Source organism: Porites lutea, chromosome 1 (assembly GCF_958299795.1).
Source record: "Porites lutea chromosome 1, jaPorLute2.1, whole genome shotgun sequence".
NCBI lineage: Eukaryota > Metazoa > Cnidaria > Anthozoa > Scleractinia > Poritidae > Porites > Porites lutea.
In genome coordinates this window covers 38139993-38197492 of record NC_133201.1, presented here as the reverse complement: position 1 = coordinate 38197492, position 57500 = coordinate 38139993, and the positions used below count along the sequence as shown (strand labels likewise).

The 57500-nt window shown below is 39.8% G+C and overlaps 1 protein-coding gene, 1 long non-coding RNA gene and 1 other non-coding gene across 4 annotated transcripts; 1 reads left to right on the top strand and 2 right to left on the bottom strand.

Annotated features, from left to right (window-relative positions):
* Positions 1–31712: 31712 nt before the first annotated feature.
* LOC140924399 (U6 spliceosomal RNA) lies at positions 31713–31781 on the top strand. The gene has a single exon (XR_012164275.1). It is a non-coding gene; the product is annotated as a U6 spliceosomal RNA (small nuclear RNA).
* Positions 31782–42452: 10671 nt separating this feature from the next.
* Positions 42453–45240, bottom strand: LOC140938291 (uncharacterized). 2 transcript variants are annotated; one of them, XR_012165535.1, is made up of 5 exons: positions 43788–45240; positions 43339–43554; positions 43012–43239; positions 42839–42943; positions 42453–42769 (listed from the first exon to the last, which is right to left on the bottom strand). XR_012165535.1 is itself a non-coding variant. In XM_073387795.1 (4 exons), the coding sequence occupies exons 2-3, from the start codon at positions 43502–43504 to the stop codon at positions 43019–43021; spliced, it is 387 nt and encodes a 128-aa protein (XP_073243896.1). In that variant the 5' UTR covers positions 43505–43554; positions 43788–45240; the 3' UTR covers positions 42453–42785; positions 43012–43018. The 2 variants fall into 2 exon arrangements, 1 of the variants encoding a protein (XP_073243896.1); XM_073387795.1 differs by lacking the exon at positions 42839–42943 and having other exon boundaries at positions 42453–42785.
* A 6553-nt stretch (positions 45241–51793) lies between these two features.
* Positions 51794–53023, bottom strand: LOC140938287 (uncharacterized). Its single transcript, XR_012165534.1, has 4 exons — positions 52958–53023; positions 52539–52828; positions 52077–52267; positions 51794–51914 (listed from the first exon to the last, which is right to left on the bottom strand). It is a non-coding gene; the product is annotated as an uncharacterized lncRNA (long non-coding RNA).
* Between the last annotated feature and the right edge of the window lie 4477 nt (positions 53024–57500).

The following is a 57500-nucleotide window of genomic DNA, read 5'->3' as shown; positions in this document are numbered from 1 at the left end:
TAAAGCTGGCATAAAACTACTTATTTTTGTGTAGAAGCACTAGACAGTAAACGGAAAATAAGGGGAAAACTTGGTCACGTGGTACAAATTCACGTTTGCCGTTTGGCGTAAACGTGAATCTTAATCTCTCTATTGCCAATCAGAACCATCAAGTTCAAGCGGGTATAACTCGTTTTCTGGCTCCCAAACAGCTTCGTCGTCAGAGCCAGAAATATCATGACCTTCCACCATTGCTGTTCGCTGTTCAGGTGGTTCACTTGGGCTTCTGTTAGGGCAGTGCAATCTCGTAGCTCAAAGAGTGCATTGGTAAGCTGCTGGATCTGCTCCCAAACAAGAATTCCAAGAGGACCAACTGTCTCCTACAGGAAACAGGAGAGATTAGAAAACACAGAAGGTATAATAATGATTTTGTAGGTATAATAAAGTCAATATTGGCCAGGCTAAAAATAATTTCTGACTCATACAACATGTATTCTTACCTGCAACTCAGTATCAGAAGTGTCATCAGTGTCGGAAGGTACGTGTATATCAGTTCTTGGTGGTTCTTCATTTCTAGTGGAGCTGTCTTCTTGGCTTGATGACTGAGCTGGAAAGAAGAAGAACCAAAACAATATTGAAAATGCCCGAATTAAAACAAAGATTTCAAGGGAAAGACTGTCTTGTAACTCAAATAATCACAGATTAGCACTAATTTCAATTGTGTAAAATACGAGTGATTGCACTTGAGGGCTGCTGATCTGTAGAAGATGGCTCTAGGTCACCAACAGTGGGATCCACCTCTTCACTCTCTACAAAACCTTCATCTAGGGAGTCATCAGTCAACTCATCAGTCAGTTCATCAGGTTCATCTGGATCAAGACGACTGACATCTGAAGACCAAGTCTTCCCTGTCTGGCTGTAAAGATATTCTACCAACATTTCCCCACCTAATTTTTAATAACAAGAACAATTCAAATCGGTATGTGAGTTTCATGAGGTTATTAGGAACTGCAACCTTCCAACTGAAGGTGGAAATCAGCGGCCTATAGATTGCTCATGCATGGGATACACTAAGTAGACACAGCACTATTTATCTGTTACCTAAATCCATGCAAAACATGATCAAGGTAAACAATTAACCCACATTACCTGTGTACTTGCCAGGATGGTCAAAGTTCTTTTGCTGCTCTTCACGATACACCATTTTAGTCAAGCGGTTGATTTCGTACTTAAGGGAGGAAGAGTAGCTGCTCGTTGTTGACTTTTCACCTCCATCTATCATGGCTGCCAAAGCCCTGTCTTCATTCCAGCGTACAATGCCCTCAAGTAGATAACACTGGAAGTGGACATCATTGGCTATTGTACCTACATGTAAAAAATTCTAGGATTTAAAAGGAGTGCCAGAAGAAAGATGTTACCATTTTATAAGATGGTCTTAGACTATTAAATAACACAAGTTTCTGTTTCAGTACAATTTTTTCAGAAACACACACAGTAGTTGGAATGTACCTTACATATCTTCATATCTCTCAAGTCAACATTTTTTGTTAACGGAGGTGATCCTTAAGGTGGATGAGGACAATATTGTTTTATAAGAAGAAGATTTTGTTTGTTTTTTTACCTGGAATGAAGCGATGAACGTGTAAATGGAATGACTCCAATGATGTTGACTCTCGGGCACACCTGTATATGGGAAGCTCAACACCACCCTTCTTTAATGTACCAGTCTGGGTGTATAATTGAATGGCAGGGTCACCTACGTGCTGTATGCACGAAATGTGCTGTTTCTGCTCCTCCCATATCTGCTGGATTGATGTTTTAATCAGCAGAGGTATATCCATGGTATCCTTCCCTTTGTCAGAAGAACACGTATCAATTAGATTTTCGATGAGACGAGTTGTTTCCTCCACTTTGCGTGTGCGTCATTTGCAGTGCAAGGCAGGTTCTTTCTTGGTTATATGCATAGCAACATCTTCTTTCCATTTACTCCACACCCCACTGGCAGAGAGTTGATCCCTTTTGGCTGCATATAATCTTTGCAGGTCTTCGGTATCCCACTCAAACACACATGCACAGAGTCGAGACATAAAGGTAGCAAGACAGATGAAAGTACCTAACCAAGCTCATTGCCCACATTTGTGGCCCAAGAAGCTGTCCCAGCAGCATTTCCTCCAAGCTTTTTAGTGACCTGCAAAATTTTGCAAGCAGAACGATTCTTAAAACATTTTGATAAATATAAGACTGCAATGCATATACAGAAAATGAAATTGCCCAAAATATGCTAGTGTAGATACAGTACAGTGTAGATGCATTTCTAAAAAATATTATTTAATAGTCCATCCCTCACAAACGGCAAGAAACCAAGGTCCTTTAGGCACCGGTGTGATTGGTGGTAATTCTTTGTTGGGAGCAGCAATAGTGAATAAGCCACTTGCAGCTTTGACATGAAATGGCTCCCTAGCTTGTAAAAACCTCGAGCCTTTTCATGTAAAATTCACTATGCTGCTCTCCGACTTGATTACACACCTTAGTGGAAGAGTTACCGAGGGTCCTCTGTCTTAACAGGCCAACAACTCGCAAATCACAAGAGTATATGAATACAAAAAAATAGGAAAACAAATTTCTGGACAAGTCATTTTGATTAAGCCATTATTAAATAATGGATAAATGAATTTGGTATTATTATTTTCCAGCAAAAGGCAGGTGGGATTTTATTTCATGTCATCTCATCTTATTGCTGGTGATATGAATTGTTATAATAAATTAACAACTTTGTGTATTACTGGTACCTGTATGTGAGTAGGAAATAAGAGTAGTCAGGTTGAGGTACTGGCGTGCTGGAAAGTAGCTCTGATGGCCTAGGCACAGTTGACCAAGTACAACACTGGACAAGGCAGCATTTTTTTTTCGCAAAACTTGCATTCTAGGTTCTGTGTACCCATGAAGTACCATCGGTCGATGTCCAACACTCTCTGTACTGTTTTGTATAACCCTGATTGTGTAAGGTACAGCTGAAAAAAATGATACATAAGTGGAAAAAAATTGTAATATCCATGATATTACGGAACATTACAAGGCTATCCCCAATGCATAAATGAAAGCTTTATTCATGTCCACACAAGGTAATATTTACATTTGTATTGTGAAAGGACAAGACAATAATATTATACTAAAAATATCATTCAAAACTGTACATAAATGCCAGTAACAAATGTTAATATAAATAAATACTACTTTGAAAAACCCAAGTCCTATATGTAATTGTACCTTCACATTCTGTTTAGCTTGATTTGCTTTACACTCTTCGGTGCAGCGCAGATCAAGGCCCCAAATTCTCTGTGACGCTGAGAGAGAAAAGGGTTCTAGAAAGTAAGTGTCAGGTGAAGCATGGGGTTGGTTGCAGTTATGGACAGGCTCTGGTGCGAACCACCGCATCTTGAGGTCTTTCTTTATCATGGACTTGCCAGTTGAAGGGTTGAAATGGTACAGTGCTTTGCTCATCCAACGTGGTTGCTCAATTGGTAAGGTCTCTTGCCAAGCTTTGGGAAGAGCAATTTTCTGTAAAAAGGGTAGATGTAAAAGAAAAATGATACTATTAAACAGCTGTGTAGGACTCCACTGTATGTTTTTGGTTCAGTGGAAAGGTCGATTGACACAGCAGCTGAAGCACGGTCAGCATTCCACCTAAACAATCCCTCTAGTAAATTTGCATTTTCAAGCACTGGTTCCTAGAAGCAAGAGTCAGTGTAAAAAGGAAAATGGATTGCAAATTATACAAGAGTCTGTTAATATCTATGCAATGATTCCAATAAAATTCTATTAATATTAAATTTACAGTACATGTACCTGGTATAAATCGGTTGTAGTGGAGATGAAATGATTCCAGTGCAGTTGATCCGTGGGCACATCTGTATACAGGCAGCTCAACACCTCCCTTTGTGACAACTCCTGTTTTTGTATATAGCTGTACTTCATCAGGATCCCGGATACATGTAATGTGCTTTTTCTGAGATTCCCAAATATCCCAAATTCGGTCAGCATCCAAAAGTGGTACTCCGAGAGTGTCACATCCTTGCTCACCTTGAAATGTATGAAGTAAGTCATGGATAAGCTGATTTGTGTCTTTTATACCAGGGGTTTTTCTGCGGCAGTGGGTGGCAAGCCCTTTCTTGCTGTTATGTTTGATTACATCCTCGTCACTTGGATCTTTCACTCCACTCCTTGCTAGTTCACAGTGTTTAGCATGTTTTAAGAGCTGTAGGCCTTCCTGGCTCCGCTCAAAGATACACTGGGAAAGACGGGCCAGGAACATGGCATACATTGGATGGGACTCTCTAGTGCAACCAACAGCAGTGTGTCGCATAAAGTGCCATATGTTGAGAGATATCACCATCTCTGACCAGTGGGAGAAGAGATCTTTTGTCTTCACTACACCACTTCCACAGCAGTCACAATCAACATAGAGAACTTTAGGTGGGGGTACACCCGCATCCAAGTATCTCTTCATGAGGCCTGCTGCCATTGATTGTAGTCCCACTCCGTCACTAGCAGTAGGGACACTCATCAGTATCCGTCCTCTCTCATTTGCAACATTTGTGGCCCAGGCTGCTGTCCCAGTGCTGTGTCCTGCCAGCTTTTTAACAGTCTTCTTGGTGGAATCCATTTTAATTATTATCCCAAAAGTGGATGTGATTCCAGATTTAATTTCCTCAATGTGTGGCAGAATATCTTGGACATAAGCAGTGTGGAACCACTTCTATGACAGCAGGGGAATGTACTCAGGCGGATCTTCAAATTTGGGGCAAGGAATTAAAGCCTAATATAAGAAGCATCCCTGAAGTGTTTGCAATCATTCAGGTACTTGATCGTACGTACAAGCCACCTTTCACTGTGCTGTTCTGTTAGCTTTCTCTGTAGTTGGGTGGCACTATTACCTAGGCCTCGTTGTCTCAGCAAGCGAATGACCCGAACATCACATGTATAGCGGTAGGTGAGTATGGTAGGGAACTGCAACTTGTGGCCCATATCCAGTTGGTTGACAATTGGACCACTCCAACTTATTACCTTTTAAACATCATAAAAACGAAAAGAGAGCCTTGACAGACGATGGCAAGTGCATTTATTAGCAATGCATGGACAAAATATAGGAGACACTCCATAGGGCTTTGCACAAATATGTTATTGGTTCCAAAATCTTAACCTGGATTCAATTGCGATCTGTAATAGATACATTGGAATAGAACAGAGACAGTACCTTATGGGTGCAGTTCCTGCACCCCAGATACTCAGCTGCCAAGTTGTAATACCCATCGATGTCAAGTACTTGCCGAATGTGTGGATAAAGTCCAGCACTAGTTAGTTCTTTTTGTGCACAGCCAGAGTGGGGGCACTATAGCTTTACACGCCACAGTTTTCTTGGCATCCACAGGAGAAGAGGCTGTGAAAATTATCTCTGTGGACTAGGGCTCTCTGCACTTACAAGGAGAGGTTGGGGCTGATACCACCATAGCTTGTCAAGCCTGTCAATAAACACAAATAATTATGAGGACACCACACTGTATGTTAAAAAATTATATATTATAAGTAATATTTTTGGCAAACTTATAAATGATTTTCAATGATAGTGAATAAATTTTAATATAAATGTACATAAATGCAATGTACCTTGGTATGTCTAATTCTGGTTTGCCAGTTTTTGTGTTCACCTTAAAGAAGGCTTTCGACACCCACGCATGGTCAGCTTTAGGCAAACTTTGCTTCCAACCTAGTGGGAGTGGGTTTTCTGCAAAATAAAAATAAATTTACTGTTATTAGATTACCGTAAGTCTTTCATTCACCAACTCCAAAAAGTCCGTGCAGTACAATGAACAAACCATCCGACACGTATGATAATAAAAATTGTTAGTAAAATTCAATAATAGATCAAAGCACAGACCTTGGCTGGGATTAGACGCAAGGGCAGACCTCACAGGATGTGGATGTTCTTCACTAACAGATGGAGGTTGACAACTTACCGAAGCTAAAAAGATAAACATATTGTAAGCTTGAATAAATGATAATTAAGTGACCAAAGGAAGCTTGTCTGAGATATGATGATAAAAATTATTGCTTGGTAATTTCATAACAAAATCAAGAAACTGACCTTGGCTGGGGTTAGATGCAAGTGCAGACCACAGGTTCACGACTTGCAGAAACTAAAAAGATTAGTATATTGAAAAGCACTAATAAAATAAAAAAAGATTGTGTACCGCTTTAAGATGATTCCCTGGTTTTGCACTGCGCATCTCTTACTGCGCATAACAAGATGGCTGCCGTGAAAAAGAGCATGTGAAGTAACATCATTAAAATGAAGTTGACGGAAGAGAAACGCTATTTGAATTTTTGCTTGCTGTTGTTTCTTGCTGAGGTGAGACTCAATGTGTTGGGCATGTGCATAACGTAAGCAGTGTGCGAGTTGCCGAGTTCGACTCTCTTTTGGAGAACCTCAATAGTAGATGTTTAACTTGTGCTTACTCACTTTGATTTTCATTTAAACGCTTTTTTTATCACATTGTGTCCTAAATGTGATATCTCGATGTAAATTCTGTAAAAACGGATTTTTTAATACTATCTTTCTCCTTTCACATACATTCTATTTTGAAACTCGCCTCAGTCCTCTCTCAAAAATCGGAGAAAATGCATTTGGTGCGCACTTTCTGCAGCTCTGATGTTACTGCTTCTGTGAAACAAGATGTGCAGTGACCTCAGTACAGTGGTGCTGTCCTCTAAAATGAAGTTGAGTAAACCTGGTGAGCATTCATAAGTCATTGTTAAATTTTCTGATGGATAAAAATTGAAAGGAAACAATTTATCATCTACTATGCTATAACATGCTACCATGCAATGTGCCTTGAAGAATTGAAACTATAAACTGCTGTAAAATGGAAATTAGGTAAAAAATCCTTTTGTACCAATCAGGTGTCACAAATTCATCGCTTAAAGGTGATAAATGAGGTCTGGTGGAAGTGGAATCATTCCAAGGGAGATGAACCACGAGCACATAAAAACTCGGATAATTCCACTCTACCTTTGGTATTGCTTCCTGTTGCTGTGTAGTGCTAAACTCTCATACTTTCATGAATGCAAATTAAGTTCCTCTTTTCTGGCCAAATAATCGTGAGAAGTTCATCTGTAAATAAAGGAACACCAAGAGAGCTGATTGCAATGTGGTATTACACTAGAGACGCCAACTTGACCATTTGGATCAATTGACTTTTCTGGGTAGATGGTCAGTTGCCCAGAAACCTCGGAAGATACGACCATTTTTTAGTTTGGAGCAAAAAAAATTAAATTAAAGAAACAGATAAAAAGAGAAGTACAAAACAGAACAATCCCACAACTCTTTAGCCTTGAATAACTGTTGTTAGCTGTTACTTCATTGAAGTTAGGCTAATTGTCAAGAGCGATAAATAAGGCTTGGTGCAAGTGGAATCATTCCAAGGGGGATAAACCACGAGCACATTAGAACACTGATAATTTCACCCCACCTTTGGTACTGCTTCCTGTTGCTGTGTAGCACTAAAGTAAAGTTTCATGAATGCACGCCAAGTTCCTCTTCTTTTCTTGCCAAATAATGGTGAGAAGCTCATCTGTAAATAAAGGAATACCAAGAGCGTTGGTTGCCCGTAACAATTTACCCATTACAGCCTTGATCAGCTGTGGAGTTAAACTTGGTCCTCAAGTTTGACATCTGGCCCTGGTTGTTCAAAAGTTGGATAGCGCTTTCCACCGGATAAATCACTATCCAAAGGATGAGTATTATGAAAACTTATTGCGCTTTCCACTGGATAGTGATTTATCCAGTGGAGAGTGCTATACACCTTTTGAACAACTGGGGCCTGAAGTGGCGTGCCATCTCCTTGTTAGTTGTGGCTGTTTAGACTGCAAGTTCATTCGGCTTGGCCACACCCAACATTCACATTTCCTCTCTCTTTGCTGCGTAAAGTCTTGTGAGGTTGTCCTTGTCCTATTCAAAATTACGTTGGGCCAGGCAATCCATAGACATGGTGTTTATAGTGGCAACTTTTATGCACTTTTCGAAACAAACTTTATCAGTACAACTGAAATTGGCTAATAGAAGGGAAGCAAAGCAGTCCTGAAAAATAATACAAGTACAAAGTCAAGATTAATTAACTTTTAAAACTGAACAAAGGCAAGTAGACAAACTGTAAAGGGGAATGAAACAAATGTCATACTTTCAGTAAGATGGTGATATGACCAAGGGAAAGTTGCAGACAAGTACAAGGCCAAGACAAAACTTGAACTAACTGAATGTATTAAACAAAGAACTGAAGTAAAAATCACCAACAAAGCTGGATATACAATATGCAAAAAAAACACGTAATGCAAAGAACAAGGATGCATAAACGATAAATGAAAAACTAACCCAAACCTGCACCAAAGGCTCCAACACGAACAGAACTAGAAATGTGGTAAACCAGAAGTGGAAGCCTTTGATGAACAGTATAGAGGCTCTGTCCAAGTGGAGGAGAAGGGAGTTTTCTGTTTGTCTTCTCTCAAAACTTTTTACCAGTCCATTTGTCATAGGCTGAAGGGAACGAGTAGTTTCAGAGTCAGTCAAAACAGTCACCAGGATCTTGCCCCACTCATTTCTTACATTTGTCATCCACTTGGCACAGCCCTCCTCCATTCCTGTTCACTTCCTCGTCCTCTTTTTGATGGAGTCTATTCTCCGTACTGTGCTAAATACAGTCATGGCTGAGGCCTTGAGGAGATCAATCTGTCTGTATATATCTCATACATAGCACACTAGAAACCATTTTGCACTCGAAACAGTTATCATGGGAATCTATCCCTGCAGATGTATGGCTTTACTTCCATATTCTTGGTTATGGCGTCTGTAGCAGTTAAGTTATGCAATAGGATTTCACATCCACTGCCTTCAATTTAGTTGATTGATGTTCCTTTGGATTGACATGCAGCTGTTGCCGAGCAAGCAAGATGTTGCATGCATACTGGTACATAAACATTACCACTTATTTTATCACTTAATTTGTCACAACAAAAAGGCAAGACAAGGGAAAGATGACTTTTGAAGCAATGTGCTACTATACTGAGAGCTCCCACTTCATCACTTGGATCAATTGAGTTTTCTGGGTAGGTGATCAGGTGCCCAGAAACCTCAGAGGATACGACCATGTTTTTTAGAGGCAAAAAAAAAAATTAAATAAAGAATGCAGATAAAAAGGGAAAAACAAAACAAAACGAAACAAAAATTGCACAAAAAAGAAACATGATACACGATTGAAACCTTCATCTTACCAATGACATACCAGGTCTTGTGGTTAGGACAGTCTCACAACTCTTTGGCGTTGAATGACTGTTGATAGCTGTTACTTAATTGAAGTTAAGATAATTGTAATCAGCGATAAATGAAGCCTGGTGCAAGTAAAATCATTCCAAGGCACAGTGATAATTCCACCCCACCTTTGCATTGCTTCCCGTTGCTGTGTAGCAGTAAACGTGAAGAGTTTCATGAATGCATGCCAAGTTTCTGTTCTTTTCCAGCCAAATAATCGTGATAAGGGCACCTGTAAATAAAAGAACACCAAGAGATTTGGTTTCTTGTGAAAATTTACCCTTTACGGCCTTGATCAGGCACGTTGTACCTTCGGTCCCCAAGTTTGACATCTGCGGTGCTGTGCCATCTCCTTGTTGGTTGTGGCCGTCTTGACTACAAGTTAATCAGCCTTGGCTACACAGAACATTCACATTTCCTCTCTTGAGTGTGTAAAGTCTCGTGAGGTCCTTGTTCTTTTCAAAAATACAGTGGGCTAGGCAATCTGTGGACATGCCGTTTATAGTGGCACCCTTTATGCAACATACCAAACAAACTTATCGGTATAACTGAAATTGGCTCATAGAAGGAAAGCAAAGCTGTACTGAAAAATAATAATTAACAAATACAAAGTCAAGATAAAGTAACTGTAAAACTGAACAAAAGCGAAGAAGATAGTGATATGACTAAGGCAAAGTCTTAGAGAAGTACAAGGCCAAGATTAAACTTAAACTAACTGGATGTATTAACATAGAACTAAAGTGAAAGTCACAAGCAAAGTTAGATATGTGATATGGGAAAAAAACTCTTTATACAAAGAACAATATAAACAATAAATAAAAAGTGAACCCAAGCGTGTAGCAAAGATGCGAACACTAATAGAACTAGAAATGTGGCAAAGCTTTTAAGTGTTTGAATAAAAATCGTATGATTGTTGGTGCTCTCACGTTTAAGTGGTTCACTTTTTCTTTGACATTTGGCGCCTCGTGTGATGGGAAATGTCTTGTCTGACAATTTTTGCAGCCAACTGGCTAAGAGAGCTTTCAGTTTAGAACCAGAAGTGGAAGCCTTTGATGAACAGCAGACAGTCTCTGTCCAAGTAGAGGAGAAGGGGGTTTACTGTTTGTCTTCTGTCAAAACTTTTTATCAGTCCATTTGCCCTAGGCTGAAGGGAAAGAGTGCTTTCAGAGTCGGCCCTCTTATTTCTGACATTTGTCATCCACTTGGCTTAGCCTGCCTTGATTCCTTTTAACTTCTTCATTCTGTTTTTGATGGAGTCCATTTTCAGTACTGTGCCAAATACAGTCATGGCTGAGGCCTCGAGGCATCTCATACATAGTGCACTAGAAACTCTTGCAATGGAAACAACTGTGATGGGAATATGTCCCTGCTTATGTAAGGCTTTACTGTCATTTTCTTCGTTATGTTGCTTGTAGCAGCTAAGCTATGCAATATTCTTTTGCATTCATTGCTTTCAATTTAGTTGAGTGATGTTCTTTTGGATTGACGTGCTGCTGTTGCCGAGCAAGCAGGAGCTTAGTAGCCTGTCAAGGGCGACATTGCATGCATACTGGTACGTAAAAACAGCCGCAAGGAGCACCATAAGTCCGTAGAACAGCTGATATGCAAGGAGTGATCCCTGGCTATGAACTTTTTGAGACTTTCAGATTGCTATGTTGAGATACCCTCTGTTTAGTTTGTAGTAATCTGTAAGGATCCTGACGATAATGCTAATTCCTTGCGATGTTTGCTTTTTTTAATTTTTTAATTTTCTTATGTGTGGCATCAGAAGACAACCTGCCACATTTTCTTCGCCATTCAGGGGAAAAGTTGCTTCATGAAGAAATATTCTGTGTACTAGGCAGTGAACGTGTCTTGGTACTTGTAGAAGGGGGAGGCTAGTATCAATTTTGCGGTCTTTGCAACAGTTGGCATTTCCCTCTGGATCTACAACTTTACAGTCTTTTGTCTCATCAGAAGGGATCTTTGCTCCTACTGCTGCTGGCGATGAAGCAGCAGACAGGCATAACCACTTACTTTACATTGCCACAAAAAGGCAAACATGATATTATGTTTTGCCGCGAAACATTCAAAGTTTGGAGTAGGTGGCTGTTGTCGAGTTGACTTGTTTTCACTCAACAGAATATTCTGTGTAAGAATTTTTAGACGTCAAGAATAATTTCTGAAAAATGAAATGAGTGGAACGCACTGTCCAAAAACATATCAACAACTTGCCATCGGCGTGACAGTTTCTCTTAACAGCGGTCAAACTTGAAATGTTTGGTAGCTAAACATGTCATGTCTGGCACCCTGTTAGAACATGTTTTCTGTATCATTTTCAGGCTTAAATGCAACAGACCGTAAATCATTGATTTAAATTAAATGTGTACTTAATTGTCTCAACCCCTTAAAATCTAAAACTTCATACCATTAGGTTCTCCTATTTCTGGGACAGTCTGTGACAAAATTGTGTCCTCTCATTGGGTTCTTGCAGTCAGAACAGACTGGACGTGCCCTTATAGCTTGCCCTCTTGGTTGTCTCTCTGTCTGGTCTGGCACTGCTAAGAAAGAAAAACCATGTGCCAATTTATTTTGTGAAAAGTGTGTAGTATAAGTATTATAAACATCAATGTAACTCTAAAACATTGCAAATCGGAACAGCAACTTCAAATAGAGAAAGTGAAGATATCACCTACTTGTGCTTCATGCCAGATCTAGTAGAATTTTTGGTGTAATGTAAAGAGGCTTACCTGGCAATGAGGAAGGTCCTGCTATTGGGTCTGATGTGGGAGCTACATCCCTTGTTACCATCCTCAACCTTTCTTCTCTTTTCCTAGCTTCCTCCCTAGACTCTTTGTCCACAAGCATGTGTCATCTCCTTCAGTTCTATGGCTGCATCCTGAAGCTGTTGCTTATTCAGCCCCAGAAAGAACTGAAAGAGATCTTCCACATAGTCTAAAAACTGTGGATAAGTAGGTGGTTTAGTAGGTTTAAATGGTGTGGATCCACTGGAATGACTTTGTAATTTGTCAAAAACTTATGAAAAACTAGGAAAGAAAACAGAAATGCAAAACCATCCTATGCCTGCACTCGTTGTGGTTTGCAAGGAAACATTCAATTTAGAATACGTTTCTAAAGTAATAAAGGTTGATCATTTATTTGCCCAAGTTTTGTTCAATCTTTCGACTTCTGACGGTTGCTTCGCCATTTTTAACTTTGGGGAAGCTGACTTTCAGAGGCACAGTACCATCTTTGTTGACTTTGTGCCCTCTGTGTAAATTAAAATTAAAGTGCAAAGCTGCCAAAATATGCCTGCAATAAAAGTAACATAACTTTTTCTTTAGCTTGAGAGCAGACAGAATACTCCAAATCCTGCAATCTGATTGGTTCCGAGAGCGGGCTGTTTTTTACGATCTTGCCCGCTAACCCGGACGGAATCGTTGGCAGCTTCATTCACAAGTTTGTTGTTTGTGAATGAGCAAAACCAGAGATTTTTAAGCATTTTCCTTTTAAAACTTGCTCTATTATTAGCATTAGCTAGGGAAAAGTGAATTTTGTTATTCAGACAAAAAATCTGAAGGGAAAATCAAGCAAGTCAGCCAGGAAAACCGCGAAAGTAAAGCAAATCAGGTGGCTCGTGATGCTGCTTTACTAGCTTTATAAACTATGCTGTAAGTACTGAAATCTTGCTTTTATGCACCATTTACGCGACATTTTTGCTCTGTTTCTAGGTTTGTTTTCCATTTTTGCTGTCTGAATCTGGATTCTGCCGTTTTTCATTGAGTACACCCTGTTAGGTACAGTGAACATTACATTGGGTCCTTTCTTTTAGGCTTAATATTATCAGCACAATTCACCCGTTGATGTGTGAAGAATGTATTTAAAGAGATACACGAGAGGCCGATGTGTTGGAAGATCTGTGCCACTCTTGAAAATGATCCACCTGAAAAGAGCGTTGCCATGCACAGGAGGAAATTGCCTGCAACAGTCTTGGTACCTGGCATAATAGGCTGGCTGTGCCAGGTGAATTCCTTCTGGCAACTGGGATTTGTGCACTCTGCTTTAATGACAACCTCCGTTCCATTCTCAGTTGCAGTCACCTTAGGTTTGTTTTCTGTGCGGCAAAAATGACAGTTGGAATAAAAACAAGAGTTTAGATAAAAACACTGTGTTTTGGCTCTGCCCCCATTTCTTGAACATTAATGATACGTGGACTAAGAGCAAAATCTCAGGAAAAAAGTCACAGGGAATGTCAGGAACACGTGTGAGAATAATTTCTTACCATTTGCTTATCTCTACTCCTTTTAGATGGTGGCTTGTCATCTCCTCCGCGCTTGGTGTGTTTTGCTGGGTAGTCACAAACCCCAATGCTATCCTTCTCTAATTCATACTTCAAGTTTACTTCCATGTTCAACGGCATTTCCAAATCGTCTGCTGTAAAGTGCTCTGAGTACAACGAGGACGTCTTCCCCGGCACCCACATCTTTCTTCTCTCCAACACGAAGTTGATCCACCTTTTTCTTCTTTTTTGCCTTATCGGGCATTTCTCGCCGAAGAACGGAATCTTATTCATTGAAATGTTTCTCAGGGTCACCTACGTTGCTGCAACGTGCTGCGACACATCTCATGGGCATTTTCCACGCATTACTTTCCACGTTCGAGACAGATACAAACAAAACACTTGAGCTTGAGAGGAATAAGAGTTCCTGAACCTAAGTTACGACTACGTCACAGCTCCCTTTAGACCAAGAGGAGACTAATGCGAATGGTGGAACAAAATAGTGGCAAACTTTGAAGACTTGAAAAAATCATAAGAAAAGGTACAGCCTTTTTGCGGGTATAAGGAAAATGTGTATAGTGAATGCCAGTGTCGTAATTAAAATGACCAGATACTTGCATCATGCATTTCAGTTAATGAAGCCATTGACAGCATTGATGTAAGAATGTCATTAAACGTTTCTGGGACGTCTGTCAAGAAAAAAAAAATGTCCAGGTAACAAGAATGAAGCACAGTGAACTTACGTAAGATGCACCTGGCAGAATAATTAAAATTCTACATTTTTCGAAGAAAAGGTGGCATGAAATTGTACCTATAGTATCAGCTGTAATTTGCTGCTTCTTGTTTGCTTTTCTAAGTACACCAGGGACCAGTTATGAAGTAAGAGTTGGCTCATCGTCCAAACCTTAATCAGCAAGCTCACTGTCTACTGGATCTTCCTCTTCAAGTCTTTCATCATCCAAATCGTCTGGCTCGTCAGGATCCTGACTGAAATGTCCGAGCGTTTTCCAGTTTGAGAGTACAGATACTGCACCCTTATTTTGTCACCTTATGAATGAGGCATTCTTTACATATCATGAGAGTTGAGTAGATGGCAATCCACTGAACAGCTGTACTTAGAGTCTCAAAAGTCTTACAGGAACTTTCCACGCCGATAGCCAAACATCGGTCATAACAGTACTTACCCAGCTAACAGATACCAAGTAGATCATAGTCTAAGGGCAGAATAGGAATAATAGAGAAGGCACTCCTTATGTCAGGTTTCGCTAAAAAACTGTGAACCCCAGACCTCAAAATCAGCCCAACAGCATCACCAATCCGTGAGTAATACTGGAGTCTTCAACAGGGATTCCATCATTAACTGAAGCCCCATAGAGGTATGATAAATGCTGTATGTAATGAAATTCACCAGGAGTCTTTCGGTATCACCCCGGTAGGTGATACCCGCAAAGTTTGAAATGGAGAGTGAGTAATGGGGCCAGGTATTCGCTGTGCCAACACCTTCTATGCTAAATAAGAATCGACCACGTGAGGATGCTGTTGAGATGATAGCAAATTAGGGGCAGAGGTTGAAGAAGAAGGGCCTTGAAATGAAATGGGAAACCGAAGCAAAAACCATTTATCAAATTTTCAGCTGTAGAAGTGGAATACCCAGACAGAAGAGGAGCTAAGCTATTTATTTTGACTGGAGTTGGTTTTGCGAGGCTTGGTTTGGCTGGTGAGCTTGGATCCTTGCATTCATTTTTACATGAACAACCTCCACAAGTACTTCCCTTGTGATATTTGCGACAATAGCCAATCGGCAGATGTATGCTACCCCGAGAGGAACAAGATACATTCTGAGGCACATTATTTGTCCCTTTAAAGCTGCTGAGACCTTATTTAAAGTACCCCAGGCAAAATCAGCTGGCTTATGCTGCTTCAAATATCGAAAATTCGTGTTAATAAATCCAATTCGCCCCTTTGTTAGCCAAGTCTCTCACCACCTCCCCATACTTCATTAGGGCTGCAGCTTATGCAGCAAATCTGGATGAATATATTCCCACAAATATCAGGAAAGCAGAAGTCCAGGCTTCAATGATGCTGATGTTTTTGGCCTTCTGAAGTTGCTCCAGACACAAGGTAGGCTGACCAGGAGAATCCTTAGAAGTGTTTACTGAATATTAAATTTCTCCTCACTGGATGTTACAGTGATAAAGTGCCTTGAGATGGTTTGTGGACAGGAGTATCCTGGATAATGGGTGTTTCCATCACTTTTGATGCTGATGCCGAGGCAGGCTGCTCAGGCAACATAAAGGGTGTTGAAGACTGGATAATCGCTTGTGATACCGCTTTTGTGATACCCAGGACCATTGTTGAATTGTGACTATGGATGGTACAGTCCGTATGGGTGGACATGATGTCAGTAGTTGTTATAAAGGATGACGATGTTGTGGCAGTGGTTGTGGGGCTGGATGTTGCGGCTGAAGCCACATGTGCTGTGTGCAAAAGCCTGACAGGACCCAGAGGGCTCGAACTACGTGCTGTCCTTGTAGGGCGTGAGGGAGAAGGCATTTTTCTATGGGAAACCAAAACAGAGACAAAACAAAACAGGCAGCAGGCAAAGCAAGGCCAGGCCAGATCTATGGGAGTGGCCTTAAGAGCCCAAAGAAAAAACAATACAACACAGACAAACAACACATAAACAGCATAGTAGCATGGCAGACAATTACAACGCAGTGTCGCGGCAGTACGCTTTCTATTGTGCTGTAAAAATACACTGTGTGTATTCTGGCCAGTGGAAGGATGCCTGATGAGTGCTATAGAATTATCATCATAGCCTCCAAAATAGGCAGAACAACAATAATGTAGGACCAAAATGTCCCCAATGTATAGGATCAAATTCGTACCCAAATTTTCGACATATGTTGTCAGTTAATGCCATGGAACAACCCTCACAGCTGATACTGACAAAATGACACGTTACCAAACTATGTGACAAGATAAATATTATCATGATAGGCATTGGGATTATCTTCACAGTCTAATTTTTGTACATATACCAAATTACACAAAAATTAAGTCTCATACTTGCTAAATGTTATTGTAACATGGTGGACAAAAATAAATTCTTTATTGCTGGGCCAGCAACATTATAGGGATCAACCAACATAACAAAATTCAACTAATAGTTAAGGGAGACAGCTATGTAATAGCATGTAATAACACTGCGAGAAATAAATAATATACAGGTAACCCAATTCTGAGCATACATGCAACTCATGTGCCACTGGAAAGCAAAGAAATGCCTTTTAATATGGCACCTCTGTAACTCCGATATAATCAATACTGCCCGTGAGGATTCAAATGAACACCATCAGACAAAAGGACTCTACGAGAAAGGGACTGTAGTTCCAAATGTTCCCAAACAAATGCGAACTGATGGTCTGTGATTCCAGCATGTTATTACTCATGGTGGCCGTTTGGTTAAATTCCTCCTGAGGCAAACCAGGGAGTCTAATAGATCCCCGATTACAACTTCAGGGGATTGCAAACTAAGATTTGTCCCGATCTTAAGCATCATGACCCTAGAAAGCGGCTCGTTAGCAAATTAAAGGCGTAATTCCCGGGCAGGACCGTCAACCCACTGATGCCATAAAGAGAAACGTTGCAGTTTGAATTAGATTAAAATCTTTTGCAGCACAGTAATCGAATTTGCATTGCAAATCAGAGTGAAGCGTCTTTAAGAAAAGAATGACCCACGACAAGTACATTTGGGATAGGCAAGGCCATCGGATAAAAGCAAAATGGGGAAAATGGACAAGTTATAGATTTATTGATGGGACCGTTAGACCAATTGCTAGGCCTGACACCAATCAGTGTAATGGGCAAAAGAGGGTCCATAAGAGTAAATATCAATTAGTTTCTTTACCAAACAGTACCATAGGCCATTTGTACGGCCCCAATGGTAAGGGAATATTTTTCTTTGCGTTTGGTTTGTTTAATATCAATGCAAATTGGATCAAATTCTAGTCAACATGACAATATCAGTTTTAGACTCTCTGCAACTGAAAAAAAAAAAAGAAGGAAATTCAAGTTTTTCAACAGATAAAAACAAGAGGGTCAGAAAGCATGAGCATACCCAATTTATGTGAGAGTTCAGTTCCTTAAAACTCTTATCTTGAACCCCCCCGCTCCACCCCCTCCAAAGGAAAAAAATCATCTGGAGTGTCAAATGGGTCTCATTAGATGGATAACACCTAAGTGAACTATATGCATTGGAATGGCCCGATACACATCCTACATTTCAGCACATTTATAGTTGCTGAAAGAGAAAAACAGTCTCTCTTTACCATGATCAGCAAACAAGGGTCTTTACAATCAATTTTTTTGTATAGTCGAACCTCTCTAATACGGACACTAAAGGGACAGACCGAAGTGTCCATATAAAAGAGGTCATGCACTATGATGATGGTTTTTACTGGTTTTTAACTTCAAGAAAAGCAACTGTCTCCAAAATAATAAAAACTTGGCATATTGTCATGGGGACAAATATAACATAACTCAAAACTACTTTCACAGTTAATGACATCAAGCAGGCAGTTTCAAAGAGCTTCTGATACTTCTTTTTCTGTAACAGTCTCCCCACAAGAGCCATCATCGTGGCTACCTGCTGCTGCTGTTGTTGTTGTAGTTGCATCATGTTCTGCATCATGTTTTGCATTATATTTTGCCTTGCAGCCTCTTATTCCTGTTCCTTTTTTTACTATTCCATTTTCCTCCCAACGAAGCTCCTTTTCCATTTGTGCTTTCTCCCTTGGAAACTCAACAGCATCTCCACCACTTTCCTTCTCTGGACTTTTTTCTGTGTTGTCTTCCTCTTCTGATCTATTCCTTGTTTCTCCATAACACTCCATCACAACCTTTCACATCTCCTCTGCTGTCTTGTCAGCATCATTTTACATTAGCTTGGCGAGCTTCCTCTGCCATTCTTTCCTGCTTTATTATCAAGCAAATTAAGGCATCAAGCTCACTTATTTCCTCTACTGTAATTTCACTAGCTGACTCCTCCTCTTTCATCTTTGCGTTATAACTTGTCTTCAGCCTTTCCATCCTTTTGACACCACGCTGGTCAACTCTGAAAATCAGTTCATCACTTCCTGATAACTGCTTGGCAATTTGAGTCTAAGCTTCCCCCCTCTCAGTGCTGCCTTTTTTGCTTTGATATGGCTCATCGTGCGGTATTTCACGGCAAAGGAGCACATCATGTGCCTCTGTCCATTCCATACTAAAAAATATATATAACAAGGGTAAGTTTCCTTTCATGCGCAAGGAAGCATTGCACAGTGATCAAAGTCATGTGTTTAAATACTTGAGATAAGGCTTCATATTTAAGATATTTCTTCTTATGTACCATAGTTAACAACAAATCAACAAATTCAACGTTTGAGATATTCTTTTCTTGTTTAAACAACCTTCAGGGACATTTAGCTTTATTGCTAGCAGTTGCTGTTGTACTGATGGTTTTCGTCAAGCATTAGTTTTTTTCCTTGTGGTTCAGTTTCTGTTGTCATGGCACACTCGGTTGATAGAAATCTTAAACTGAGAAACACAGGGAAAATGTATTAATTGCAAAGCCAGAAGCCTGAAATGCTTTCTTGATAAAGAGAAAAACAATCTCTGATAGGTTTTAAAACCGTCGACTGTAAAAACTGTCGACTGTAAAAAAAGTAGGATTTGGCACAACCGCAAAAGCTCATTTCAAAGCATGCGCACTGTGTCATTTTTGGGCTTCTTTACTTCCGCCTGCCGTAGTAGAGGTCGCCGTAGTGATCTGCTTAAAGATCCTAATAAGCGCAATTGATAATGCAGTGAAACCTCTATTAAGCGGACGCCTTCGGGACCTTCTCAAGTAAAACACATGTACTCTTGTTTGCAAACATACCATTGTTCTAGTACTGACCTTCGTGGTTACATACTTCTTGAACATTGATAGAGTGGAAGCCCTTGCGATTTACGTAAGTGTTCTCATGCTCATTTGGCGCTTGGATTCTTATGTGAGTGCCATCAACCCAGCCAATTACACAAGGGAAGCCTCCACGTCGATAAAAGGAGTTCTTGACTTCAGCAACTTCTGCATCTGTTGGCCACGTAATAAAGTCGCTTTGCTTTACTCTCAAGGCATTTGACACATTTGTCACGATACGCGAAACGGTTGACTTGTCGACACCAGCAGTGTCTCCAATAACTTGTAGAAAACTTCCACTAGCATAAAATCTTAGAGCAATCAGGACTTGCTGCAGGGGTGGAAGCGCATGATTCTTGCGAGTGCTGTGATGAAGTTCATTGGCTATGAGATTTGTTATGTATCCAATTTCCTGTCGTCCAATCGTGAACCGATTTCTTAGCTCTTCGTCTGTAAAATTTTCGATATTGATGGGTGGTTTAAACTGTCTCGGTCTTCGTGGACGCCGTAATGCGGCAAACAACAAGTCAGCCATTTTGTTTTTGACGTTCCTTTATTTTTCATTTAACCTGAGGTTATTTATTTAACCGACCTAGTTAGCAGGGTTAAATTTAATCCGCTGTTTACCTCGAGGTTAGCGCTAAGGGATGTTTGAACAATGCAACAAACCTGTGATTAAAATTTAACTTCCGGTTAAGGCAATTTAACCCAGGGTTAGGATTTAACCTGCTTTCGAACAACCAGGCCCTGGATGATACCTTAAAAGAGATGCTATCTTTGGCTTCTTTGGCTCTGGAAATGGTAGATCCAATCCCATCCAAGCCCATGGTTCTTTATCTCTTGCTTGATGCGGTCTTGGGGTGCCAGAGTGTCCAAGCCATGATTGAAGAGCATTGCAAGAAAAGGACCCAGTGCCATAGCAATTCCATTGCATTTTATTTCCCCTTGATCAGGCGTCTTCATTTTGAAGGTAATGCAAGGGTTGATGCAGGTCAAAAGCTGAAACAAAAAATATATATATATTGTTACTAGTCGAGGAACAGGGGCTGGGTGGGTGGTGGGTTTAAATATTTACCTAATGCCCTTCTGCGACTGAGAGGGTGGGATTATTTATCATTATTCAAAACTATCGATTCTAATTTTAATAATTTATAATAATAATGTATAATAAATGTATGTGTGGTCACTGCTGTAGTGTTTATTCACTTTAGACATCTGTGTGGAACTTGTGGTTTTTCACAAGAAAGAACACAACAACAACCATTTTTAATAGTAACGCCAAGCAAAAAACAGACAGGTAATACACCTTGAAATAGAAATGCACCATCCTATGTATTGCAATTGAACCCATTCAATGTGAAATCCACGTGAGAAACAGCAATACTTTGCAATTAAGCTGACCCATAATACTAAATTCTGCTGCAACATGCAGTTTTGATTGCAGCAAGAAACTTCTTCAAAGGTTATCAATCATTCATAGGCAATGTCTAACGTACCTTGCCCCTTGGCAAGTCATTACAATGAATGGGCTCCATTATTAATGAGACAATGTAAGGTCCTCCATCTTCGGTGCGGGCACCATTTCCTTGCAACTTTGTTTGGTACTTGTTTATACACATTGGGTAAATGGTAATTTCAAGGTACTCCTCTAGTATTTTGGTGTCAACAATTTCTTCATCATCAATGATATCAATAAGCTGCAAAAGAATGATGAGGTAGTAGTACTCTAACTCAGATTGTCATAAATTTTTATAATATTTGATGATATCTTGATTAATGATTAAAGACAATTTAATTATTATGACCTTAATAATGTTCTGGTTTGGGGTGCTTATAACATTGAGTTATTTTCAGTTGGTGGGTTCGACCGGAGGGGGTTAGCTTAGTGTATTAATAATATTGCATTAAAAACAGGGGTCTTTTTTGCATGAGCATGCGCGACCGCTGACTTGTCAAAGAGCACGCGACCAGTGACAGGACCGTGCTGTATAGTCATAAGAACCAAATTGTTCACTTTGTAAGCTTGCTTGAGATTGAAATGGTAGCAGGAACTTAGGAAAGACCCTCGTTGTATAAAATAAGTAAAGATCTGTTGATTTAAAGTGGAGACTGATGCGCTGAACGAGGTTAAAGAGCAAGTTTCTCAAGGATGTCTGACACGAACATGGCTGCTTGTTATTTGGCTCTCGACTCGTGTCTTGATTCCCCTTTAAGAACCGCAAAGTTTGGCATAGAATGCATTGCTGATGCGTAGCTATTGAGCAAAATGTTCTTTATTTATTGTTTGTCTAAAAATCGGATGTAAACCAGTTTCTCGATGCCGTAGAGGATTTCTGTCAATAATTTGTTAATAGCTGATTTAGCCATATTTCGGGAGTGGATAAATAACGAACAGCGGGGGACTACCACGCCATTCTCAGTTGGAATAGAAAGTTTTTGCCTTAAGTATTTTAGCGATACAAAATTTGTTTATAGGAAAATTGTAGAACTTCTTGTTGTTGCATGGACTAACATTGTAACGCATCTTTTACAGGAATTTGCTTTTGGCCAGAATATAAATGTTCTAATGATTTTTACCTTTTGGTCGGCATCACATGTTTACTGTACTTCTTGGGAAACCTAACTTGGTTTCATCAAAATCGGTCACAAGATTGAACTTTAATTTTGGTCCTATTGAATGCAGATTTGACTGTCTCATTGATATTCATTTTTTTTATTGTTTGAGACATACAAAGTGACTACCACCAACATCTCACTAGGTGACTAATCTACGTCTCGTGTGCTCTTAATTTTGTAGCTTTAAAGTGCTGGGAAAATTGTAGAACACATTAATTCACTGCTAAACTGAACATCGGCTTTCGCGCACTTCGAACCCACTTGCTGAAATTTGCTGTTTTTTTTTTGAATATTTCTCTTCCTTTCCCATTTCAAAACAAAGAAACAAACGTTTCTGCACTTTGTTTAGACTTTGATGAGGTCAGCGCAATCCTGCGGGCACTACATATATGCGCGCTGTTGTCCAGGTCAAGTGGGGAGATAAAATTTGATAGTAGCTCGTGTATGTTAAAGCCGGTCTACTCTGCTTTTGTTAAGACCTTTTTAGAGTTTTTTTTTCAAACTACACATTTTGTTAAATCACAAGCACATTCGCCAAGACTAACGAGCAAAATAATCGCTATGATAGCTTTGAGACGCGCCATTTTGATGAAGGCAAACCCTGTGGTGAGCCTCCATGCACATCGCTTGTTCAGTGGTTGGGCATGCTCATGCAAAAAGGATCCCTGTTTGCATTAAATACAATAAGAAATTTTCTTATCCACCAGTATTGATAATTCTCCATAGCATAGTGTTTAAGACCAAGAATGAGGCACTTGATACGACTGGATTTTTTTATTTGTTTCTTTGGGTTTTTACAGCAAAAAGTAATCAAATTGTGTCTCATGTAGTTTACTTGATCTGACTTTTCCTTTTGGAGGCTTTTTTAGCACCCATGCAGCTACTTTGGAATAATCTCCCTTTACTTTTGATTGTAAAAGACCTCCATCCCTAAGAGACGTAAATTACTAGGCACTTATTTGGAACTTCTAATGGCGGCCACTTGCTTCTACTCCCATTGTGAAAAGGAGAGAGTAATTTTCCAACACCCTGTCGTGGATGTCCATGAATTCCTCCACAAAAAGTGCTTTTATCTCCTTACTCCGGTTTAAAACAATGCAAATCTCTCACTTCTGTTTGGATTAGGAATGGATATACTATTACCGAGAGGAATTTTATGGCTTAAGGAACCAGAAAAGTTTTAAACCTTGATCAATTCTCGTCTTCTGATCGATCCGTCTTATCAACATTGTCCGCCATTTTGACAGCGGATGGCAGAAATGGCAGCGTGGCTGAGAACGATAACCATTCTCCTGCTCGGTTGTCTTATTTTTGTCCACTGAGTGCCATGCCGGATATGACGTACGCATAATGCAACTTCGATTCACAAGATGAAACCAATCATAATACGGGAACGCAAAACAGAATACAAAAATTTCGAAAGTAACCCAATCTTGGATGATCGGCGTAATAGAATGTAGAATTGCACAATAGGATACATAAGTCTACCCTGCCAAATGGAAAATAAAAGAGCAAAGAGCATTTTGCACGAAGTGTTAAAATATGGTGACAATAAATTAGAGAGTGCTTCCAGGGTCCTTGCTTTATAAAGGTCATGAGTATCGGGAAATTCTCTTAATGTTAAGTAAGAACCACGTGCAGGTGAAAGCCCGAGCAGTGCTAGCTACACTGAAAAAGGGTACTCTTTGATCACCAAGTATTAAGAAAGACCATTGTGGACATAATAGATGATCCTGGATGGTCAGTTGGCTACCTCAGCATTTGACATACACTCCAGTAGAAGGGAATAGGCTGAGAGTACCTAGAAGCTAAGTGCAAGAAATAGATCATGAACTAGTTTCTTCTGCAACTGAGTTGAGCTATTTCCGAAACCACGTTGTCCTAGCAATCTCACTACTCTCATGTCACAGGCATGGTTGTGGGTGATGATGGTAGGAAACTGCTTCCTGTGACCCACATCTTACTGATCAAGGATACCCTGACTCCAGCCAATAACTTTCCTCTTACACTTCCCACCCTCGAGATACTCGCTTATCAAGGAGTAGTAGCCATCCAGGTCAAGCACCTGTCTAACATGTGGGTGCAGGCCTGCACTGGTAAGAGGGTGCTTGACACAATCATCGTGTGGACAATGCAACCTCATTTGCCGTAGTTTCCTTGGCATCCTTAGTAGGAGGCGCCATGTAAAGAACGTGTTTACAGTGGGATGCTCATGCACCCTTAACGACGGCTGGGGTGGATACCACCAAAACTTGTTTACCATTGACATGTCAAGCTCTGCTTTATCTTTACTGGAAGACTGTTTAAAAATTCCCTTAGAAACCCAGATGTGGTCTTCTTTGGGTAGGCTCTTTTTCTATCCTCAGGCAAGGGGTGTTCTGTGTATGAAATTGATTTTCTTATAAGTGTATTATTATTATTATCTTTTATTTTATTTATTCTTGTTTTTATGATTATGACGATGATTATTATTACTATTATCATTAGTTCTTATTATTTATTATCACTGTCATTATTATTATTACTAGCTATTATATTTATCATATTTGGCCATATTTATATTTCAGTACATCATAAATAACTTTTCATTGCATGATTAATATAAACTACTAGGGAGAAAGAGAGGGAGAAATTTTAGAAATATGTTGGAGATAATTCTTTTAAAGACATCGGTTTTAGAATATTTACCTTTAGATGCACCAACTTGTTTCTCCTCTGTTTGAGGTTTTGGAGTAGTTTTTGGAAGAACAGGTAAACTATATATGGCATTAGCTGCAGACAACAACAGTTCATCGGGAACACTGTTCGTGTCCTCTGGGATTCTCAGTTGCATGTTAGTGGGAACTGTTGCCTTTACGGACTTAAAATATTCCGCGAAGGAATCCTCATTTACTGACAAGGGTGAACTCGTAGCTGTCTCACTGGACATGCTGTTCACAATCCATGCTGAGTATCCAAGACCATTTTCTAAGAGTCATTTGAAAGTCTTACCCCTGAATCTGCCAAACTGAAGTTCAAATTGGCAAAGAAGATCGGTTCAATTGCTCAGATTTCCACCAAGTCTTCTTACCTCACCTGGCTTCTTTGAAATGTAAGACTGATCTGCAGTCTGGGGAGTTTTAACACTTTCAAGTAGTTGCTGGTAGTGGGGATTTCCTTTGTATTCCTGGAATTACCCAGCTACAAAAGAGACTGGGCATAAAATTTCTGCAAAGGCAGAGGGGATTCCTTATATTACGCTGTTGAACAAGATTTGATTTGAGTCTGTGAAGGTCAAAACGAACAAAGACACTTTCAAGCCACAGTAACACTGAAAAAACAACGGTTTACTTGCTCCTTAAAGTCAGTAGATTGTTGAAGAGAAAACAAAAGTGAACAATATTATTAAAAAATACTTACATTCTTTACAGAGAAGCTCACTTATCACTAGTAGGCTATTTTCACGCCATTGACGTCTTTTAATTCTAGTTATCAGAATTCCTTTTGTTTTTGCTTTCTTACTTTAATGGAGGAAGGTAACAAAGGTCAATGAATCAAAAGAATCAATTAACACAATAACACAGGGACCTGTCTGATTCTGCTTGGCAGTTATAAAGTCTAGGATTCGTATTCAAACGATGTCATAATGCACCTGTCGTGTTTACAAGTAAAAGGACAAGACGCTGAAAAAATTGATGTGTAACTATACAACAAAATAATCACCCCACATTAAAGAATGCCCTGTAAATTTAAAGAATACTAAAAGACTCTTCGTAAGATAATTAATTTGCAAATGATGGCACTGTCAGAACAATTGTGGTTAGTATCAATATTTTGATATCGTAAGGTGTAAATATGGAAACACTGAGATTTTACATTTGACTCAATGCTGATCAATTGGCAGGGTTTTAATTACAATCTATTTAATGGTGAGCCATTTCCTTAGAAATTGGCAACTGGTTATGGTAGTGTGAACATAACTATTGATTGCTCATTTTTTCTATCCTTCTGACTTTTTAAACATTAAGAGGCCCCAGTTCTCGGCCCGTACTTTTTTAGTGGCACTGCGGCGCTTTTTTCTTTCTGTAACTTTGGGTGCTAGCAGGAATTGATACTGCAGGTACTGCAATTGCAACAGGGGTTGCGGTTACAGGCCTGGATGGGCTCAGGACCATCCCATTTGCTGAAGGCAACTGAGGTAATTTGGGTAATACTGAAGGCTTGGTTACCTTTCTTACAGATGCTTGGCCTGCTGTGTTGACTGGCAGATCGAAGGTATGTTTCTCTTGGTTGACACCTGTGTTAAGGGACTCTAGACGCTCTCTCGGCTGTGGCAATGTAGTATTAGTGGATGCCACTGGAGAAGGTAGAGTAATACCTTGTTTGAGGACATCCTCCTCCTGTTTTCTTGAACGCTTGTTGTACCTGAAAGGCAATCATGAATACTGACCTCAAGAACTCAATTAGAAACTCCCAGACTGAAAAATGTAGTACTTATTTTCGATTGTGTTCTGATGAATTGTGAATGAATCCTTTTTTTTTTTCATAAGATTATGTTTTGTTGAAATTGTTCATATAAGGGAATAAACGTCTTCAAGGTTTGTTATTGTAACTTACCACTGAATCAACGTCCTTTGGTTTATTTCAGCAAGTTGAATGCCAGTCTGCTGCATTAGGTAGGCATTATTAAGTACAGCTTCTCTGATTTTCTTGTTCGAATTTCCAATCAGTGTCCACCGCAATGTCATGTTGCCACCTCTTCGTACTGGTGAGGGGAAAATGTGGGTAAGCTTTATAATCACTGCTTCCATGTATCGGTTGCAGTCAGGCCATGAAGCTGGTCCACTGTTCTGCCCCAAGAAACATCTCTTTGTGCTACTTGCACCAGGAACTACTGTGGATTTCTTAGCAGCTATAAACCTCCCCTGTGTGAGTAGTGGCTGGTGTCGTGGATTAAAGGTAATGGGTTTTCTGTCATACTCGCTCATGTTCTTCCAAAGTGCCACCAGCTGAGAAGCTTCTTGGTTTGATAAAGCTCCATTGCAATCCCTCAAGTTTACAATAAAGTCGGCTAATGCAGTTACCCTGTCATAGCCAGGGATGTTTCTTGGGTCCTCTCCAGAACCTCCTGTTGGCTCTGTCACAGTTTCAGGAACAGGGTGGTCACCAGGGTAGGCCACAGTAGGATCTTCAGAGTCTGTGGTGACATCCTGTAGATCAAGCGGATAAAACTTTAGTCAATTCAAAGCCCCTAATTGTGACTGGATAGATCAATCATTTAGCTTTTCAGGTTTCGAATTTGGTGATTCCACTGTAAGGAATTTAAGGCAATTCTTAATGAACAACTAGTCTGAGCAGGTAGATAAGTATCATGTATTAATTTTTTTATTAGTATTTTCTATTTTCACTTTTATTAGAGCTTATGTCTGATTTATGGATTAAATAAGGTGTGGTGTAAAATTCCTTAGTGTATTCAAGTGGTATGTAATAATACTAACCTGAAACCCTTCATCTTCATCATCTCCATCTGGAACCTGCAGAGATGGTTCATTGTCCTCGTCAGAGCTGGCTTTCTGTAGCACTTGACCAGTCTGAGCATACAAGTACTCCACACCTATGAGCTCTCCTGTGGGGAAAAACCATACATAATACGAAGATATAAACTTTTATATTAACTTAAATAATAAGAATATGTGATAATTTTTAATATAAATAAGACACTTTGACCTTTAGCACTCCCTTCTTCTTGTAAATTCCAATAACCTGTCCTGGGATGTGAATATTATTGGGAATCTCACAGTAAAAAAATAAATGGAATATTTTGCAATTACCTGTATACTTATTTGGTCCTCTGAAATCTCCAAACAGCTTTTTCCCTAGCACATTTTCACTTAGTTTATTCACAGCAGAAGTCAGTGCAGAGTCATAAATTATGTGAGGGCTGAATTAGCTTGCGTAACTGCTGCCACTTCTCTGTCTCGGTTCCATCTTGCCAAACCTTCCAGCAAGAAGGCATGAAAGTGCAGATCATTTGCACTAGTACCTTAATTGAAGAAAATAGAAGAATGATATAGATAGTAATGATGACATTAACAAATTTTAATATTAATGATAAAAACAAAAAATAATTAAGGGGAAATATTTTGTGCATATAATTGTTTTTCTGTCAACTTTTTATTATGACTGATTTATTAATAAACTGATTATTATATTTTAGGTATATTTTTTATTATTAGTATTAAACGCATGTTTAAAAGTAATTATCTCTAATGTCATAGAAAAAATAAACAAATAACAAACCAGGAATAAAGAAGTCAAGATGGTTGTGAAAGGACTCCAGTGATGTTGAGCCTCTGGAGCAGTGATAGACCGGAAGATCTCTACCACCCTTCACTATGGTGCCAGTTTTAGTGTACAGCTGAACACCCTCTGGATCTTGAATGCATGCAATGTTCTTCTGCCGCAACTCCCATATGGTCCATATGTGGTCACAGTCAAGCAGTGGCACACCTAAGGTGTCATTCTCCTGTGACCCAGGGAATGCCTCAAGCAAGTTGGAAATGAGGATGGTGGTCACTTGTATTCTGCGTGTTTTACGCCTGACGTGGAGGGACAGCTCCTTTTTTGTGATATGTTTCATGATGTCCTCATCCAATGGGTTTTGGACACTGGACTTGACAAGTTGGGCAGCCTTTGCTCTTTTCAGAAGGTTGAGATCCTCACCACTCCACTCAAAAATGCACTGTGACAGTCCAGCCATAAAGGTACCATAGAGTGGATGTGAATCTGTAGTGCACCCTGCTGCAAAATGGTGCATGAAGTACCATGCATCAAGGTGCACATTGAGTTCCTGCCAGGTTGTGAAGAGAGAGCTGACCTTTTTCTCACCACAGCAGTCACGATCTGTATATAGAAGTACTGAGGGGGGAACGCCAGCCACCTCATAGCGACGGATGATCCCAGTTGCCATTGGGCGAAGCCCACTTCCCTCACTTGCTGTTAAGATGCTGTTAAGAACTTGGCCAAATTCATTTCCAATGTTGGTGACCCAAGCAGCTGCTCCAGCAGCAGCACCAGCAAGCTTTTTAGTAACCTACTACAAAGTTGAAAAAAATAACAGATACAGTAATTATAACAATTATTGCTTGAGCAGCAAGAGAAATATTTTTGAGCTGGGCAGTTTGGGGAGGGGGGGTTGTACTATCTGGGGTACTTGATTTGTCTTATTTCTGATATTTTGGTGTTTCCTTTACAAACAAAAGATTACTATCAATATAAAATTTACCTGTTTATAATATTTTACCTTCTTTGTGGAATCAGTCTTCAGTACTACATTACACTACCAAATGTTGACGTGATATAAGCCTTCACTTCCTCAAGCCATGACAGCAAATCCCTGCAGTAAACTGTAAGAAGCCAGCCTGCTTTTGGAAGGGCAGGAAGAGATGGTGCCTCATCAAACTTTGTGGCCAGAACCAGTTGTTGTTTGCTAGCCTCCATGAATGTCTGACAACCTGTCTAATAATGGGCAGTATATTGTAGCCATTGTTCTTTATGTTGTTCCGTCAGCTTCTTCTGCAACTGAGTTGAGCTATTTCTGAAACAATGTTGTTTTAGCAATCTCACTACTATCATGTCACAGGCACAGCTGTAGGTGATGACGATAGGAAACTGCTTCCTGTGACCCACATCTAACTGATCAAGGAAACCCTGACTCCAGCTAATACTGTATTTATTCTAATAAGCGCCCAACCTCGAATTAGCACCCACCTCGAATAAGCGCCCATACTAAAGGCAGAAAAAGTTAATAAGCGCCCAACCTCAAATAAGCCCCCACTCCCTCCTCTTCCCAATCAAACTCAAATAAGCGCTCACCCCCACCCCACCCACTTGAGTGAATAAATTCTAATAAAGGACTTCCCCGAGGACTGAGTTTTCTTCAAAGTATTTTAGAGAAACCTTGCTTTGTTACTTCTTCGCGTTTTGTTATTAGCTTTTATTGTTTTGTTGCAAAATAAACATATTTCACTTGCTGAAAATGGTGAAAATTTAATAAGCGCCCAGCCTCGAAAAAGCGCCCACCCTCAAGGTCCAAAACTTTAATAAGCGCCCAGGGCGGTTAATCGAATAAATACGGTAACTTTCCTCTTGCAATTGCCGCACTCAAGATGCTTGGTTACCAAGAAGTAGTTGTCATCCAGGTCAAGCACCTGTTTAACATGTGGGTACAGGCGTGCACTGGTAAGAGGGTGCTTAACACAATCATCGTGTGGACAATGCAACCTCATCTGCCATAGTTTCCTTGGCATCCAAAGTAGGAGGGGCTGTGTAAAGTACATGTTTACAGTGGGATGCTGATGCACCCTTAACGACGGCTGGGGTGGATACCACTAAAGCTAATCTACCTTTGACATGTCAAGCGCTGCTTTGTCTTTAATGGTAGACTGTTTAAAAAGTGCCTTGGAAACCCAGATATGATCTTCTTTGGGTTGGCTCTTTTTCCATCCCTCAGGCAAGGGGTAATCTGTGTATGAAATTGATTTTCTTATAAGTCTATTATTATTATTATTGTTGTTACTATTATAAAACTCTCTTTTTTATAGTAACCCGAACGAGTAACTACTGTTTTTAACTTAGCCTCTCCAGCTGCGGGAGCCGAGAGGTGAAGAGAGACAATGATACTGAGTGCACTGTTGACACACTTTTTTTTTTCATTTGAGGTGATCAATCAACATCTTTGCTGACTGAAGCGCGACAGGACAGACTATTTTGAGCGCTCGAGCTGCGAGGTTGTCTCATTGCGGTAGGAAGGCACTGAGAATGGAGTTGTCAGGTTCGAGCAAGTCACGTTCCTTGCCTCGAATACTTTCTGGATTTAGAAAAGTTGTATTTTTCTGGTCTCAATATAAATAACACGTAAAAACAGATAGTTTTGCACGTACCTACAGAGGAAATTCCCCGAAACATGGTCCCATTTCCTTCGAAAGTCAGAATAGAGTCACCTGGCCGCCATTTTGGAAAGCACTTCAGCAATTAACGCGGTAAATTCAGTAAATTCAAAGTGTGTGAGTTAATTTTCAGCAAATACTTGAGCAATTACTTGAGCAAGGTCGCTCAGCATTAGATTCCAGTCTACTCGCAGATTTTAACGAAAAAAGGCGGGAAAAGGAGCACGGTTAAGGTTGGAGATGCGTTTTTTGGGTGCTCTACACGATTTTTTTTCCCAACAACTTCGGCTCAACCGCTCTGACGATTCGACACAACTATAGCCTAACAGCAGCGTAGCTGTTCCTGTTTAATCAAAAATCCCCCAAATCTATCATAAATGGCACTAATTTGTGGACTATGATGATTTCATTTCTAACAGTTTTTCCACCTACAAGACGTGAAAAAAGCCAACAAAAAAACGACTTTTCTCACTCCTGACTTGCTACTCTGAGTAGCAATGCTTCTGCGCATGACTGTTAAGTAATAAAGAAGGTCATTGATTGGTTATTGACATTAAGATTAGCTTACTACATGGATGCGTTGTTAGGTCCTTCCAGTAATATAAAGGTCACGCAAACAAGACTACAGACGTGGTACTTCGGTAGCACATATACTAAAATTGGAACGATACAGAGAAGATTAGCATGGCCCCTGCGCCAAAAGTGTCAGCCAATCTTCCCGCTGGAGAAAAAGAAAAAAATAAAGAAAAAAATGAGAAAAAATAAACAATAAAAGAGAAAAAAGATGCCAAAACTATAGGAAAATGTCTTTACAACTTACGCCAAACAAAATAAAAGACAACGAACTAACATAGAGCAGAACGAGTAGGTATAAAATAATGTACACACAGTTATCTTTATTTGCCCGTGAAACACTTATTCCAACAAAATAACTGACAACAATGTCATGCTCTAAATGTTGTAACGTTTCAAGACAGGCAAAAGATGGGGTTGAAATTAAATAAGACGAAGTGTGCCAGTAAGGTGTTGCGGGCCCAGATCCTGAAAAGCTGCAGTTGTTGATTAGACTTTCAGGTTGTGTTATCATAACTGGATCTTCGAGCAAAGACTTAACAACATTTTATAAGCTTCAGTTACATAGTCCCAGAGAAGAAAACTTTGCCGAAAATCTAGCCTAACCTTGAGTTAACTTAACCGTGTTTCGATGAACTGGGGCCTGTGGAATATGCACTCAATGACAACCCCTTTTCAGGAACGTCTTATTCATGCCGGTGTATTATTCACTCCTTTTTCTTTTTAGGAGGATTTTCTTTGTTTCGCGCCTCCAACCAAGTCTCTTTATTTGGATATTTTTTTCCTTCAACGGAAGGACAAAACGTTTTGACCCCCATTTCCCCAGTATACTTCCCATGCCCATAATCCACTGTTTTTGGAAGTTTACAATGTTTACACGTGTTGAATGTCGCTTTTCGAACATAAGTTCGCCTTTCTTTCTCTTGCGAAGTTGACACTGCTTCGGCTGCCCTCTTCCTCTGGTTGTACAATGTAGATTTAGGCACTGTTTTCGGGTCGGGGCTATTGTACACAACAGGTCGTTGTTGCTGCGTCTCGTTAGGGAGTGGTATGTAAAGGTGCCTTTCACTAGGAGTATTCTGAACTATATTATACTGGAATGGGGGTGCTTGGCTCTCTATGGGCTTTGGCAGGAGTTTTCTGGCTTGGGGAAGAGGTTCGCTTGCTTCCATGGCTGCCGGTGTTGTCAGGGTCTGTTTCAGTATCTTCTCCTCCATAGTCTTTTGGCTCTTATTCCACCTATGTATATGGAGACAATAGATGAAAACTATATACTAGAGTGCAGTTTTCTTAAGTATTAACTAACAGTGCAACAGCCTAACAGAACGCACCATGCAAGGAGAGTTGTTTGGTTGAGCTTGTACAGCTGAATGTTGGTCTTCTGCATGATGCGGTCGTGGTGTGTCATGAGAGTTCTTATATGATGGTACTTGTCCAAGATAACTTTCCACCTGGAGAAACTTTTGCCTTGCCGCTTTTGCGAGGAGCTGTATGCTGCCTCTAGCTTTGAACAGATAGCCTCAACAAGTGGGCTGGCGTCTACAGAAGTAGCCGGTCCGGAATTTCCTCCAACCATTGCTCTGGGGAGTCAAACAATTATCTAAGTCAAATTCACAGGCAGCGAAAAAATCAATTATTTTGTATAAGTTTATATGTTAATATTGATTTTACCTCGACGAACTTTGATGTATATCCTCTTGGAAATGTCCTCGGTTAACCAGTTTACGGCATTACAATAACATTCTTATTTCTGTGAATCTTACCTTCTAAGGCTAACAAGCGCTGGTGTAATAGTTTGGGTGTGGGTTGTTGCTGGCTTCATCTGCATAAAACGGCCAGTGTGCTCCGCATGCTTCTTATATCGTGGAGGATACAAAACTCTCGATTGCTGAAATGCAGTAGGAAGCTTCTCCCAGAGTGCAACAATTTTATCATCTATTGATTCTGTAATGACGGTGGCATCCTTCAACAGGAATAACTCATGTGCAAGTTCTTGAATGTCCTTCCATCCTAACAGTCCCCGGGGACCTATTGCTTCCTATTAAAACACATAGTAACACAGTTTAAAATTATGAAAATCTGTGAAAGAAAGGGGCATGGACACGGTCAACCACCAGGATTTGATCCATAACATCGCGTTGTGCCCTTTTAAAAAAGTGTGGTTGATTACCCCTTTTTTTGCGTAAAGGAAATCAAAATAAAAGATAGTGTACTATAGCTTTCAAATTTTATGGTGACATTTCTGAGAGCCATGTAGTGTGTAAGGAAAATGTATACAAGCCATTTCATTCTTCTTTGTTAAAATGAGCAGATACTTACATCATGAATCAAATTGAATGAAGCCGTTGTCAGCGTAGACGTCTGGGAGTCGTTTGGAGTTTCTGGGCTGTCTGTTAATGAATAGTAAGTAGTGAAAACCTGCAGTTAACACTTTCATAATAATATTATTAAACAAAAAGGTGCATTGTACGTAAGTACGATGCACCTGCCAATATTCAATATTCACAGATAACTAGACATATCAAAATGTACCCATTGTATCCAATGTATCTTGTTGCTTCTTTTCTTCTTCTATCTGGCTATCTGGAGCCAGTTTTGGAGAAAGAACCGACACAGTTGGATCCTCTTCAAACCCTTCATCGTCAAACACACTGTCTAGTGGGTCTTCTGTCACAAGGCTAGCATCATCTACATTGTCTGTCACATCAGGGTCAAGGTTGCAATGATGACTTGTGTCCCATTGCTTACCAGTTTGGGAGTACAGATACTGCACTCCTATCTTCTCACCTGGTTAATGATACATGTACATTTACATAAGTCACTTTAATAGAATTATACTTGCCAACAGAAATCAGAGAGTTGCACTGCCTGACACATGACATTGCATCCTTACGATACGTTGATGACTTTGGAAAATTTCTGGCCATAGTCGCGTAAGGTAAATAATGGTCATACCCACCTGTGTACTTGTATGGGTCACGGTAGCAATCATCAAATTCAGAACCATAGACCATCATATTAAGCCGGTTTACTTCATGCCTCAATGCACTCTGATAACTTCGAATCTCTGGTCTCCTGGTACCTTCCAAAGCAGCTGATGCACGATCTTCATTCCAATGTACAATGCCTTCAAGCAAATATGCTTGAAAATGCATATCATTGGCAGTTGTACCTGCAATATGAGAGACACAATAAATTGTGATAAAAACCACAAGGTGGAATTAACTATATGGAAAGATAATGGGTGGCACATTTTTCAGTGCTGTTATGAAGAAGCCAGGGTCAATTAGAGGAATAGACATAACAGTTAACAAGTCACTATAACCGTAATGATCTCTATTACCTGGTATAAAACAGTCTATGTGGTTATGAAATGACTCCAGGGATGTGGAACCTCTAGCGCAACGATAAATGGGAAGCTTGACCCCACCCTTTTCCAAAGAACCAGTCTGGGTATATAACTGGACACCAACAGGATCCTGAATGCATGCAATATGGCGCTGTTGTTCTTTCCATATCTGCTGCATGACTTCCTTGTTGAACAAAGGTATTCCCATGGTATCTCTTCCCCTGTCCGATCCAAACATGTCAAGCAAATCCTTGATGAGTTGCGTTGTTTCGTCTACCCCCCTGGTGCGGCGTTTGCAGTGCCTTTCTAGCTCCATCTTGCTGATATGAAGGCCAACATCATCCCTCTGTAAACGCCACACACCCCAACTGCGGAGCTCTGCTTGCTTTGCAGCACGTAACCTAAAGGAGAGAAGCATACAGTGCATACCGGTACAGTGTCACTGACCACCCTAAAAGTCCCTCTTAGCCATAGCACAACAAAAAACAAAAAATAAATGGAAAAAAAGATAAAAGTGACACCTTTCAAGATCTTCAGGATCCCATTCAAACACACAAGCAGACAACTGGGACATAAAGGTTGAATACAGAGCATGAGACTCGGATGAACAACCAGCTGCAAAGCGTCTGAGAAAATGCCAGATGTCAAGTCTGATCTGCATGTTCTCCCACTGATAGAATTTGGAATTCATCCTCTGGGAGCAGCAATCACGGTCAACATAGAGAACTTGTGGTGACGAAACTTCTGCCTCTTTGTACCGATTCATCAAGCCCTCTGCCATATCCTGCAGTCCATCTCCTTCTGTGTCTGTGAGGACAGACATTAGCACCTTCCCATACTCGTTCCCAACATTGATTACCCATGAAGCAGTGCCTGCTGCCTTTCCAGCTAATTTCTTTGTCACCTATGCATCCAAACCAATACAAAGCAGGTATTGAAAACAACTGTACAATAATTTAAATCATTAATCCATAACTTTTTGTAATTGATATAAAATACCACACTTATCCCACTTACCCGACTTAAAATACCCCACTTAGGCTGCCATAGCCTAATGGTTAGTGGTTGGGTAGTCCAGGTTAGAGCCTCAGCCCGGGGAACCGCATTGTGTTTTTAGGCAAGACACTTTACTCTCACAGTGCCTCTCTCCACCCACATGTATAAATGGGTACCAGCAAAATGCTGGGGGTAACCCTGCGATGGACTAGCATCCCATCCAGGGGGGAGTAGAAATACTCCTAGTCACTTCATGCTATCGAAACCAATACGCTCTGGCCTGATGGGCCACTAGGCTCACACACACAGACTTGACTTTACCCTACTTGTCAGAGTAAAAACGGTATTACAAAAATGTTTGTTTGTCTTCTTATGAAAAATAAATTTAACTTACCAGTAATGTTGAAAAATATACATAATGAAAATCAGCCAAACATAGCTCTCATATTACTTGTATTAACACTATTAAAAAGAAATCATAATTAGTCTTTTACAACAGAGAAACAGAGAAACCTTTTTTGTGGAATCCAGTTTAAGGATGGACCCAAACGTTGATGTGACCTTGGCCTTCAGCTCGTCTAACCGTGACATCACGTTGCGAATGTAGACAGCCAGGAACCAAGAAGGTTTGGGCACTGGAGCCATGTCAGGAATATTTTTTGTTGGCGAGTTGATGGTGAGCATCCTTTTTTGAGCCTGTATGTGAAAAGGCTCTCTGGCCTGTAGAAACCTCAAGACTCGCTGCAAATAATCTTCACTGTGCTGTTCCAAGACTTGTTTGTACAGTTTTGTCGAGGAATGTCCGAGGGTCCTTTCACGTAGTAGCCGGATAACACCTTTATCACAAGAATATCTATAATTAATACCATAACAAAGAAGGTAAGAAAAAAGTTAAACAAGTAATTAAAGAAACAATGGTACACGATTACCAACCTACAAAAATAATGCTGTAACAGTAGTAATAACAATTATTAATCTTTTGTTTAATTTACCGGTGGGTGAGTATAGCTGGAAAGTAACTTTGACGTCCCATGTCTAGGTTCTCCAAGACCAGGTTGGACCACCCAGCAAACTTTTTTCTACAAAACTTGCACTCCAGGTATTCTGTGGCCATGTAGTAGTATCCATCCAAATTAAGAACTTTATGTAAAGTACGATAAAGCCCAGCCTGGGTCAAATATACCTGTAATGAAATAATTGAAGTAAAATATCATTACATAAAAGGATCAATCTGAAAGCAACTAGGCCATTATCCCACTGAAGATAGTGTATGTTAAACAGGTCACTTAATAACATGGACAAGAACTATTTACATACATGTAACATGTGTCATCATGTAATGGCTAAAAAATTAATAATTATAAATGATATCTATTTGTGAATCAATAATAAATCAATGACTGACATTGATGGCCAATAACGAGCAAATTGCTAACAAGTTATAAAATATGACATACCTTGCCAAACAAACTGAGATAATGAGACCACATTTGTTACAGACAGGTAGGTTACATACCAACCTTTACTTTTTTTCATCTTGCTTTGCTTGACACTCCTTAGTGCATCTTAAATCAACTGCCCAAATCCTCTGTGGCGCCCAAAAGAAGAATGGTTCGAGGAAGTATGCATCTGGGGAGGCTGGTGGACTGCCATGTTTCTGAATGGGTGCAGGTGGATAACACCACATCTGTGGGTTGGGAGTGATTTCCTGTTTTCCAGTTTGGGCATTTACTCGATACAAAATCTTATTTATCCACTTCTGTTGTTCCACAGGAAGAGATTCTTTCCATGCTCTTGGAAGTGCAATCTGTTAAAGGAGGGATAAAATAAATTGGATCAAACATTGATCATTTATTTCCATTTCTAATTACACTCAAGATCTAGTAATGGTTTATCTGTGGATTCATGCAGCTGAACTAAACACTTTGCAGCAGTTCCTTCACAGGTGTCACAGAGTTCAGTAGATACAGGCGTATCTTACATGTATGCTATAGTAATAGATAATGATTTGCTCCAAAAAATCGACAAGTCAAGAATCTTTGACACAGCTGAAATTCCAGACAACACTGTTACCCTTAATCCGGAACATTTCCAAAATAATGGTGTGTATTTTTATATGTACAATAATAAAGATCAAAGATGACGATTTATAAGAAAGAATAGCATTGTTACTCAGTAAAATTAAACTCTGTAAGTAAATTATGCTAAAAGTATTAGAACACTTAAGAGTCAGATCACCTCTGAAAATGTACTTGTACCACACTGTGTAGTTGTAGATGACTCTGCTGGTGGATCAGTGGATGTTATTCTTGAAGAACCATGCTGACTCTGGTGGCGTGACTGAGAACCTTGAAAGAGCATAACACTGACATCAGCAGAAATCAAACAAAATTTAAAAAAAGAAGATTCATAAAACTAAATGACTGTATAGGCTAACATAAAGGATGAGAGGCCCAGTCGTGGGTACCAAGGACATTGAGAACCATTATAATTATATGTACAATGCCTTTTACCTGTTTCCCTATGTTCAATCTCTTCAACTAGCTGGACAAGGATTTCATCATCTGCTCTTTCTTGCTCCTGTTTTTTTGGAGCTGATCTAGCTTGCCACCAGGATGAGAAACAGGATAATGGAGCAATTCCCTTATATACTTTTTACGTTCATCTTGGACAGACTCAAACAGGGCTTGTCTTGTCATATGGTTGTATGGCCCAAACCCAACAAGGACTTTTCCCTCTTTGTCATAACTATTATTAGAATTCGCTTCAGCTTGCACAGTATTCCTTTTTTGTCTTGCTTTAATAGCAGCTTTCATTTCTGGAAACACATTAACATACCTAAAAGTATCCAATGAAAATGCATGTCAAAATTCACAGTATTATAGAATGAATATTTCTTTCAAGCTATCTTCTTTGTAGTTTATCTTAAAATGCAACTTGTCAGTTTTGAATAACTGAGAAGTATTATTCTAGATTTAATGATAAACTACAAAAAGACAGCATGGTCATGATGTCAATACATTTTTATGTGTACATAAATTATTTCCTTTTAATTGTTACAAAGTTTTCTGCAATTAAGTCTTGATTTACCTGTAAAGAGCTTCCTTGTTGTCCCACTGAGCATCATTCGTTCTTTTTGTCTTTTCTCTAGCTTGTTCATGGTCTGCCATTAACACGACAGTCCACCCTATATCATTTTGTAAGAGCCAGAGAAAGCTCTTGCCTTGATATTTACCAAACTGCAAAAAACTCATACTTAGTATCCACTCTTCATTGTCTGGATTGCCACCAGCCTGTATAACTCGCTCTTTTGCTTCTTTCTCTACCTGTTTAAATAATGAACAAGGCACATTTAACTGAAGCTTTTGTTAGAGGGTAGCAAATTTGAGTCCTATCATGCATCACGCTAATAATTTTGTCACAGGAAATCCCTTTGCCACTGTCTTGTTATAGACATTGATTATCTATCAAATATAAATAGCCTGGTTAAGCTCTTTGTTGGTCTCAATTTTTCTTTTTGTGAAGACAACCTGAAAAATATGAACCCCTTAATAACAAACACTGCATTCCACCCCAGCGAAATGTAAAACCTTTTTAACAGGATCCCCAACAGAAATGAATAATTTCACCAGACTCTCTTAGTGCTTCATCAGGGTTATACATGTACTACAAAGCTTAACAACTTGCAAGTTATAAACAACCTGTAACCTTCATGGCATCAAATTACTGTACACAGTTATACAATATATACTCCTCTTGTAATTAAATAGGCGTATTGAGTATGCCTGACAGTCATAAAAGATACCTGCTCTTTGGCCAACTTAGGCACTAAAACTCCTTCATTCTTCTGCCTTTTTATAAGCTCTGCAACATTTTTCGCTCTGTCAGTGCATGACCACAGTAATTCACCTGATCTATAAAACCGAAATTGAGGTCTTCTTGGAGGCAATGCTTGTTTAAGCTAATGAACATGGAAGAATAAATGACTAAAAACAAACCAAGAAAAATAACTATGAATTTAATGTTTTTAGTGTTCTCAGGTGGTAATTATCAGGTCAGTATCAATCTGAATAATTGTCTAAATAAAGCTTGCTAGGGGCAACCCCAAAGCTTTTAAAATAGCTCTAAGTCAAATTAATCTTACTGACGTCTAGTGCTTGATAAAAGGCTGATCCGAAAACTAATGCACGTTATAACACAGACCCTCTAAAATGTCTTAATGTTAGATCGTTTGTAAAGAATAAAATAAAGTGGGCCGTTAATATTATCACGAGTATAAGCTTAGATGCGTTTTCGTAGCTAGGACTGCAGTTATTAAAGAACTGACATTCATGAATATATAATATCATACCATATGGTTAATATCTACCACGGAGAGTCTACTAAATAATAAATAACGACGTTAAACTACATAAATGTGAGAAATCTGCTATCCAGAAACTCTACAGACTCTAAATTGGGAGAATGTTGACATATCAACGCAATGCACATGCGAAAACAATCTGACCGGCTTTATCGATTCTAGAGATATTCGGCCGTGTATACAAGCAGAAAAAAAATGAGATATGCTAATGGAAGTGATCCTATCTATTACGAGCTCCAACTATGATTTAAGTGTTTGAATTACCTGAAACACACTAAAGAAATTTCACTCACCTCTTGGTTACCTTTCGCCGCCATCTTGGATTCCCAATTTCAATTTTAAGACTATGACGCGCTGTGATTGGCTGCTGATGTCAATTTTAAGACAATGCAGTCACTTGATTGGTGCAAAAGTCTCAAAATTGGGCTCAAAGATTGACGATTTTTTAGCGCAAAAAAAAATTTGGTGTTCTCCTCTGTTTGAGAACTCCAAATTCCACCTGCGAACATGCGCACGACGTGCGCAAATGATATGTTGGGTTTTCCCTGTTAATTGACGGCTTTTCCCCACTAAAACACGTGTAGATGTTCTCTTTGCAGGAAGTTCGCGCGCAAATGGCGCAAATAACAATTTTTAATAACTGCAATATCATATACACATAGTTTACTTGGTGAAGCAGCTTATACATAAGCAAACACTGTAAATCGTTAATTAATTGCTTGAGCTTTTATGCGATTACTTCTATTTCCACTGCAGAGCAAATTAAAAATTAATGATAATTTTTCTGCTCTCAGCCAGTCACAATGAAGTAATTCGCTCAGACTCCTATAATAAGGAGGCTAATTTAACGCTACCAGCAAATAAATTAATTTCAGTATAGAAATGTTTTCTATTCATTTGTTTTCCGTCTTTTTCCCTTCCCCTGTTCTTTCAAGTTTTCCACCCATTCTTCAAAGATTTTGTCCGATTTTTCTCTACACCACCAGTTTCCATAGTACTGTTTATGGTTATCAGCCAGCCGTTCTTTCCCACACTGCTTGCAGGTAGTGCCATCCTTCCTGTTGTATCTTTTTCTTTGAACGTTGCCTTTAAGCTCTTTTTGCAGCCGCTTTCTTCTGTAGGACATGGTGGATGACAGTACCTGTGGTTCGGCTGCTGGTATACCTTGGGGTTGGGGAACATGTGTTGTTGTTGATTGTGGCGAGAATAGCACTGCACCAGGGGGAAAGGGCGTTGCCGAAAGGGAGAAGGATGGCATTACTGTCGTGGGTTGATTGGGCAGAATAGTTCGTGGTCTGCGTGCTGTTTTTGCAGCGCCAGCGGCATTTGTAGGAAGATGGAACTGGTGCTCTTCACTTGTACCAGTGCGAAGTTCTTGTGGGCGGGCCATGGCGGCAGGCAACGGAGCTGGTGCTGTCATAGACGGGGTTGGGAGAGTGATCCCTTGTTCCAAAACTTGTCGCTCGGTCTCCTTGGATTTTTTGTTAAACCTTTTCAACCAAAGAAAAGTGGATTTTAATGTGTATTTGGTGAATATAGATTAAAGAATACGTAGCTGATGGGATTTAATGTGGGAGTTTAATGTGTGCGCAGATAAGTGGCCGAGCTAAGAACTGAAATATTTATTCGTATTGTTTAAGTTAACGTATCACTGTGTTAATGTAGACTGATTGATGTCAACCAGCTCGATCGCCGTATCGCTCATCACCTTTGAACACTGCACTACCAGGGTTTTGATGTTTTGGTAGGCTCTCAAGATCAATGTCCACTGCAACACCCTATTGCCATTCTGGACCACGTTTCCTGGATAGGCAGCACAAAGTTTGTCCATGATAGCCTGCATATATCTCTTGCAATCAGGTCGCTGGGCAGGGCCAGCGTTTTGACCAAGGAAGCACCTGAAGCAAAATGAAACCATTAATCTTCCGTAGTAATAGAGCAATTGTTGAAGTAATACGTCTTTCTAACAATACAACAAATTTGTAAATCTATAATGATTACCGGCGGGTAGCTTCAACTCCAGGAGCAACAGTTGACTTAGAGGCTTTAAACCTCCCTCGAGGTGACGTACTTGAGAAGCGTGGAGAAAATAGCCCACAGTTTTAAAATTGTGTCTGCTTGGCCGTTGTCCAGGGGCCTTTCTTGATCACGAAGACAGACAAGATAGTTTGCCAAATCGTGGACCTCACCGAAACCTTCTATATTGTCTGGACCAATGCATTCCTGTGTGAAAAGAAGAGTAAAAAAGGAAATTTATTTCGGTAAATTTCAAAGGGCTAATCAGTTATTATTATGTATGGTAGGTACTTACTCAAGATTCATCCGAGATCTCGTCAGCGGCATCACAGGAAGATCCTGGTTGAGACGGGGAAGCAGATGAAGTCGACAGGGCTTCCATGAACAAGCCTAGGGTACAGGAAAACTAAAATATACAATCAACACAATTACAAATTTGCTGCTACAACAAGCACTTACCACTTTGTGTGGATGGTGTGTTCAGCCCCATGGAAACACGAGAAGCAGACAAGGGTGTTGTAGAAGGTGTGTTAGAGGCGAAGGATGCACTTAAAGTAGTAGAATCTGGAAAAATAAGTAGTAAATTTACTGCCTGGTATTTTTGCTTGTAAAGGGACACAATAAATGCCTACCGTGTTGTCAGGGTGTTGTGGTAGATTGACGGGCTGGCTGGTCGATGATAAACTGCTGTGGAGCGATTGTTGGATCGTTAAAGGCAAGGGCCTCATCAAATCCTTCATCATCTGAGTCCTCATCATTTGCATCACCGCCGATGTCGTCAGTCTCAGTCGCGTCACCCTGTATGACCTGCAGGACCTTTCCCGTTTGATCATATAGGTATTCCACTCCCAGTAGTTCACCTACATTAATCAATAGAAAAATCGAGAAGCCAATAACATCAAGAAACCATACAAACTATAAACTGTATAAAGAGGCAAAATAATCGATGATCTACATACCAGTGTATTTATTGGGTCCCTTAAAGCTCGGTAGTAAAGACTTCCCAAACACTTCCTCACTCAGCTGGTTTGCCACGTAGCGGAGAAGGACTGAGTAGGACTGAGGTGGTTCTCGCTTCTTCACCGTGGATACTGCTGCTCTTGAGCGGTCCTGGTTCCACCTCATCAGTCCCTCAAGGAGATAGGCTTGAAAGTGTAGGTCGCTTACTGTATTGCCTGTGAACAACCCGTAACATGATATAAACAGTGAACTCAATATGGCAATATATTATGATAACGATTTAATATGAGCAGTTAATTGTTGAGTTATGAACATGCGGGAATTCCACTGAAACTGACCAATCGTAAAGCGCACGCAATTCCTTTAACATTTTTTAATATCAAATAATGTTCCTATGTTAATATTCTAGTAATCTACTGCAAACGTTTACATAGATAGTGAAACCTACCTGGGATAAAGTGATTGATGTGCAGGTGGAAGGACTCGAGCGAGGTTGAGCCGCGTGCGCACTGGTACACCTTTAGTTCAACACCCCCTTGGTGATTGTGCCAACCTCCGTATAGAGCTGAACCCCTAGTGGGTCAAGGATACAGTTGACGTGCTCTCTTACCCTTTTCCCATTCTTCCCAGATTCTCCTGCTATTGAAGAGAGGCACACCCAGCGTATCACGACCCTGCTCACCGTTGAAAAACTCTATAAGGTTTGTAATGTTACGTACAATGTCCTCGGTGCTACGGGTTGTGCGGCGGCAGTGAAGCGCGAACTCGCGACTGGTAATTCTACTGAGAGCATCTCTATCTCCTGGCTCCTTTATGCCTTGGCTCTCCATCTCCCTTTTCTTCGCCAATTTGGGGCGCTCGAGATTGTTACTGTCCCATTGGAAAATGCATTGTGATAGCCTAGCCATGAATGTTTGGTGTAGCTGATGGGACTCAGTGGAGCAGCCAGTGGCTATACGACACATGAAATGATAAATATCGAGTCGGATAAGTAGATTATCCCACTCTGCGAAAAGAGCTTTGCTCTTACCGGAGCAGCAGTCCCTGTCAACATAGAGAAGGACCGGAGGATCCACGCTCGCATCCTTATACCGCTTCATGAGCCCGCCGGCCATTTTGCTCAGCCCAGATCCTTCCTTGGCAGTAAGGACGCTAACAAGGACCTGCCCGTGTTCGTTGCCTACGTTGGTTACCCACTCTGCTGTTCGAGATGCGTGACCAGATAGCTTCTTGGCCACCTGAAATAGTCACAACCAATGATTTTTCTCGGTTGGTTAGCAAACATTCCTACATCTATTATCTAATTGTTATACCTTATTAGCAAAGTAGACTCAGACAAAATCAGACAAGTGTATTGCTCTAACCTTTTTGGTAGAATCCATCATGAGGATTTTGCCAAATACGGAAGTTATCAAAGCCTTGACTTCGTCCACGCGCTGCAATACATCCTGGCAATAGACGCTTTGAAGCCACTGGAATTTGGAACAGGAGTCAAAGCGGGTGGCTGGCTGACTGTAGGTATATTTACCAGGCCCCTAGCGCCTGCATCTGCAAAGGCCTTGCACTGGGTCAGGTATGCAATTGATTGCTGCAAATAGCGCTCGTTGTGCTGCTCTACGATCGCCTTGTACAGCTTATGGGGACCATTACGAATGCCTCTATCACGCATCATTCTGATAACCCGCACATCACACGCATACTTGTATGTGAGTATTACAGGAAATTGAAGGCGATGGCCCATATCTAGTTGAGAGAGGACAGGGCACTCCATGCAATTACCTTCTTTCTGCAACTTGAACATTCCAGGTACTCAGACACCAGGTGGTACACACTGTCCACATCTAGTACTCGGCGGATGACTGGGTACAAGCCGGCGGATGTCAGCTCGTGGTTAGTGCAGGTACTATATCTCCAAAGTTTCTTTGGCAGCCACAGAAAAAGTCTATTGCCAAAGTATCAGTTGACTTTCGGTGGAATAGGAGATGAAAGGTGGGGTTCAGGAGGATGCCACCACAACTTATTTATCTGGCTGTAGGCTATTTCTGGCTTGCCTGTTGCAGACCATTTGACCAGTGCTTTTTGATATCCACTGGTGGTCAACCTCTGGCAAGTATTTGCGCCAGCTACCTGGCAAAGGGTATTCTGCAGGTGCAAAAAAAATTCATATACATAATTATCCGTTAGCAAACAAATAACTATTATAGCTATCATTTATTTAATTAATTAATTAAAAATTAAATTAATAAAAATATTTCAGCTATATTTATTTATTTATTAAGATTACTTATGTATGTATGTATTTATTTATTTATGATTTTTTAGTTAGTTAGTAAGCCAGTTACTTAGTGAGTTTCTTATTCATTCATTCAGTCAGTCAGTCAGTCTATCAGTCTATCCTTCCTCAAAGCCACCCTCATGATGACCTCCCCATAAAAATATTATATTAGAAATACTTTATCAAGTTGGGGCACACCTTCAGTACAGGACAAGGCAATAGGTTGAGCAGCTGCCAACAGTTCAGCATCTGTTAATTCCTCGTGAGCAGGAAAGGAATTAGAGGTCATGGTATCCTTTGAAGTGACTGTGGTGCTTTTAGTTGCGGTGACATTGGTAGTGTCAGGAGTTGAACCTGAATTTCTGAACAAAAGCTGTCCAGTGTGATACCATTACACCACAGGAATTTGTTTTTACTTTTTTAGTAATTGCACCCACACAAGAACAAACAAGTACAACACTTCAGCAGAGGTCACACAACACGCACAAAGAATCACATATACTTTTCAGACAAATATTTTGCAGAGCTGTCTTTGACTGTACTGACCGGCACATTTGGCTTAATGCAGAACATACAAAATATTCCTACCAAAATTGGCGTTACAACACGAAAAACGTCTTGTAAAAATGACTTTATGATGACCTCTATAAATCCTGTAAATCAACAGAGCAGAATAACTAAATGAATTATTTATGTGGGTGAAGCAAGAAAATTCTTCAATATAGAAACTATAACTGCAACGATTTCCTTGAATCGATTTTCACTACTTAAACTAATGTTTATTGCTTCTGTAATACAGGTAAAAAGCTCAAAAACCTACGTTTAAATGTGTTATTTCTCAACCTTCGATGCAGTGTCAATACCACGAGCAATGGGGCAGAACGATAAATTATTCATGAACACGGTCTAGAAAGCCTCCAAATTCCCCGGGGAAAATATCAGCGAATGAACTAACTAAACTCGGATCTGGCTAGGAAAACGGGTGATCTAAACAGGACTAAAAGATCAGCAAGAAAAATACAGTATAACTACGTGACTTTCTCGTTCTATTTCAAACTCACAAGCTACAAAAATCCAACATGGCGGAAGGCTGTAAACAGCATGCAATCGATTTTCCAAATATGGAAGTCCAATTTGGAATGAATTTGGAACGAATTTGGAACTGCAAGCGATTTGATTGGATAACGTAAGCACCGAAGATAAGCAATTTTTAGGCGCAAAAATTCCCACGCAATCTTCCCGCCAGAGAAAAATAAAATAAAAAATAAGAAAAAAATAGAAAAAATAAAATAATGCGAAAAATAGAGAGAAAAAATACAAGAAAATGAAAAAAAATTGCTTCAAACACTCAGGGGCCATTCTTTAAATACGTACCAGTCAAACTTACCAAAATAAGGTGTCAAATCCATTACAAGTGCACAGTCAGCTGTTACACTCTACTGGCCTGTAAAGTTTAAATTCAAAAACCTTCAAGATTAATTATGGTATGATTATACTACTCAACCCTTGAATCGAAATTTAACGGTCATAACTAAATACAATGTAAAATTACTGAAAATAGTCACATGGAATTTTCATGTCATAATAGTCTATTAATAATTAGTAAATTATTCCTTATCAATGAATAAAGATCATTGTAGCTGTCCATTGTGAAATCTAGGCATGGGTGCGGCCAACCACCAGGATTTGATCCATAACATCACGTTGCACCCTTTCTTTTGCAATTTCCAAATAAGCAAAAGTAAAATCGCATCAAGGTTGAATGCTTTAGAATTTCAGTTATGACAACTAATTATGTGACGGATTTAGCAGTTGTGCACTTGTTAGAGAGCACAAATGGGCCCCATCGCTACGACAAAGTACCGTCACACTGATGGGGGAAAATATTGTAAACTTGGTGACTTGGTAAATTGAAATCAAAATCATAGCTACTTTGGGTATAATGTAATTTGCAAAGCAAAAATCATAGATAAGACTAAAAATTTTGTCATGTAGAATTATTTTTTTCTTTTTTTGGATTTTCTCTTCGCCTTTCCTGGAGCCAGGCATCCACACTTGGATAGCTTTTCCCCCAACATGGCGACTGTGACCAAATGTCTTCGTTTTAGGCGCGTGGCAGTGTCTGCAGACATTAAAAGTGGTTGACCTCTGGTACTTCCGTTTGCTTGCAGTTTCAGTACTTGTAGGCGTTTCTCCTTCAGCTGCCCTTTTACGCTGGTTGTACAGTGTTTAGGTGGCACTGGTATAACAGTGGGACTGTTATATACACGGACTGCCCCTTCAGCTGGAGGTACAACTGTTTGTGTGCCTTTAGGTCTTTCAGTTGGTAGATTTGGAATAGACTTAAAGTCATGTGACGTTCGAGCTGGATAGGTTGGTGGCTTGGACAAAAGTGACTGTGCAGGAGGAAGTGGCTCAGCAGACTCAACCGGTGCAGTGGGTGGGAGGGACTGGATCAGAACCCTGTTTTCTATGCTTTTCTGTCTTTTGTTAAACGTGTAGACAAAATAATATTAACAAACACTGTATTATTATTCTTGGTACAGTAAAAATGTGTTGTGCATGTAAATGTAAATTTGGTCCACTGTCAAGCATTTTGAATTGAAGAGAAAGGGGTTTTTAAGGGAACTGTGTTGCACCTGCCAAGCATGAAAAATTCTCATCCTGTCATTGATTATCATATTATATAAATTGAAATTTTGCTAGTTACCACGTCAGGAGAGTAGTCTGGTTCAGCTGGTATAATTGAATGTTGGTTGCGTTCATGAGACAGTCATGCAAGGTGACAAGGTTCCTGATGTTATGGTACTTGCCTTAGATGATTCTCCACCTAGAAACACTTTTGCCATTATGCCTCTGTGGAGAATGATATGTTCCCTCTAATTTAACACAAATGGCCTCCACCAGAGGGCTTGCATCTACATGAGTGGCAGGGCCAGAGTTTCCACCAACCTTTGCCCTGAAAAACATTTATTAAAACTATTGTCAGCATTTAAAAGACAAGAGGGATATAAAATGGAAAAAGAAGGTGATTTTTACTTTTAGCAATGAGCTAGCTACATGTAGTGTGGGCAATATTACGCGTTTTAGTTGACAAGTTACTCACAGCTCCATGCCCCCTATTCTCGCCTTATCCCCTCCCAAATAGTATAGCAATGATACAAAAAAATCTCAGCACAAATTTGACTAAAAGTATTTTCCTCTGTCCTGTATTTATAGATATGAAAAAAAAAAACTCTTTGAGAAATCTGAATTGTTTATTTTATGTGTTAATATTTTTCCCTTTCAAGCATTTCTTAGAACTCGACAACTATGCACTGTGTTCACCTTCTAAGACTGACTGTTCCGGGAGTCACTGTCTGAGTATGAGTTGCACTTGCTTTCTTCTGTATGAATCTACCGCAGTGTTTATTATCACTGCGGTAACGTGGAGGGTACATGACTTTTGCCTCCTTGAGCGCAGTAGGGAGTAAACTCCACACCCTAATCAGGTGGTTCACTTGGGCTTCGGTTAGGGCAAGTGCAATCCCGTAGATCAAAGAGTGCATTGGCAAGCTGCTGGATCTACTCCCAACCAAGAATCCCAAGAGGACCAGCTGTCTCCTACAGCAAACAGCAGAGATTAGAAAACACAGAAGCTATAATAATGATTTTGTAGATATAATTAAGTCACTATTGGCCAGGCTAAAAATAATTTCTGACTCATACAACATGTATTCGTACCTGCAACTCAGTATCAGAAGTGTCATCAGAATCGGAAAGTACGTGTACATCAGTTGTTGGTGGTTCTTCATTTCCAGTGGAGCTGTCTTCTTGGCTTGATGACTGAGCTGGAAAGAAGAACCAAAGCAATATTGAAAATGCCCGAACTAAAACAAAGAGTTCAAGGCAAAGATTGTCTTGTTACTCAAATAATCACAGATTAGCATTAATTTCAATTGTGTAAAATACCAGTGGTTGCACTTGAGGGCTGCTGATCTGTAGGAGATCCACCTCTTCACTCTCTGCAAAACCTTCATCTAGGGAGTCATCAGTCAACTCATGAGTCAGTTCATCAGGTTCATCTGGATCAAGACGATTGACATCTGAAGACCAAGTCTTCCCTGTCTGGCTGTAAAGATCTTCTACCCCCATTTTCTCACCTAATTTTGTAACAACAAGAACAATTCAAATCGGTATGTGAGTTTTATGAGGTTATTAGGAACTGCAAACTTCCAAATGAAGGTGGAAATCAGCGACCTGTAGATTGCTCATGCATGGGATACACTTAGTAGACACAGCACTATTTATCTGTTACCTAACTCCATGCCAAACATGATCAAGATATACAATTAACCCACATTACCTGTGTACTTGCCACGATGGTCAAAGTTTTTTTGCTGCTCTTCACCATACACCATACACCATTTTAGTCAAGCGGTTGATTTCATACTTTAGGGAGGAAGAGTAGCTGCTTGTTGGTGAATCACACCCATCTATCATGGCCGCCGAAGCCCTGTCTTCATTCCAGCGTACAATGCCCTCAAGTAGATAGCACTGGAAGTGGACATCATTGGCAATCATTTACCTACAAGTAAAAAATTTAAGCATTTAAAAGGAGTGCCAGAAGAAAGATGTTACCCTTATATAAGATGCTCTTAGACCATTGAATAACACAACTTTCTGTTTCAGTACAATCTTTTCAGAAACACAGACATTACTTGGAATGTACCTTACACATCTCTTCATATCTGTCAATTCAACATTTTTTGTTAACGGAGGTGATCCTTAAGGAGGATGAGGACATTATTGTTTTATATAAAGAAGAGCATTTTGTTTGTTTTTTACCTGTAATGAAGCGATCAATGTGTAGATGGAATGACTCCAATGATGTTGACCCTCAGGCACACCTGTAAATAGGAAGCTCAACACCACCCTTCTTCAATGTACCAGTCTGGGTGTACAATTGAATGGAAGGGTCATCTACGTCCTGTATGCATGAAATGTGCTGTTTCTGCTCCTCCCATATCTGCTGGATTGATGTTTTGTTCAGCAGAGGTATACCCATGGTATCGTTCCCTTTGTCAGAAGAAAATGTGTCAAATAGATCTTTGATGAGACAAGTTGTTTCCTCCACGCCCCGTCTTCATCGTTTGCAGTGCAAGGCCAGTTCTTTCTTGGTTATATGCATAGCAACATCTTCTTTCCGTTTTCTCCACACCCCACTGGCAGAGAGTTGACCCCTTTTGGCTGCATATAATCTTTGAAGGTCTTTGGTATTCCACTCAAACAGACATGCAGATAGTCGAGACATAAAGTTAGCATACAGGGCATGGGATTCTGAACAGCAACCAGCAGCAAACCGTCTCATAAAATGCCATACATCGAGATGTATGACCAGATTGCTCCACTCATGGAAATGGCTCTTCAACTTTGTAGAACAGCAATCTCGATCCACATACAGAAGTTTTGGTGGAAGTACATCAGAGTTTCTGTATCTCTCTACCAAGCCAGTCACCATGTCGCCAAGACCATCACCTTCCGAATCTGTCAAGACAGATGACAGTACCAGCTGGCCAAGCTCATTGCCCACATTTGTGGCCCAAGAAGCTGTTCCAGCAACATTTCCTCCAAGCTTTTAAGTGACCTGCAAAATTGTGCAAGAAGAAAGATTCTTAAAACATTTTGAAAAATGTAACACTGCAATGCATACACAGAAAATGAAAGTGCCCAAAATATGCTAGTGTAGATACATGCATTTCCAAAAAATATTATTTAATAGTCATTATTCCATTTAATATTATTTCTCTCTGCAAGGTTTTTATTACTGTCTTAATCAACAAACTTTAATTACTGTGCTGACATAGTTTTAGGTTCCAAGTTACTAGGCACCCTCCCCCATCAAACTTCACTGTTTTATAAGAGGAGTCCACCATAATAATAATTATTTACAATTGAAAAATGAAAAAATTCTTATTAAGCTATTACCTTCTTTGTTGACTCCATTTTAAGGACTGAGCCAAAGGTAGAGGTTATCTTTGCCTTCACTTCGTCTAACCTGCTCAAGACAGCCCTCACATAAACAGCAAGAAACCAAGGCCCTTTAGGCACCGGTGTCATTGGTGGTAATTCTTTGTTGGGAGCAGCAATATTGAATGGGCCACTTGCAGATTTTACATGAAACGGCTCCCTAAGAATCTCAAGAGCCTTTTCATGTACAATTCACTATGCTGCTCTCCGACTTGATTACACACCTTAGTGGAAGAGTTCCCGAGGGTCCTCTGTCTTAATAGGCCAACAACTCGCAAATCACAAGAGTATCTGAATACAAAAACATAGGATAACAAATTTCTGGACAAGTCATTTGATTAAGCCATTATTTTTTTCCAGCAAAAGGCAAGTGGGTTTTCTTTTTTCATATCATCTCATCTTACTGCTGGTGAATTATTATAATAAATTATCGACTTTGTTGTTTACTGGTACCTGTATGTGAGTAGTGCTGGAAAGTAGCTCCGATGGCCCAAGCACAGTTGACCAAGTACCACACTGGACCAGGCAGGAAATTTTTTTTTGCAAAACTTGCATTCTAGGTACTCTGTACTCATGAAGTACCATCGGTCGATGTCCAACACTCTCCGTACTGTTTTGTATAACCCTGATTGTGTAAGGTACAGCTGAAAGAAATGATACATAATTGGAGAAAAAAGGGTAATATCCATGATTATGAAGAATAAAGATGTATTGCTGAACATTACAATGCTATCAAGCATAAATGAAATCTTTATTCATGTCCACACAAGGTAATATTTACATTTGTATTATGAAAGGACAAGACAATAATATTATACTAAAAATATCACTTAAAACTGTATATAAATATCAGTAACAAATGTTAATATAAATAAAGACTACTCTAAAAAACCCAAGTCCTATATGTAATTGTACCTTCACATTCTGTTTAGCTTGATTTGCTTTACACTCCTCGGTGCAGCGCAGATCAAGGCCCCAAATTCTCTGTAGTGCCCAGAGAAAAAAGGGTCTAAAAAGTAAGTGTCAGGTGAAACTGGGGGTTGGTTGCAGTTATGGACAGGCTCTGGTGGGAACCACCACATCTTCAGGTCTTTCTTTATCTCGGACTTGCCAGTCGAAGGGTTGAACTGGTACAGTGCTTTGCTCATCCAACGTTGTTGCTCAATTGGTAAGGTCTCTTGCCAAGCTTTGGGAAGAGCAATTTTCTGTAAAAAGGGTAGATGTAAAAGAAAAATGATATTGTTAAACAGTTGTGTAGGGCTTAGTTCAACCAGATACAGCCTTTAAAACCAATAACAATATAAATTCTAATAATAAATGATTATATATCTAACCTCTGGAGTATCTGATATAGGGGTTGCAGCTGTCGCTGTCAAACTGGGACTAGTAGAGGGAGTAACTTCAAAGAGATAATAGAAGATTAGGGATTGACAGTATTAAATCAAACAGACTAACAGTAAAAAATCTACCTTAAACAAATAACATATCTGTACATGTACATGTATAAATGTCATGGTTAAAATATGGGCTGAAATTGAGGAAAAAGGATGTAATTTGGTTATTACTGATAAGCAAATTACACCCTTTTACAGGAAACCTTGAACATTGCCACAACACACAAGTTTAATATATTTCTAAAATATGGTACTGTCAATCAGTTTTATTTATTACCTGTGCCCATTCTTTTCTCAACCTCATCAGCAAATCGAGCGAGGGCATCGTCATTTTTTTCCTGCTTCTAATGCCGCCTTATAAGATACTGTTTAATCTTATCAAGCTGACCACCGGGATGTGTTACTGGGTGATGGAGGAGCTCTTGTACATAGCTTTTGTGGTTTTGGTCCACTGATTCAAGAATGAGTCCTTTCCTAGTCATACTACTATATGGTCCAAAACCAACAAGAGCATGCCCTTCAGCATCTCCAGACCCCACTCCACTGGCCTTGGCTTTGTTCTGGCTTATTCTTTTGCCAATGGCATTAATCATCTCCTGGAAAAGACTAAAATACCTATAAGTGAAACAAAAGAACATAGAGTGTATTGAAGGCAATTAAATGTCTAGAAAACAACATGAAAAGTGGTAGTCTCGTAAGTACTGAAAAATTAATGTAAACCCCTTTCTAAACATCTCTCTTTTTTAATACACTGTGCCATTACAGCTAATACATGATGTGCCACAGAAATCAGGTTCGTTTTATTGCTTAAAAACAGCATGCTTAACTATACTAACCTAAAAAGAGCTTCTTTATTGTCCCATTGTGGATCCCCGTACCGCTTTGGTGTCTCGCGAGCACGTTTTTGGTCAGCCATTAACATGGTAGCCCAACCAACATCATTCTGCAGAAGCCACACAAAACTCTTGCCATGGTACTTGCCAAACTGCAGAGAAGTCATGCTTAGGACCCACTCCTCATTATCCACATCTCCACCAGACTTACGCACACGTCGTTGTGCCTCTAACTCAGCCTGTTTTTTTGTTGTTGTTGTTGTTTAAATAAAAATGACTAATTTAACTGTGATCATGAAGTAAAAGTGAAACTAAGCACTAATAACAGTACAGTTAAATGAATGAAACAGCTCATATTATGTTTGGTACTTGGAAATTAATGAAATTTTGTTAGTTAAGTGAACTCCAAAAATGGGCTAATATGCAACAACCTGATTGTTCTACAATTAAAATAGGAAAACAAACTGACAACAAATAAGAAGAATTAACTTAGGCTTAAAATTTAAATTGCTTAACTTAATAGTGTTCTAACAAACTTGCTCCTTTGATAACTGAGGTCCAAAGAAACCTTCATTCTTCTGCTTTTTTATCATATCGGCCACTTCCTTGGCTCGAGTGGAGGCAGCCCACAACAATTCTTTAGTTTCCTCGTTACGGAAACGGAAATCAGGACGCTTTGGTGGCATAACTTTGCAATACATGTGTGTGTTTGACAGAAAAAAGGGTAAAAGAAGAAAGGCCGTGCAGACAAACAAATCTAGCTTTCGGTCAACTAAGATCAGCTGAGAGGAAATACTTCTCTTATAATCCTGACTTTGTTTAATTTCGTAACCAAGGTTTTACGAAACTTGAGAAGTGTCAAATAAGGCGATACATCTTATATGTTCTGTTTACATTTGACAGCTTCGTCAAACTTAAGACGCTTATTCCAAATAAGTACATGAATTTTAAAAAACTGTAGAGTTTCTTTAAATCTATGCATAACATGATTAAGATTACTCAATAAATCGAAATCACTTGGCTAAACATTAAAACTTATCTGAATGATGAGCTGCTTCTTGTTTGTCGATCCGACGATATTCCTTTGTCATCACATTTCCTTCTGCCGTTCGAAGTAGGCGCTCTTTCTCTTTACAAAGCGGGATACAAAGTCAGCGAAAGTGTGGTACATATCCTTTTCTACTTTCTTATCGAGTAATTCGGTTTTCTTTCCCTTCACTTTCGCCTCGAACTGTACGCTATTTCAGAGAAACATCTAAGACGGTACAGCTGCCATCTTGGTAAGACAAAAATCTTTTGTCTGTGATTAGTCAGCTTTGTTCTTAAATGTTCTTAAATTGACCAAATCCAGTCATCTGATTGGTTTAAACTGTTCTTAAATTGCTCTAACATTGAGTGAGTTTAAGCGCAAAAGCTGGGGCATAAAGTTCTCCATAAAGGGGGCAAAAGTGGGCAAAAAGAGGGGAGAGAAAAGGGGATTCCCCCAACAGGAGAAAAAAAAAGATATTTATTGAAGTTCCTGAAAGCACGCTCTAATAAACAGAAAGAGGTAAAAAAACTGCCGTTTAAAGGAGGCTTGAAAGTCGTCATTCTCTACAGAGGTAACATATTCAGCGAACAAGTCAGAGATTCCAACTTCTTTCTTTAATAAAAGCAAATTTGTTGACATTTTCTGTAATGTAGTCTCTGAACAGGGTTTAGGTCGAGGGTAAAATTGGGGAGAGGGAAAAGCTCTCCATCTCCTTGGATTTTTCACCCTTTCCCAAAATCTTTAGCCTATTCGCACTACCAATAATAACGTGCACTGTTAGTTTCAAAAGTATCCCTTTGCACTTACATGGTAATGCAAACGCTTAGTATCCTGTGAATAGTGTTTTAACTACTGAGGCCAGGATTGAATACCTAAAATCCTCTGACGGAAAATGAATTAAATTCAAAAGAAATTGTGTGAACTTTAACAATACATGCAAGGAAAATTAAAAAAAAAAAAAAACAGGCATTAAAGGGATTGTATTAACTTCTACTGAGTGGCAGCTTTCTTGGCCTTCCGCTCCTCGGCTTTCATCCTCAACCATTCGTCCCTTGGTATTTGGTCAGGTTCGTTTGGACAGTACGTCTGGCCAAAATACTGCGAGTGGCCAGTCTCCTTCGTTTGTTGCAGGCCACATTTCCGGCAGGTGTAAGCCATCTGCACCTTCTTGGGGTTTGGTAGCCCCTCTGTCCTGGCAGCAGCCCTTCTTTCCTCCTTGAATTTGCGCTTTCTCTGCCGCCAAGGCGTTGTTTTAGGTAGAGATTTTTCAGCTGCTGAGGTGAGAATAGTATTCACGTTAATTGTGGTTTTCATGGACTTTTATTTCTGAAGAACGATGAATAAAGGTTTTCATTTGTAATTATAACTAATTATAAGCACTTAAATAGCAGTCGTCGTACGTGCACTGATAGTATAATCATTCATACTTACTAGTACTTGGATCTTCTGAAGCAGACGGCAAGGAAACTGTGGCCAACGGAGCTGTCTCAGGTTCCTGTATGGTTACCGCATGATCATGACGTGGTGGAGTGGATGGAAGGTGCAATGCCGGAAGCAATGGCTCACTCCCCACGGGGGGATTGGGGACTGTCAGCCCCTGCTTGGCTTTATCAGCGCTCATGATTTCATTTACCCTAAAATTTTATTTCGCTAATTTGAAGAAAAAAGAATGCTCTTTCAGACTAAACAAGCCTTGGTATTCAAAGCCATGTACCAATCCGCTTTTTTAGCTTGTGAAAAAGTGCTACATTTTGACGGTTGATTAAGCGATTTTGAGTCAACAACTTTGAAAATTTCTTTAAAAATCTCTTGTTGACCAAATCGTGAACTAATCAGTTAAAATTATAGAGGAAAGATAGTAAAAATACGAAGTGTCATATTTTAGTAGCCAACTTTATTTTAAAATTTATGAGTTACTGAATATGACTCTAATTTCGCATGATTTTTGCCCATTTTAGGCCTCGGGAAGAAAAAAATTCGTTAAAAAAATATTATTCACTCAATCGTACTAAAACCAACGATTTTGTAACTAGGGCCCATAGGGCTTTATTCTGGCTGAGTTTGAGGCCAGGTCATTTTTTGACTATTTCCACGTCTAGTTGATATTTACGCAGAGCTGCTCTTAATAGCCTCTAGGTCATTCACCATTTTCATACACAATCTCCACCAACCCTGAATGACAGTTTTGTTCATTAAAACACTCCAAAATTTCTGCAAAGTTCACAAGAGATAATGGTGCCTATCGCCGCACTGCCAAGACCAACTTGACCAAATTCTTCATCACAAACGGAGGTTCAATTCTCCGCTGGAATCTTCAAATACTCGCCGACACTTTAGATCCAGCTACTCAAGGACCACGAATAAAATGATTTATTGCATAAATCAGCTGTCTTTAAGAAACATAAACATGATGAACAAACCACAAGAATTCACAGCGCAAACGAAAAAACACATGTCGAAAAAACCAAAGGGGAGTCCGAGTCTCTAAGACTAACTTAGGGCCTAGTTCCCACGTGTCCGAACAATCTAACAGAAAATAAACTTTCAGTTCCAAACAAGGAGCAAGATGCATTCTGGGCCACATTATTTGTCCCTTGAAAGCTGCCGAGATCTTATCCAA

Coding starts and splice junctions, on each gene's coding strand:
- LOC140938291 (XM_073387795.1), bottom strand. CDS start 43,504: ATGAGGTGGAACCAGGACCGCTCAAGAGCAGCAGTATCCACGGTGAAG. Junction 43,240..43,338: donor GGGACCCAATAAATACACTG/GTATGTAGATCA, acceptor TGATTAATGTAG/GTGAACTACTGGGAGTGGAA.